Source organism: Centruroides sculpturatus, unplaced genomic scaffold (genome assembly GCF_000671375.1).
Source record: "Centruroides sculpturatus isolate CEXI.00-Female unplaced genomic scaffold, Cexi_2.0 scaffold609, whole genome shotgun sequence".
Classification (NCBI taxonomy): Eukaryota; Metazoa; Arthropoda; class Arachnida; order Scorpiones; family Buthidae; genus Centruroides; species Centruroides sculpturatus.
The window spans coordinates 44,424-116,512 of NW_019384804.1; the positions used below are offsets into that span (position 1 = coordinate 44,424).

General features: G+C 37.9%; 3 protein-coding genes, 4 non-coding genes and 4 pseudogenes across 7 annotated transcripts; all 11 read left to right on the forward strand.

The window, feature by feature from the left end:
• The first annotated feature begins 12,322 nt into the window (after positions 1-12,322).
• Positions 12,323-13,156, forward strand: LOC111629609. Its single transcript, XM_023373508.1, has one exon. It carries the CDS (start codon positions 12,323-12,325, stop codon positions 13,154-13,156), a length of 834 nt encoding a protein of 277 aa, XP_023229276.1.
• Positions 13,157-14,449: 1,293 nt separating this feature from the next.
• On the forward strand, positions 14,450-14,647 carry LOC111629640. Its single transcript, XR_002757381.1, has one exon. It is a non-coding gene; the product is annotated as a U2 spliceosomal RNA (small nuclear RNA).
• A 7,429-nt stretch (positions 14,648-22,076) lies between these two features.
• Positions 22,077-22,269, forward strand: LOC111629633. Its single transcript, XR_002757379.1, has one exon. It is a non-coding gene; the product is annotated as a U2 spliceosomal RNA (small nuclear RNA).
• A 2,994-nt stretch (positions 22,270-25,263) lies between these two features.
• On the forward strand, positions 25,264-25,461 carry LOC111629641. Its single transcript, XR_002757382.1, has one exon. It is a non-coding gene; the product is annotated as a U2 spliceosomal RNA (small nuclear RNA).
• Positions 25,462-30,131: 4,670 nt separating this feature from the next.
• Positions 30,132-30,246, forward strand: LOC111629636 (annotated as a pseudogene).
• Positions 30,247-30,590: 344 nt separating this feature from the next.
• Positions 30,591-34,142, forward strand: LOC111629610. Its single transcript, XM_023373509.1, has one exon. It carries the CDS (start codon positions 30,591-30,593, stop codon positions 34,140-34,142), a length of 3,552 nt encoding a protein of 1,183 aa, XP_023229277.1.
• A 1,439-nt stretch (positions 34,143-35,581) lies between these two features.
• LOC111629638 lies at positions 35,582-35,675 on the forward strand (annotated as a pseudogene).
• Positions 35,676-41,170: 5,495 nt separating this feature from the next.
• LOC111629632 lies at positions 41,171-41,355 on the forward strand. Its single transcript, XR_002757378.1, has one exon. It is a non-coding gene; the product is annotated as a U2 spliceosomal RNA (small nuclear RNA).
• An 8,408-nt stretch (positions 41,356-49,763) lies between these two features.
• On the forward strand, positions 49,764-49,869 carry LOC111629637 (annotated as a pseudogene).
• Positions 49,870-67,419: 17,550 nt separating this feature from the next.
• LOC111629634 lies at positions 67,420-67,566 on the forward strand (annotated as a pseudogene).
• A 1,705-nt stretch (positions 67,567-69,271) lies between these two features.
• LOC111629627 (proteoglycan 4-like) lies at positions 69,272-71,027 on the forward strand. Its single transcript, XM_023373520.1, has one exon. It carries the CDS (start codon positions 69,416-69,418, stop codon positions 70,301-70,303), a length of 888 nt encoding a protein of 295 aa, XP_023229288.1. The 5' UTR covers positions 69,272-69,415; the 3' UTR covers positions 70,304-71,027.
• Positions 71,028-72,089: the final 1,062 nt, after the last annotated feature.

Sequence of the window (72,089 nt, forward strand, 5' to 3'; positions counted from 1 at the left end):
AATAAAAGCAATTATTGATATATAATCTGTGTGGTTTTCGAACAACTCGTGAGAACTTAGCACAATTAAACGTTATAACAGTTATTAAAACGCTTATTTTAGATTTAGCTGCATTGCTGGTGAATTGGTCGCTAAAGTAGTTTTGTTATCTCTGATTCGCGATTGTGACATAGTTCGGAAAGGATTCACGCTCAATACGCGTTATGTAGGGTGTAACCTACAAGAATGTCCAATTAAGTAGAACGCACTGTGGATTTTAACAAATCACGTTCAAGGAAATTTCCAATGTTTTATTGGACGATAACAAACCAATATACTTCTTGTCTTGTCTCTTAACTTGCAGGACTTAATCAGTAAATAAGAAAGGCGCGAAAATGGGAGGGGAAATCAAATTCAGAAGGAAAAATAAATGATGAGACAAACGTAGGTGTGGAAAGAGGTGATGAATGCACTGTATCGTTTTTAATTATGCCGTTTAAAATAATTAATTTCATTCTGGAAAAAAATCATCCGATTGTTTCCAATAGTTTAATCCCTTCATTACAAGGCTTCCTTCACGCTCAGAAACATGTATAGTTTTTGGGGTTGTTTAAAAAGAAGTATTCCTTCGCAGTTTAAAAAAACTGTGTATATGTTCTTTGTATATAATGTGTCGAAAATGGTTCCTGAATGGCATGTTTCCCACCGGCAACCTGACGCCTGCAATGATGGCTTTCTCGTAGAAATTCTATGTGAAGCCGGGAAGCCGCCATTCGTAGGTTCGGTCGCATTACAGCAATCATAATTAAACGCCTTAAACGTGACAAAACAGAAACGGCAAATAAATTTAAGGATATAAAAGTAATTTTTACATAATTACAGGTAGTATAGAATTAAACAAATGAAATATAATGTGATCCGTGAATATTAACAAGTTATAAACTGGTCAATTCGAATATAATATAAAGAAAAAAAAAAAAAAAATGTCGAATACAATAAGATCTGTTTATAAGACGGCAATATGTTTTAGTAATATATATATATATATAATAAAGATATAGAGATATGAAAACATGTTTGATTGTCATAGCCATTTTAATTCATAAAACTTCGTATAATTTAAAACAAATCGATTTAAAACGTTATAACAGCAATTTGATAACCGAAGTGGAAATAATTTATAACACAGGAATTAAAAGGAAACAGTTCTGACAAAACTGATTGTTAAATATCTAGGACAACATTCTGCTCAATGCAATTGAACAGTGACCTTGACATCTGACCCACTTCTGACAGGGAGTTATTGTTTACAGAGTAATATGACACTACGCGCGTTGGTGTCGTTAACAGCGGGGAGTGGCTGGCGGCTCAAATGACACCCTGTTGCGAAAGTAATAAAGTTTAACCGACCTTGACAGACGATCTTACCCTTCTCTAGTTACTAAGAATAAGAAGTGGGGAGCAGTTGTTTAAAGGGTAATAAAGCAGTTCGCGGTTCATTAAGTGACTCTCCCCGCTCTACTCACATTACCACAAAAGCAATAAACAATTAACAATGGACTTTGAAACAGGGTCAATTCCTATCCGATTACAAAGGAGCCGACGACAATGGGGGAAAGTGGAGATAATGTAGTGGCAAGTGAGACCTGATCTGTTTATTTTAAAGCTGTATCGTCTTTAATTACAGAGAAATAAACGTAAATAAAACGAAATAAACGTAAATAAAAGGAAATAAAGAAAGAAAAGTGTGCCGATAACAGATTCAATCATAATTCCTGCATTTGCAAGCATATTTACGCCTTTAAAATAAAAACGCCGACGCTAAGCATTAGAAAAGCGATGAGCGATTAGTATTATCGTCATACGATGCTAAAACGCGTCATTCCGATCGATTTCCGCACCCCTATGACGCAAAATCGGCACAGTCCACCTGGAACGTCATTGCTGACAGGTACGAAACTCTTACGTAAAAAATGCGTATCTTCCTGAGTTGCGCAGTCGTCTCGCGCATAGTCAATCATTTTGCTCAGAGCTGTACATCCTATACACCACCAATCTGAACAAAAAAAAAACACCAAAATAATTGAAAAGCTAATTTTTAACTACATCTGGAAGGATAACTTCAAGCCACTAAATATAGAGGCATAATGAAGAATGAAGTTAATCAAGGTGGGTGGCGAATATGGGACGTAAAAACAATCACTACAGCTATCTAATCTTCTCAATGCCATCCAGCAGAAACAACATCCCCTCGGTGACCTAGCGATATACATCATTGGTCCTATCTCCAAATGACTTACCAACGAGCTGACAAATAGACCGTTTCTACTTGATAACACCAAACGCTACAGCCAGTGGAGATCCACAATCAATAACCTAACAGCAGCCAATATTACCAACAACAAGCAAAAACCCGGTATTATATACAGGTGTAATCATTCTCAGCATCCCAACCTTCATCTCAGTGATAGTACAGTAAACTGGAAAGAATGTTGGATTAACGTGGACAGGCTCCCATCGGAATGGAAGGAGACAACGTGGCGCATCACTAACAACATCACAATGACGAAAGAATACCTACACAACTATCATCTACTCAGGAGTGCTAAATGCCCACGATGCCCTAAGGACAAAAGTACTTACCACCTATTCTATGAGTGCTCTACCGCATACCGTGTGTGGACTTGGCTGAATAGTATCTTTAAGATAAATATTAGCTGGCGTAACATAATGTATCACTCTGACTTTCCTAGAACCGCTTACAACATTTATAGCCTCAACTGGATGATTGCCCTTGTGAAAAGAACAATTTGGAGGGCAAGATGTGCCCTCCATTTTGACAACAAAAAATGGAATTCTACTGTCTGCATCAGCAAGATCAAAGAAGAAACAAACCTTAAAATTCAAATGGATAATAAGCTTCTCAGCGAAAGAGACTTCCTACAGCTCTATCACGGGACAATCGGAGTCATCTGGAAGGAATATAACAAAAACTATATCTTTAACAATGAATGGACATAAAAATGTAAACTTTTGTTGTGTCAAACCTGTGGGAATTGCCTCCATGGCGCCCCCATGTTAGGTGTGCCATCTACACCACTGTGCTCATGTGTATGTCAACCCATTAATCATCGACTAGTCTTTTGACAAATTGTAACCGTGCGTTACTCGTACCATGTAAAACCTGTCTTATAACTACTGTCGCGCTCTGCTGATATATGAATGTATTTAAGCTTAAGATGTTCTCCTGTCATCCATAATACCCACCCATGTAATTATCTGTAAATATTTGTATTTAATTTCCTACGGGTACTATGGTCTCTCATTCCTGTTATATCATTTGTTGCTCAAACATCAGAATCCTGATGTTCTTGTAATGGTTATAGACTTTAATAAACATTTAATTAAAAGTAAAAGTATCTGTTTGCCATTTTGCTCCATCTGGTAAGTATTAGCTATAGTCTCTCACTTTCCTACCCTCTTATCTTTTCCGTCAGAAGATTGGCCTGAACGGTTGAGACACATCGTGTATTCGCTGATCTTACGGCAACACTTTTACCACTCTGAGGTGATTGACCAATAGGTTAACCACTACTCTCTTACTTTTTCTGGGAAGGAAGTTTTTACTTTCCGAACCAGACACTGTACCTCCCCCTTCTAGCCTTTCCTTGGGTATCTTACACCAAAAAGCTATTTCCTTTTCTTACCCTTCTTTCTGCTGCACATTGATCTTTGGCCATCCGTCCAGCTTACTCTTGTATTCAGTGCTTTTACCCAACCACAGTGCTTGTCCCTGCAACCCAGTGGTTTGTTGCTTTGCTCGTGAATTCAGTGCCTTTACGCTTATCTTTTGTGTGTGCTTTTGTGCCACTTGGATACCTTTTTGATACGCTTGGGATTACCTTCGTGGATACAGTGCCTTTACGCTTATCTTTTGTGTGTGCTTTTTGTGTTAATTTTATGTCACTTGGATACCTTTTGGATACCTCTTGGTTACGCTTGGGAGTACCTTCGTGGATACCCTTTTGGATTACAGCTTCCCCAGCATGGATAACGTCATGCCTTCCACCAGCTATGCCCAAGTTGCTAGTGCAGAGCTTAACTCGCAGGATCTGCCTGGTACTGTCCCCCCTGACGGTTGCTTCCATGACGAAGAAAACTTCTTGGACAACATGACTGCCGATCATCAGCAACCTGACAGTAATTAACCAACCTAAGGACAATGATGACCCTGAACTGTGCACGGAACTGCAGGAAAAACTGAAAAAATACACCACTGTACGCTCCATCAGATTCATCGCCAAGGAAAGACTACTAATCCCGGACATTATTTCAGCCTGTGAATCTATCACAGGCTCAGACGGGAACGTCGAACAGGTTTGCTTCAAACTGCAAAATGTTGTGGAGGTAGGATTTACTACGGTCAAAGCCAAGGAGAAAATAATAGGACACAGCATAAAGGTAGGCAATTTTACTTATAATTGCGAAAGTCTTGAAGAAGACTTGTTCACGGTTACCATTCGCTATGTACCAAATGAGGCCGATAAGGAAATAGTTAAGGGAGCTTTAGCTTCTTACGGAAAAATAATTAAGGTCTTAGTCCACACCAACTTACAATGAACAGAAATTCAAAACTGGGTCTTATCGTGTCATAATGAAAACCAGGAAACTTCTTCCTAACTTTATTGAAATACTGGGGAGCAAAGATGAACTCTTCTACAATGGCCGCAAGAAACAATGCTGGCGCTGTGGCAGTTTGCAGCATGAAATCAAAGATTGTAAAACTAAACTTTGCCACAGGTGCAAAAGCCCTGAACACTTAATCAGAGATTGCCCGGTTTGCTACAACTGCAATCAACTTCACAACATGCTCGAGAAATGCCCTGAACCCACTTTTCTGGAAATATGCAAAAGGGGGGGAAGAAATATCAATAAGGAAAAAAGTATAGAAAGGCAAAGGGTTACAGGGGCTGAACAGAAAAATGTTCCTGATGACCCTAACAACAATGATGAAACAGAACAATAACACAATATAGAAGAGAATGAAAGCAACCAATTAGAAACTATAGAAAAGGAAAATATAACAGAAATAGGGGAAGCCCAAAACACAAATGAACCCCAGGAAATAGATCAAACAATGCAAAAAGACTGCAAAGATAGTGTAGAGGAAAAGATAGAGGAAGAAGGTAATGCTGCTAACGTTAGAGAGAAAATACTATCGATAAGTTTAGATGCCAGTCTTTCCAGAAAGGAAATAATTGAAAAAGTAGAAAATGTTATAACAAAAGTTGAAAGAAAGAAACTAAGGAAAAGCAAAAGAACCATAGCCCAACCTAACTACATTTAAATTTGCTTCTACAACTATAGAAATTAAATCCATTAATATCACAGGTCTTAGGGATGAATCCAAACAAGTCTTTTTACTCAATCTGTTATTAACTAGCAACACTGACGTCCTCCTTATCCAGGACACAAACATGTACGACTTTGACGACCTCAGGAATCTTCGTAAGCTTTTCACTGGATACAACATTTATATCTCTTTTGCCCCCAGAAGAAGTTCTGATGTTATTTCCATGTTCAAAAAAAAGGCTAAAAGTCAACGATTTTAGGACAGATTCCAATGGAAGAGCTCTTGCAGTTGACATTCAACACAACAATAAACTGATCAGAATAATAAACATCTATGCACCGCCTTCACTCTCTGAGAGAAAAGAATTATTCAATAGCCTGCCCAATTACTTTAATTGGTGGTAGGGAAATAATCATTGCAGGAGACTTCAACTGCATTTTAGATCCCCTTGACAAAAACGGCCAGCTATTCCCCGATGGCTCACGCAAAATTTTAAAAAATATAGTAACAGACTATGAGCTTAGTGATGCATACCATACAACCTACCCCCAATTCCCTGGATTCACTTGGGAAGGTAGAAGTGTAAGCGAACGGTTAGATAGAATGTACCTCAGCAACAATTTAGGCAACATCAGTAAAGTATATGTCAACTATCTACTCAACAATGGCAATAGACTGTCCGACCACAAAATGCTTAACATTAAAATAAACATAAACAATAACATCAAAAGAAGAAACAAAATCAAAGTCACTAATTAGATTTTAACTGACAACACGTTTCAAAACGAAATCAGAAAAATACTAAATAGAAACAAAGATAACACTAACTGGGAAAAATGGCAGAAAGATAAAAAGAACTCTTCAAAAACACTTGGAAAACCATAAAACACAACAACTTCAATAGAATCAAACAGCTACAGAGAGAACTTAGTCAAAAAATTATTGAGAAGGATAGTGTAGCAGTAAACAAACTTGATGAAGAAATAAGCATAGAAATTGATAAAAGACAAAAACAACTACCTAAATTACAGAATGAGTAAGATAGGAATAAAAAAAAAGGCTTAAAATATTATCTTTAAAAAGAAAAATAAAGTCAAAACAACAATCAACTTCAACAGTATAACCATCAATAATAAAATTGTATCAGATGAAAATCTAATAATTAAAGCTTTCCATAATTACTACACCAGCCTTTACAAAAAAACCCAATACCAATTGGAAACTTTCGGAGGACATCCGCAATCTCATAATCCCCATCAAAGACAAGGATGATAACATTATCAACTCGGTAACATTATCAACTCCAAGGACAATATAAAAAAAGCAATTACAGATCTTCATATTAGGAAAGCCCCAGACATAGATGATCTCCCTGCCGAACTCTACCGTTACTTTAGGGACGATTTTGCCGACATCTTCCACATTCTTTTCAATGCTAACACTTTTAATGACAACTTAAATTGGGGCAGAATGATTCTCATCAACAAAAAAGATAATGAAGGTGGACAGGTCGAAGATTTTAGACCAATAACACTACTCAATATGGAATATAAAATATATAGTATAATCATCACCAAGAGAATTNTAATTAGATTTTAACTGACAACACCTTTCAAAACAAAATCAGAAAAATACTAAATAGAAACAAAGATAACACAAACTGGGATAAATGGCAGAAAGATAAAAAGGAGATAAAAAAAACTCATCAAAAACACTTGGAAAACCATAAAACACAACAACTTCAATAGAATCAAACAGCTACAAAGAGAACTTAGCCAAAAAATTATTGAGAAGGATAGTGTAGCAGTAAACAAACTTGAGGAAGAAATAAGCATAAAAATTGATAAAAAGACAAAAAACAACTACCTAAATTACAGAATGTGTAAGATAGGAATCAAAAGGGAGGCTGAAAATATCTTTAAAAAGAAAAATAAAGTCAAAACAACAATCAACTTCAACAGTCTAACCATCAATAATAATATTGTATCAGATGAAAATCTAATAATTAAAGCTTTCCATAATTACTACACCAGCCTTTACAAAAAACCCAATACCAATTGGAAACTTTGGGAGGACATCCGCAATCTCATAATCCCCATCAAAGACAATGATAACATTATCAACTCGGTAATATCCAAGGACGATATAAAAAAAGCAATTACAGATCTTCATATTAGGAAAGCCCCAGGCATAGATAATCTCCCTGCCGAACTCTACCGTTACTTTAGGGACAATTTTGCAGACATCTTCCACATTCTTTTCAATGCTAACACTTTTAATGACGACTTAAATTGGGGCAGAATGAATCTCATCAACAAAAAAGATAATGAAGGTGGACAGGTCGAAGATTTTAGACCAATAACACTACTCAATATGGAATATAAAATATATAGTATAATCATCGCCAAGAGAATTGAGAACATTTTCCACCCGCACATCAGCCCCACCCAAAGTGCAGGCATTAAAAGCAGGGCAATTCAGAACAACACGATGTTCCTGAACTTAATAAAAGACATATACATCAAGAGAAAAGCCCCCCTCTCCATCCTATCTGTTGACGTCAAAAAAGCCTTTGACAAGGTGAACAGAGAGGTACCGTGGAAACTCTCGAAGCCTATGGTCTAAACAATGATGAAATTGACAAAATCAAAATCCTTTACCATGCACCCAAGACCAAAATCAGTATTAACAACCGTTCCTCAGACTTCATCAACTGCGACGCTAGTGTAAGACAGGGATGGCCCTGTTCCATGATCCTCTTTACTATATATATCGAATCCCTCCTGAACATGATCAGCAAAGACAAACTTATCGCACCACTTTATATTCCTGGTCAAAATAGTAATACCAAATTTATCGCACACGCCGACGACATCAATTTTTTCATAACTGACAACATCACTCTCAAAAGAATTATTCAAAAGATAAATAATTTCAGCAACCTCACTGGCATGACTATCAATGAAAACAAAACTAAAATTCTTAGAATCAATGGAAACATTAAGCATGACATCCCTGGTTTCAACACTGTAGACAGCATTAAAATACTGGGGGTCTGGTATGGCAAAAATAGTAACCAGAAAAATCTCAACAACATGATCACCAACATTAAAGAAGCAACATCTGACTGGGAAACCATATGGCTGTACCTTCCAGAACATGTCACTGTGGCAAAGTCCTTATTGCCAGGATTATGTACACTCTTTACATAACTAATCTCAGCAAATACGAAATAAAAAAACTAGATAATATTCAAATTCATATGGCATAATGACTACGAGCCTCTTAATGAAAAACTGTATCCAGCAAGGAGGTTGGAGGGTGTGGGACCTCAAGAACCTTGAGTTCTCCCTTCAACTTTCCAATATGATCAACTCAACTCTCAACCGCAATCATCCTCTCTATGACGCCACATACTACCTCCTAGGCATGATCATAAAACGCATTGACAAGTCTACTGCTAACAAACCTTTCCTTCTTTTAAACTCCAGTAAGCTTAGCCACTGGAGAAAGGTCATTAGCATGCTCATCAACAACGATCTAATTGGTGACAAGATAAGACCCAGCACCATCTACAAAAAGATCCATACTCAATCTATCAACACCAATCTCAACAATCCATCTGTCAACTGGTCTAACACATGGTACAATATGGAAAGGATCCCCGCCGAATGGCAAGAAACTTCCTGGCGAATCATAAATAACATCGTTATGACCAAAGACTACCTCCACACCTACTGTCACATGCGCAGTGCCAAATGTCCTCGTTGTTTAAAAGACGAGACCATCTTCCATACGTTTTATGAATGCACCACAGCTAAACAGGTATGGAACTGGATTAATAAAATTTTCACTACAAATATTCCCTGGTCTTGTGTTAAATTCCACAACAATCTTCCAGTTAAGAACCAGAATAAATACTGCCTGAACTGGATGCTCGCCTTAACTAAAAGACTCTTATGGAAGGCAAGGTGCGCCCTCCTCTTTGATGATAAAAAATGGAACGCAACTCTGATAGTTAACAAAATCCGCGAAGACTCTAACCTCAAAATCACTAATGACAAGAATCTGGTAATGGATAAAGACTTTAACATTCACTATGTCGGTACCATTAATGTTATTTTCAAAGAAATCAATACTATGTATATGTTTAATAATCAATGGTAACAACACTACATCTCTTGTCGCTATTCTTCAATTGTATCTCTGTTTAACTTTGTTGATACTATGTCCTCACCATCATTATATTTGTATTCCTACAACTTGTATGTATGGGCTTGTCCCGATTTACTACATTGTTATTCTTGTTGCTTGCATGCACATGCACTCATAATACCTATTTGTATATATCTTGTACATATTTCGCTCCTGTAAATATCTCAAAGTATTATGAGCATATTGCCTATTGTAAAATCAAGTATGTTACAAGTTAACATGTTATTTCTCATAAAATGTACTAATTAAGCCATTCATGTACTCTTTTAATCAGCATGTTGCTGACATGTAATTACTAATGATTTCAATAAAGTTTAATTAAAAAGTATCTGTTCACCTTTCTTACTGATCTGGTAAGTATCTGGATTTTGGTTATTCCACTTTCCTTTAGCCTTCTCTTTTTGCTGAAAAGTTGGCCTGCACGTTTGCAACACAACGTGTATTCGCTGACTGGACAGCAACTCTTTTCCCCTTTTGTGGTGGGTTCGCCCCCACACTGTCCCCTGACCCTGGTGTGAATTCACACCAGGTTTTCCTCTTATCCTACCCCCTGTCTATGGGCCTATCGACTTCCCCTTCCTTTTTCCAGTGCTTCCTTTTGGTCTTAGCCGGTTGTGTTATGACCATTAGTGCATTTGGATTACCGTAAGTGTGCTATTTAAGTGCCAATTTGGATTTTCATTACAGTGTGCCGTTGGATTACAGTGGATCATAAAAATTCAATTGGATAAACATTTTATGTGTATGTGTGTGTGGAAAAAAGGAGTTTCCTATCTGTTCAATGGGGTAGTGCTTCTGTTTGTGCTCCGTCCTTAGATCATCAGAACTTAGGATATTTAGCTTCGACAGATGAAAATAATACATCGCTGGACAGCACTTATCGCAAGGATTCCGTGAGTGAAAAAATTTTTAATTTCCGACTTGTAGTTCGGGAGTTACGAGTGTTCGAACTTTTCGGTTTTGTTCGGGCCCCATCGGGCCCCACGTGCACCATCTGATATCTTTATCGACGGCCTTAGACAGCAAATTGTACCAACTACGTCGTATAAAAATTTCGCTCGGTTATATATTACGGTTCTCAAGATATAAACGGATAATAAATTCACCGTTAACAAAGGGCCATTCCGCCACGTGCGTGTTAGCTGACCGGAAAGATTTCAGCCGATCGGCGTCGGCCTAGCGTGGAGGCAAATTTTCATAACTGCGATCTCGTTTTTCGATGGAAGTACCATCTCAGCTCCCTTATCAGTTTTATAAGCGCGATCGGTTTTGATCGGCGGTTTAACGGACGGGTATCTAGCCGATCGGCATCGTTGTAGCCTTTCGGCGATCCGTTGTTTTCTCAGTTATAACCTCGAGCCACGACTTACGCTCAGTTTACTGTGCTTGTCGGATTGTTGGTTAAGGGATACTTACGTCCCGCGACTTAACTGTTTTAGTATCTAAATTATTATTAACAAGCCAATCGGCGAATTCAAGCTAAACGGCTCCAGAGGACAGAACACTGGTAAGAAACTTTTCTGGTAAGAACTCTGCTCATTGCAAAAAAATGGAGTCACCCGAACCAACTAAAAAATTAGATATGTCAACCATACTGGCAACACCAGCTGAACCAGCTACATCGAGTCCGCCGGAAAGTCTCAAAAACCTAGAAGACAAAATACTAAAGGAAGTAAGTCAACATCTGAAAAAAGTAATGGATCTTCTTCCCGCTAAAAACAAACCCTCACTAAACACCAAGGAACGAAAAGAAGTAAAGGACCAGGCGTTGCAACTGCACAGTTGCGTCTGCCAGATGTTCGGAATTCTGCACGAGATGAGGATCAAACTGGAGGCCGCTCCACCCAGATTCCAGTCCACGAACCGCAAACAACGACGAAAACATACGCACAGGTGGCCAGCGCCAACATCGACATCAGACCCAGCCGCACAACAAAAACTATATCGGATTCAATACACAGGAAAGTACAGGTGGAGGGCTCTGGAGGTACCCACGCGGTCCTCCTGTACCCACAAGCTAAGGAGGAAGGCCAAAAATAGATATGGATTAGGTTACATCAGAAATAATCAAAGAAATCAAACCTCACAAGCTTAAGATAACGGTAAAGGCCGTCCGTAGGGTCAAGGCAGACAGAGTGTGTGTTAGGGTTGGCAGCGAGAGAGATAGTAAAGTATTAAAAAAAGCCATAGAAGCAATACCGAACATACAATCAAAAATTAACTGTAAGATATCCGAGGGCAAAAAACCCAGGATAATACTACTAAACGTCCCCAATGCCATATCAGAAGAAGACATCATAGGAGTAATGGCAGAGCAAAATAATATATGGGGGAACAAGACGACGGACAAAATAATAACTGCGTGCAAAATAAGCACGATTTTAAAAAACGGCAAAGTCAAAGAGAACTGCCGAAACGTTGTTCTGTCAGTAACACCGGCCATCCGAAACATTCTCATACACCACAGACACACATCAATGTCGTGGTTTACAATCTACATCGATGACTTAATACCACTTATAAGGTGTTACCAGTGCTGTGGTTTTGACCATTATGCACAGGACCGTACAAACGTTAAAAAATGTAGCCACTGTACGAAAGAACATGGCTACAAAGACTGTACAAGACGGCAGAAAAACCCTGTATGTGTCAATTGCAAAAAAGCAAACGAAAGTCTCCCAGAGAACAAACAGAGACCAGTCAACCACAATGCATTCAGCAACAGCTGCCCGCTCCTCCAACGACTGAAACAGCAACACACAAACAGAACGGATTATGGCCAATAGCCACACGAGCAATCCAACACAGACCCACACAAACAACGACCAGTCAACAGAGGAAATGATAACAAATAGTCACCACCGGATAACCAACACGATAAGAATTCTGCAAATAAACGCCCAAAAGAGTAAGGCAGCCAGCTCGTTGCTTATAAAGACTGCAAACGATACAAACAGCGATATAATAATGATCCAGGAACCCTACACTATAGACAACACCATCGTCAGGTTTGGGAACTGGAAGGTCCTCGCAGGCCACTACAACACACGGCCGAAGTGCGGGATCCTCGTCTGCAACGACAAACTAAACATTGCTCTCATCCCGTGGCTTTGCTCACCCAACATCTGCACGGCGATGATACACCAAGAGAACCCAATATACCTATTAAGTGTGTACTTTTCACCCGAAGAAAATGATAAGAGCTGCATCAACGAGCTGGTAAGTGTCACGAGCAGAATTGACATTAAAAACGTCATTATTGCTGGGGACCTGAACGCTAAATCAGCGATCTGGTTCCACAATAAGGAAGATAAAATGGGAAGGTTGGTGGCAGATTTTATGGACTCAAACAATCTTATATCGGTCAATATGACGACACACCCGACTTTTCACACTCCCCATGCAGAGGGCTGGACGGATGTCTGTCTGGTTTCTGCGGACCTGGGCTATCGAATCTCTGAATGCGAGACGATGCTCATTCCGTCCGCTAGCGACCACAGATACCTTTTGACCCAGGTGTCCGATGTCATAATCGAAGAACAACAAACCAATCACCACAAAATGCATACTAATTGGGAGACGTTCCAGGAATGTTTTAGCCAACAATGAATAAACTACAGCTTCCCCGATATAAAGACCCGGGAAGTCATAGATATTCAATAATTATGCAAATTTCATAGTACAATTTGCACTTGATCACTTGAACAATCTCTGCAGATTTCCAACCTCCTGAACTCCATCCTTTCTCATCAGCACCCCCTTCGGGATGTGGCCATTTATATCCTTGGCCCTACCGTCAGGCACATTCTGCCCGGCCAGCCCAACAGACCCTTCCTTCTAGACAATGATAAACGGCCTTACCTTGTGGAGAACCACGCTCAACACACTAATGAGCAATGACCAAGTTAATGCAAACATCAAGCCAAGCATTGTTTATCGTAACATCTTCACCCAATATTCGAACAGTAACATTAATGACAATGCCATCATCTGGAGTGAAACTTGGTTAAATCTCGGCAGACTCCCTGCGGAATGGAGAGAGACAGCATGGAGAGATATCAACAATGTGACAATGACCAAGATGTACCTCCATACATACCATCGTATATCCAATGCTAGATGTCCAAGATGCACTAGAGATAAAAACTGCTTTCATCTCTACTATGAATGCTCACTTCCAAATAAAATCTGGAAATGGTTTTATAAAATCTTCAAAGTCAACCTCTCTTGGAATACAATCAAATACCACATGAACTATCCGGTAAAGAATCAGAACACCTATTGTATTAATTGGTTGATTGCTCTGTCAAAAAAAATCATATGGAAAGCGAGATGCGCACTTCACTATGACAAGAAAAGGTGGAATGCAACTCTTACAATCAACAAAATAAAGGAAGAAGCCAATATCAAAATAGAATCGGATCAAGACCTCTTTACAGAGAAAAAATTTATGACCCTATATCGAGGCACCATAGACACTATATGGAAAAAAGAAAACAATAACTACACCATCATTGACAGCTAGCCCTTATCGGCTTCCTCTCTGCTTCCCACGCAGCCATTACGTTAGGCTGTTTGCTACTCTTCACATCCTGTTCACCAGTCACTATTGTGTTAACATGACTCTCGTTCTACTTCGTTCTGTAAACTATTGCCTATAATGTACTCGGGTTTAAACCAAACACTGTTGTTATTCGAATGTTTCTTGTATCATCAATCAATGTGCCTTAATATTTGTGCATATGTTAAACACTTCATCCCAGCCATTTTCACCCACCTTTGTACATATTTGTATATTTCTTCACTTTCTTATTTGGGGGTCTATAGCCAGAAATTGTCGAGATCTAAAGCATGTATCTGATATTTCTATTATGTTATCTCATAGCCTGCGTGCTGCAATGTAAAGCATTTTGTGTTTTAAATAAACTTTAATTAAAAGTAAAAGTATCTGTTCTTATCAGCTTGATATCTGATACGGTTTCCATCGGAGACCTTCGATATTAAACTGATTTTTGAAACTGGGCAAGACAGGGGGCTTGCTCCCTCCCCGCCGCGGGTTGCTCTGGCCTGGCACTTATAGCCAGAGATAGCCCACCCCCCTTTGGGAAGGGGGGAAATAAATAATAAAAGATAAATTAACGAAATGAATTTTTTTTCTTTTTCCAGTCGGATTTCCTTCACGGAAGATGCCAGAGGAGCGATTACAGCTATAGCAAGACAATCAATCAATTTTATTAATATGTAATAACACATATCCTGGCCCCGCAGTAGCATTGCCAGGAGAAAAAAAAATTGCTACAATACATATATCGTTAATATCATTGAGTACAATTTTCGTGAATACAGAATAAATAATTCATATGATTTACCGTTAATTAATAATATGTTACAATTAATTATTATTGTTGAGGTTCCAGAATATGTTATACAATNAGATAGTCAAAAACAGGTAGAAAGTGAAGTGCAGGAAAAGTGTTTGATACCGGAAGTGTTAGTTATAGCGGAAAAAATAGAGAAAGATGGAAAAAAAGGTAATGGTAAAGTAAAAGAATTAATAAATGAGATAGAAAGAACACCGGAAGTAATACCGGAAATGAAAACGAAAAGAAAGAGAAATAAAAGTTTAGAAAAGGAAAATAGTAAAAGGGCACTTAGAAGTTTAGCATTAGATACTAGTTTAACCTATGAGGAAAAGTTGTCAATATTGAAACAACAAGGAGCAGATGTTAGACAACCATCAATGTATATAGATTCAAATGAGAAAAAGAAGGAATCACAAAATAGAACCGATAATGGCTGATCACCCAATTTTAAATATTCGATTTATTAATATAACTGGGATGAGAGATATAAGCAAACAAGTGTATATTGTGAATATGGTTCTTACAAATAATATTCATATATTAGGGATACAGGACACAAATATTAGAGATATATCTGACATTAGGCAATTGAGGAAAATGTTTACGTTCTATAATATTTATGCGTCTTTCGCGACAAGGCGAAGTACTGGGGGTCAGGCAACACCCATGCAATACCTGACATTTCCTGTAGCCTTTTGCATCGTCACCTACCGTTTCCTGACGTTCTTTCATGTGTTTTAACGAATATTTGCCGATCGACGTAACCTGGACACACCGCAGGTGTTTTGTATGTCTCCACACTTGGCCTGTCGGCACCTTTGATGTGTTTTTTATCGCTTCTCGGCCTTATTGGCTAAGATCGAATAGTAGTTCCTGTTAAGAAAAAATTCGATATTTATAGTGAATTATCGAATTTTCTACAACTTTGCCGTTTTTCTTCGAGTTTGGATTTTTTGGAAGTTTGGACGTTTATTTTTTACCTGCTTTTTACTAGTTTTATCACCTCTTTTGGACGTTTTACGTATTTACAGCCTTTATTTGGTGAGTGTTTTGGATTTTACTGACTTTTGATTTTTTAACGCCTCGGCTGAGAGCCGAAGTCGTTGGATGGGGGAGACTNCTACATTTTTGCCGACTTTTTCGACTTTGGATTTTTTTTGAAAGTTTGGACGTTTTTTACCCGCTTTTACCAGTTTTATCACCTCTATTGGATGTTTTACGTATTTACAGCCTTTATTTGGTGAGTGTTTTGGATTTTACTGACTTTTGACTTTTTAAACATCTCGGCTGAGAGCCGAAGCCGCTGGATGGGAGAGACTTCCCCATCGGCGAGCTGAACGACAACGTTGATGGAGGCCCTAGGTGGTGAGGGTGAGTCCCTCTCCATCCACAATGGGTCAGCTGCTTCTAGTTCCCGTCGACATCCCGATGCGGCAGCTACCGGTCTGGATGAGTCCATGGACTTTACTCAAGGAGTTTCGGCGGAAGACGAAGCTGTAGAAGAAACGACAAAAATTAGAAAGTATTCAGCGGTAAAATCAGTAAGAATCATCAGTCAGGAGAAGATTGATACAACAGAATTGATAAAGGCTTGTGAAGACAAGATAAAGAAAGAAGGAAGCGTAAAGCAAGTCTGCTACAGACCAAGAGGTGTTGTTGAAGTGGGTGTGTCAACAGTGGAGGAGAAAGAAAGACTAGTAGGTCAAGAAATACAATTAGGAGGTAAACTTTGTGTAATTGAAAGCCTTGAGGCTGATTTAATAGTTGTAACGGTTAGNTTGGACGTTTATTTTTTACCTGCTTTTTACTAGTTTTATCACCTCTTTTGGACGTTTTACGTATTTACAGCCTTTATTTGGTGAGTGTTTTGGATTTTACTGACTTTTGATTTTTTAACGCCTCGGCTGAGAGCCGAAGTCGTTGGATGGGGGAGACTTCCCCATCGGCGAGTTGGACGACAACGTTGATGGAGGCCCTAGGTGGTGAGGGTGAGTCCCTCTCCATCCACGATGGGTCAGTTGCTTCAAGTTCCCGTCGACATCCCGATGCGGCTGCCACCGGTCTGGATGAGTCCATGGACTTTACTCAAGGCGTTTCGGCGGAAGAAGAAGCTGTAGAAGAAATAACGAAAATTGAAAAGTATTCAGCGGTAAAATCAGTAAGAATTATTAGTCAAGAGAAGATTGATACAACAGAACTGATAAAGGCTTGTGAAGATAAGATAAAGAAGGAAGGAAGCGTAAAGCAAGTCTGTTACAGACCAAGAGGTGTTGTTGAAGTGGGTGTCTCAACAGTGGAGGAGAAAGAAAGACTAGTAGGTCAAGAAATACAATTAGGAGGTAAACTTTGTGTAATTGAAAGCCTTGAGGCTGATTTAATAGTTGTAACGGTTAGATTTATGCCCTTTGAGGCAGATGAAGATTTGATTAAGGAAATTTTTTCTAAATATGGTTTAGTAGTTAACGTTCATATAATTCTTTATCCTAATATGCAAGTAAGAACGGGTGTTGTTCGGGTGGTTATTGTAACGAGGAAAAGAATTCCAACCACTATGGAGATATTGGGGAGAAGGGTGATTCTGTATTATGTTGGTTGTAAAAAAGAATGCTTTAGATGCGGAGATTTTGATCATGAGGCAAGAATGTGTCCTGTTAAATCGTGTTATAGGTGTGGGAGTAAATTTCATTTGGTAAAAGATTGTGAGAATTGTTATAATTGTAGGAGAAAGCATAGTAAAGGAGAACTTTGTCCTGTACAAACTTTTGCTGATATTTGTCGAATAGGACCGAGAAAAGTAAGTTTGGAGCGTAAGAGGGAAAGGAGTTTAGAGAGATGGCAGAGAGAAAAGCAAAAAGTTAATGAAAAAGAGAAAGAAATAGATAGTCAAAAACAGTTAGAAAGTGAAGTGCAGGAAAAGTGTTTGATACCGGAAGTGTTAGTTATAGCGGAAAAAATAGAGAAAGATGGAAAAAAAGGTAATGGTAAAGTAAAAGAATTAATAAATGAGATAGAAAGAACACCGGAAGTAATACCGGAAATGAAAACGAAAAGAAAGAGAAATAAAAGTTTAGAAAAGGAAAATAGTAAAAGGGCACTTAGAAGTTTAGCATTAGATACTAGTTTAACCTATGAGGAAAAGTTGTCAATATTGAAACAACAAGGAGCAGATGTTAGACAACCATCAATGTATATAGATTCAAATGAGAAAAAGAAGGAATCACAAAATAGAACCGATAATGGCTGATCACCCAATTTTAAATATTCGATTTATTAATATAACTGGGATGAGAGATATAAGCAAACAAGTGTATATTGTGAATATGGTTCTTACAAATAATATTCATATATTAGGGATACAGGACACAAATATTAGAGATATATCTGACATTAGGCAATTGAGGAAAATGTTTACGTTCTATAATATTTATGCGTCTTTCGCGACAAGGCGAAGTACTGGGGTATTGCTGTTAATTAAGAAATCAATATGTGTACAGGATTTTAGAACTGATAAAAATGGTAGATTAATATCCGTAGATATTAATGTTGGGGATCGGTATATACGTGTTATTAATATATATGCACCAACTCAAATCTATGAGAGAAAAGATTTTTTTAGAAATTTAATTGATTTTTTAAGAGTGGGAAGAGAAATAATACTCATGGGAGACTTTAATTGTGTACTGGATAGTATTGATAAGAATGGGCCAATTTTATACGATGGTTCAAGAAATATTTTAAGAGGAATTATTTCTGATTTTAATTTATATGACGTTTTTAGGGTTTGTTATCCGTGTCATCCGGGTTTTACTTGGGAGGGTCGCGGTATCATGGAGAGGTTGGATAGGATTTATGTATCAAAGAGTTTAGATCAAGTAGAAGGAATAATATGTTATCCATTACAGACCGAGAGACGGAAATTAACAGATCATAAAATGGTAGATGTGAATATTAGAATAGGAAAGAAAATTAGAAGAGAGAAACGGATAAAAATAACAAAAGAAATATTAGAAAATGAACTCTTTAAAAATAGAATAATAGAACTCTTGGAAAATAATAGAGATATATCTGATTGGGATAAATGGGATTGGTTAAAGCAGCAGATTTATTTAGAGGTAGAAAAAATATGGTATAAAAATAAGAAAGATAATTTTTCCAAGGTAAAGAGATTACAGAGAGAGCTGACAGAAATGATTATTAAAAATAATGTAATGGAAATAGAAAGAATAGAGAGAGAAATTATAAGAGAGTTAGATATGAAAAATAAGGAGAATTATATACGTTATAAACTGGATAAATATAGAATAAAAAGAGAAGCGGAAAGAGCAGTATTCGAAAAGAAAGGGAAAATGAGGGAAAGTATAGAAATAGAGAAAATAAAAGATGAGTTCGGAAACGAAATAAAGGATACTGGAGAGATAATGGAGAAGTTTTATAATTATTATACATATTTATTTGAGATCCCACAGTTTGATGAGTCTTTAGAGAATGAAATACTTAGTAAAATAGTTCCTATAAAAGATAAAAATAATGATATAATAAGTAAAGAGATTTCAAAAAGCGAGATTTTGGAAGCTATCCAATCTCTCCATGTGAATAAAGCTCCGGGAAGGGATAATTTAAACGCGGAATTATATAAGTTTTTTAACGATAGTTTTATTGATATATTATACAATTTATACAATTTTATTAGTTTTAGTGACACTTTTTGTCTGGGAAAAATGATTTTAATTAAGAAAAATGATGACACGGATAAGGGAATTAAAGATTTTAGACCGATAACATTATTAAATTTAGACTATAAGATTTACAGTATAATTATCGCTAATAGAGTTGAGTTGGTTTTTAAGAATTGTATCGGTAAAACTCAGAGTGCGGGTGTTAAGGCAAGAGCTATACAGAATAATATTTTCTTTCTAAAATTAATCCAAGAGTACTGTATAGAAAGAGACACTACTTTTTCCCTCCTCTCCATTGATGTTAGGAGGGCATTTGATACAGTAAATCGTCAGGTATTCTGGAAGATATTAGATTATTATGGCTTAAATGAGAATGAAATAAATGCTATTAAAAGATTATACCATCTCCCGAGTACTTGTATTAAAATTAATAATAAAATATCAGAGGATATAGAGTGTAAAATAGGGGTCCGGCAGGGCTGCCCTAGTTCGATGATTTTATTTACGATATATATAGAAACATTACTTAAGACTATAGATAGTGATAATACAATAGAACCGATTTATATTCCGGGAATGCAAGATAGTATTAAATATATAACGCACGCAGATGATATTACATTCTTGATAGTAAATAAACCTAGCTTTAATAGTATATTATATAGATTACAGCAATTTTGTGAATATACCGGAATGAAAATTAATAAAAATAAGTGTAAGATTATTGATATTGTCGGGAATATAGGGAAAAGTCAAAATGATATAGAATATTGTGATAACATGAAAGTACTTGGGATATGGTACGGTAATAATGCAGGACATAAGAATCTGGATGAAATGCAGACTAAAATTAAAAGTGAGATTAGGCAATGGTCTGATAATTGGTTGTACATGCCAGAAAGGGTACAAATAGTTAACAGAGTAATAATTCCAAAGATCATTTATAAGTTATATATTACTAATCTAGACAAAAATGATATAAAAATATTAGAAAGAGATATATATACTTACTTGTGGAATGGCACATTTGAACCCATGAGTAGAAAGATCATGCGTAACAACATCAATGAGGGAGGATGGGGTATTATTGATCTGAAAGATTTTGAGAGATCATTACAAATGAGTGTTATTATAAATAGTCTTAGAGATAATAATCATCCGCTTTTTTACTTAATAAGATATATTATTGGACCGATCTCCAATCATATAACTCGGCAGGCAACAAGTTATCCCTTTATGTTAAGTAATAAAAGAAAATACAAGAAATGGAGAGAAATATTGAGAAGTTTAATTGATAACTATAGTGATGTATTGGATTTCGGAAGAAAAATTAGACCGAAATATATTTATAATTTTATCCATAAACAGCATATGAATAATAGTATGATAAATGATACTAGGGATTGGCCCAGAATTTGGAAAAATATATTTAGTATGCCTGCCGAGTGGATAGAGATTTCATGGCGAATTTTGTCAAATATAGTGATGTGTAAAGAATATCTACGGATCTATAATAGAGTGAGAGATGAGAGATGTACGAGATGTCGATCTGTGGAATCTATAGTGCATATATTTTATGATTGTAATATCGCAGTATCTGCCTGGTCATGGGTAGCATTAGTTTGGAAGACGAGAATTAGTTGGGAGAATGTCAGATATCAGAATAACTTAATTGTTCGAAATCAAAATATATATCTGTTAAACTGTTGTATTGGACTGACAAAAAGAATGTTGTGGAAGTGTAGGTGCCTACTTACATTTGAGAGACGACGATGGAATGCGTCTTTATTAATAACGAAAATAAAACAAGAACTTAAATATAAAATCCGAAGTGATTTGGATAATATGTCTAAACAAGAATTTGATAAAAATTATAGAGGAACGGAAGTTATTTGGAAAATACAAAATGATGAAATTCGATTTAATGATGAGTGGCGATGATTTTAAAATTTATTTTTGTGTTGAGTTAAATTGTAAAAGTGTTTATAATACTTAATTGATGTTTTATATTTTTAAAATGTACTTACTTTTCTTTACTTTTTGTATTTACTGTTGTTGTTTCTTTTTCAATGTTACTACCTGAAAGAAAAGATTTATATTATAAATTTTTGTAATTTTGGGATTTATGTAAATTCAAATTTTGTTATTTTGTAAATTTTGTCGGTTTTACCTGTGTTTTTAATAGGAAGCATGTATTTTTTCCCCTGTTTTAAAGGGGGTTTTAGTTTTTATGTTGTATATTTACTTTGATGTAAGTTCTGATTATTGTCGGGTTTTGTTTATTTGTATATTTTATTAACCTGTTTTTGATTGTCGGGTATTTGTAACAATGTAACTAACCTTCCCTGTGTGGTGTATTTATTGGGAGGGCTATGCATGTTGTCCACAAGTTGAGCGTGTGTTAAAGTTTTTCTTATTACCTTTTCTTCAGCATGCGCGTTTATTATAACATGCTGAATCGTCAATGGCATCTTCTGTGAAGGATAATAGTTTACTTTTGGCCTAGTTGTCCCCCAAACTTTAATACCACAGTATCTGTTCTTATCAGCTTGATATCTGATACGGTCTCCATCGGAGACCTTCGATATTAACCTGATTTTTGGAACGGGGCGGGAAAGGGGGCTTGCTCCCTCCCCGCCGCGGGTTGCTCTGGCCTGGCACTTNCACTTTCCCTCCTCTCTATTGATGTTCAGAGGGCATTCGATACTGTAAACCGTCAGGTTCTTTGGAAGATATTAGATTACTATGGTTTAAATGATAAAGAAATAAATGTTATTAAGAGATTATACCATCTCCCGAGTACTTGTATTAAGATTAATAGTAAAACTTCAGAGGATATAGACTGTAAGATAGGTGTCCGGCATGGTTGCCCTAGTTCGATGATTCTATTTACGATATATATTGAAACATTATTGAAAACTATAGATAGTGATAAAATAATAGAACCGATCTATATCCCAGGAATGCAAGACAATATAAAATACATAACGCATGCAGATGATATCACGTTTCTAGTCGTAAATAAACCTAGTTTTAATAGTATATTATATAAATTACAGCAATTTTGTGAATACACTGGAATGAAAATTAATAAAAATAAGTGTAAAATTATTGATATTGTAGGAAACATAGGAAAAAATCAAAATGATATCGAATATTGTGAAAACATGAAAGTACTTGGGATATGGTATGGTAATAATGCGGAACAAAAGAACTTGGAAGAGATGCAGACAAAAATTAAAAGTGAGATTACGCATTGGGCTGAGAACTGGCTGTATATGCCAGAACGCGTACAAGTAATTAATAGAGTAATAATTCCAAAGATTATCTATAAGTTATATATTACAAATTTAGATAAAAATGATATAAAAAATTTAGAAAGAGATATTTATACTTATTTGTGGAACGAAACATTTGAACCAATGAGTAGAAAGATCATGCGAAATGACATCAATGAGGGAGGATGGGGTATAATTGACCTGAAAGATTTTGAGAGATCATTACAAATGAGTATTGTTATAAATAGTCTTAGAGAAAATAACCATCCACTTTTTTATTTAATTAGATATATAATAGGACCGATCTCCAATCATATAACCCGGCAGGCAACAAGTTATCCCTTTATGATGAGTAATAAAAGAAAATATAAAAAATGGAGGGAAATATTAAGAGGTCTAATAGATAATTATAGTAACGTGTTGGATTTTGGAAGAAAAATTAGACCGAAATATATTTATAATCTTATTCATAGACAGCATATGAGTAATAATATGATAAATAGTACTATGGATTGGCCCAAAATTTGGAAAAATATATTTAGTATTATGCCTGCCGAGTGGATAGAGATTTCATGGCGAATCTTGTCAAATATTGTAATGTGTAAAGAATATTTACGGATATATAATAGAGTAAGAGATGAGAGATGTACAAGATGTAGATCTGTAGAATCTATAGTACATATACAGTAGATCCCCCTATAAGACGGTAGATACGTTCCGTTCTTTATGAATCAATTTTGTAGGAATCATAGTTTACGGACTACGGCTGTTTGAAAGGTTTTCTTTCATAAAATTAATCGATTCTAGACTAATTCGACTCAACATTTCCAAAATACGTATATTTTTTTGAAAATAATCCGTATAAACTACGTTATAAACAAAAAATTGTAGGATTGCTTACCGAGTGTGTACCGTTCGACTACGCCCGTTGCTAAAGCTTGGTTTCGTCGCGGAACAGCGCATCAAACCGCGGCCGCGATTTCTGATATTATTTTTCTGCGAAAACTTCGTTGACCTTTGGAGACATCCTTAATATAAATAATTTTTATGGCCGTTAAATAAGAAATGTTTCTTTCACAAGAAATGTATAAAATTACAGTACTGGACAGACGATAGGTCGCCTAACTCGCCGTAGCGTGACGCTAGACGGCGAAAAATATATATTTAATTATAATAAAGTTACAATAAATTAAGTTAATATATAATTATATATACAGTACCTAATTTATATATAATTAATATATAATTATATGTACAGTACCTAATTTATATATAATTATATGAACAGACGATACTAAACTCAATTTATCCGCCTAAACGTCCGTAGCGTGGCGCTACGGACGGCGGGAAAGTAGTTCGGCTGCCCGATGACGTTTTACGTATTATAGGAGTTATTTTTACCGTTGTTTACGGATAATGCCACAATTTTTATAGGAATCATAACTATAGGAAACGATTTTATAGGGGGATCTACTGTATTTTACGAATGTAATATTGCGGTATCGGTCTGGTAATGGGTATCAAAAGTATGGAAGACGAGAATAAGCTGGGAGAATGTTAAATATCAAAACAACTTGATTGCTAGAAATCAAAATATATATCTGCTAAACTGTTGTATTAGATTGACAAAAAGAATGTTGTGGAAATGTAGATGTTTACTTACATTTGAGAGAAGACAATGGAATGCGTCCTTATTAATAACTGAAATAAAACAAGAACTAAAATATAAAATCCGAAGTGATTATGATAATATGGCTAAACAAGAATTTGATAAGTTTTATAGAGGTACAGATGTAATTTGGAAAGTTCAAAATGATGAAATTCGATTTAATGATGAGTGGCGATGATTTTATTTTTAAATTCTGTGTTAAGTAACGAGTGAAGTGTTTATACTAAATATTTGATGTTCTATTTTTAAAATGTAATTTATTGTTTATTAGTTCTTGGGTTTTACTGTTGTAATTTTTCTTATTGTTTTACCTGAAAGAAAAGATTTATACTATAAATTTTTGTACTTTTGGGTTTTATGTAAATTTATATATTTTCACATTTTGTATTTATACTTTTTTGTCGGATTTACCTGTGTTTTTAACAGGATGTTTGTATTTTTCCCCTCATTCAAAAGGGGTTTTAGTTATTTATGTTATATATTTACCTTGATGTATTTTACTTTATTATTGTCGGGTTTTTGATTTATATGTATCTATTAACTAGTTCATGATTGTCGGGTACTTGTTTTTGTAACTAACCTTTCTTGTGTGGTGTGTGTTTTCTGGGGAGGGTCAAGCATGTTGTCCATGAGTTGAACGTGTGTTTAAGTTTTTTATTACCTTTTCTTCAGCATGCGCGTTTGTTATAACATGCTGATCGTCAATGGCATCTTTCGTGAAGGACATTATTTATCTTTTCGGCCTAGTGGTCCCCCAAACTTTGAAAACACAGTATCTGTTCTTATCAGCTTGATATCTTATACGGTTTCCATCGGAGACCTTCGATATTAAACTGATTTTTGGAACTGGGCGAAATAGGGGGCTTGCTCCTTCCCTGCCACGGGTTGCTCTGGCCTGGCACTTATTGCCAGAGATAGCCCACCCCCCTTTGGGGGGAAATAAATAATAAAAGATAGAGAAATTAATTAATGAGGAAAAAATTTTTTTTCTTTTTCCAGTCGGATGTCCTTCACGGAAGATGACAGAGGATCGATTACAGCTATAGGAAGACAATCTACAAGCATGGATTTGCAGGAAAAAGAAATCTGGCGAATTGCAGAAGAAAAGTTAAGAGAAACTGTGGAAAGCGATAAACCGCCATCGCCGCATACTTCCGGTACGCTACGATGAATAGGAGCGATGCAAGAAACACCTTCCCGTTCTTTCGGTCGAAATCGCTAATCGGCGATTCGAAGTTATTGAAGAAAAATGAAATGTGCAATTTTTTCACAGTGTCACTACTGTGGACAATATGCATGGCCTGCACATAGAAGGCCCAGGCACCCCTGGAAAGGTAAGCCTCACTCTTTACATTTCTGTATGGAACAAGCGCGACATTTTTCTAAAATAACGGATAAAACCGATTTGTTTCAAACGTATTGCATGAAATATATTGTAATATCGAATCGGCAAATATTCTACGTTAAATACTGAAATCGGTAATGTATTTTGCTAGCGAAAAAAATTTAGCATCGAAATGCTATCAGTATCAGACCGACGCAACGCAGGTATGGACTGCGGCATAATTTCCTCCTGTGATGATTGGTGACCAACAGGAGTTTTATGCCGTTGTCAGGCCTCACCCATGCAATACCTGACATTTCCTGTAGCCTTTTGCATCGTCACCTATCGTTTCCTGACGTTCTTTCGTGTGTTTTAACGGATATTTGCCGATCAACGTAACTGGACACACCGCAGGTGTTTTGTATGTCTCCACACTTGGCCTGTCGGCACCTTTGATGTGTTTTTTATCGCTTCTCGGCCTTCTTTGGCTAAGATCGAATAGTTGGTTCTTAAGCCTACTAAGTCAGTTTTAGGGTGTTTAAGGGCACCCAGGTCGACGTTTCTGCTATTAGCCTTTTTGGTTTTGTATAACCAAAGAGGCGCCCTTTGGTAAGGTTTCCTTACTAAAAGAGGAAGTCCAGGTCCCTTTAGCAACTGGGCTTTAACCAAAAAGAGAACAGTTCTCCTTTTATTGCTCTGGAGGAACCTGCCTGCGCATTCTAGCGTATTCGCGGGGAAATCCAAGCCAATATCCCCACGGTTGGCCCCATCTTTACAGTAGGGCTTCTTCCTTACTTTTCCTACTTCTATACCCATGGAGGGTATTTCTTCAGCCGCTTGGGCGTATAGTGTCCCAATGGAGGACACTACTCCAACCAAGGGTCCAAGTTCTAATATGGTAGTTGAGGCTAGTTTAGCTTCCTCCTCTGTTAGTAAGCCTATGATAGTTAGTGTAGGTAAGACTAATACTAAGTCTAGCCAACCTGCCCCTAGGCCTGTCTCCGGTCACGTTCGTGCCGTTGAGCAGCCCACTTTCAAGGGGGTCAGGCTGGTCGGAATGAAGTCTTCTAAGGCTTCTGCTGCTCAGTCTGGTCTGGTGAGTCAGGTGGCTGCTGCCGATAAGACAGCAAATCTGGCCCCTAAGGCCAGTTTTAGTAAAGTAGTTAGTGGGACCGCTCCCGCTAAGCCTGTATCTTCGTCCGCTTCTGGGCCCTCAGTGCCCCAGAAGACCAGCTTTGCTAAAGTAGCAGCACGTTGGGCTCCAGCAGCCACTGTGTCTGCTCACACAAACAAGTTTTTCAACACCGAGCAGTTAAATGCAGGTGTTTTAGCACAGCATAAATGTGCCAAACCTGCCGTCCTTAACGGCAGGATGCGAAGGGTGCTCAGTGCCCATGTTTCTGTTCCGGAAGGCTCGACCGTTGACGAGATACTGGACGGCATAGAGCGCACCCTTGCGCCTGGGGAGGTTTCCCGGTTTGCGCCCATGGGCAAAGAACGGTATTTTATAGGCTTTCGGTCGACAGAGAGTCGCCGCCTATTAGTTTCCACTGGTTTTGTGGTCAAGGACGTTAGGGTTTTCCCCGTCCCGCTTGATGAAGACATCACTACTGTCTTCATTAGGTTCCTTCCTCCCGAAATGGACCTAAAGGCTGTTCGCCTGTTGATGGGCCAATTCGGAGCCGTAAAGACTGTGTCTATGCAAAAGGTCCCGGGCCGCCCGCATATAGACACAGGAACGGTCAAGATTTGTATCGAGGTTAAGAAACTGATCCCCAACATCGTATACTACGAGGGTGTGCCCCTGACCCTTGGGTACCGAGGTGTAGAGCAAATCTGTCGACACTGCCTCGAGCCGGGTCACGAGCAGAGGGACTGTAAGGCTAGCCTCTGCGAAAACTGCCATAGCAGGTTTCATGCTGCGAGGAATTGTCCAAATCCGTGCCGAGTCTGCACGGGGGACCATAGCATTCTGTCTTGTAGTGCAAAGGGCTCTGTTGAGGAAGCAGCTGCTTCCGACAACATCGAGATGGAGGTGTCCATGGATGCCTCTGTCCCCGTCTCTTCTCCCGTCAACCTGCCGGAGGCCCAAGCTGCTCCAATGGTTGTCGAAGATACTGCCCCAGTCCCAGCTCCGCCTGTGGAAACTGGCAATAGTAATAAGGTAGATGATAAGATAGAGGAAGACTGCTCTAAGCTAGATAATAGGGAGCGGTCAATAAGTAGTGTTAGGACTAGAAGTAAGACTAGTCGTAATCCCAAGGGGAGTAAAGGTGAAAGTAGTAGCGATATGTCCGCTGCTGCGGGATCCGGATCTGGGAGGGAAGGTAGGCCTAGTAAACGGGCCTGCCGCCGTAGACGTAAGAATAGGAAGGCCAGGGATGGCAAGTCCTCCGACCCAAGTACGGAGGAATACTAACCCCCTAATCCAAACATGTCTTTCAAAATACGTTTAGCATCCCTTAATTGTAATGGACTTCGGTCCATCCCCCGCCAGCTTTTTGTTGCTTCCCTATTGACCTCCCTTCAGCTAGATATTCTGGCTTTGCAGGAAACATATTTTGAGAACATGCGAAGAGTTAGGAATTTTAGGCCTAAAATTAGGGGCTATAATAGTTATTATAGCTTCTCCAGGGGTAGGAGCGGAGGAGTTGCACTCCTCGTCTCCTCCAGTATTACGATCCAACAGTTCCTCACTGATAGTGACGGAAGGATAGTTTGTTTAGACATTGTTAAAAATAAAAAAACTGCTAGGGTTGTTTGTATTTATGGCCCTACGAGGCCTAGATTACGTTCGGACTTTTTCCAAATTCCTGGTAGCTATCTTGCTACCAATAGAGACATATTTGTCATTGGTGATTGGAACGTGATCCTCCGTCCCGAAGACAAGGAAGGAGGTAGCTGGTCCCCTGATAGTACTAGAAATAAGCTTGAAGACCTCTTGAGTAACTTTTCCCTTAAAGATGTGCAGCTTGCTATTTTGTCCGGCAACACTATCTTTACGTGGTCCAATGCCAACGGCTCTATAAAATCGAGGTTGGATAGGATGTACTCTAACATCCCATCTTCTGCTTCCGACTTTTCTGTCATACCTCTCCATTTCCAGGGCAATCGGTTCTCGGACCATTCGCTGGTAATGGCTACACTCAATCTATCCTGTTCTTCAAAACGTAACCGTTTTCTCCTCACCCCTGAAATCCTTAGGGACGAGGAATTTCTGTCCTCTACGGACAAGCTACTAACAAATACACTATCACTTTCCACTGTCAGCCTTGAGGACTGGTGTCGGTGTAAGAAGGAGATTCTCCAGCTTGCCCGCTCAACCGATAGGCGCCTTCACCACAGGAGACACTGTCGTCTGAGGCTTCTTCAACGCTTCTTATCTGACTGTCACTGCTGCAATGATAAATCTGGGTATACTGAAGGCCTCATCAGCCAGCATTTCTGCCCTTTTGACAAGTAGATTCGAACACGCCTATGAAGGGTATAAGGTCTCTCGCCTGAACACCCCGAGGCGTTTCGACTCGAAGTTTTTCGGTCGTTATTGCAATGACAAATCCAAAACTAACGTTCCCTCCATCTTAAAGCACGATGGCACCTTAACAACAGATGACCAAGAGATTACCCAGGTTTTCTTTCGGCATTTTTCCCAGTTCTTTGCTCCCACTCGTGTCGACTCATCCCAATGGGAAGACATGATAAGAGCAATTCCTACAGCTACTCTTCACCCTTTCACGCATCTGTTTTCACAGGATTCAGTGAAATCCGCTATTTCTGCAATGCATGCAGGCAGATCTCCTGGACCTGACAACTTGCCAGCTGAGTTCTATAGAGTTTTTTCCGATAAATTGTCCTCCCTTCTCCCGATGGTTTATAACCCTATGGTTTATAACTCGTCCTCAGACATCAAATTGATTTCAGATATCACACCACGTGATGAGTTCAAACTTGTGTGTGGTGTGATGGTGACTTGTATGTCTCCTAGAAATTTTGTCTTCATAAGCTTTTCAGACTGTTGAGAGGAGGCTGTCTCCACGAGCAGGTCTCCTGATCTCAACTTTTGGATTTTTTTAAGATGCCCAATGGTAGATTCAAAAACTTTCTGAATCAAAAAGGAGGAACGTTTAGAAAGAGTTGTTTCTCCCATAGCATGCACGATGAGATAGGCTGGTTGGTTGGAGGAACTGTCCTCCTTTGGTGGTGGTGCATTGGTACATGATTTTTNTATTGTACGTTTCCAGACTTGGCCCGTCGGCACCTTTGATGTGTTTTTTATCGCTTCTCGGCCTTATGGCTAAGATCAAATGTGTAGTATCTGTTCTTATCAGCTTGATGGTCTTTTAACATGCTGATCTCAAGGAAAACCCTGGATTTCGAGCCACATCTGCTCCCCAGATCAACGACTGCCTGGACCGCTACAGCTGCCCGGTAAGTTTGTTTTACTACTTCCCTGTCCTCTCCTCTTCTTACTTCCGCCAGAAGAGCGGCCTGCACGGTTTAAACGCACCGTGTATTCGCTGCTCGACTGGCAACGCTTTCGTCTATCGTTACCAGCCCAGGTTGGTAACTTTCCCAGTGCTCCGCCTGGACACCCCGTGGCCCTCAAAGCCCGTGGTGTTTCACGGAGGACACCCTCTTTCTTCCCCTTCCTGCCCCCCCTTGGTTGGCTGCTCCGGCACCCCAGGGGGCACCTCCACCTCTTTCCCACCTCTCTTTCGCTGCACATTTGATCCATGGCTACTACTGGCGATTGTACGGATGTCACCCTTCTTGTGCCTCTGCGCCCCCCGTACTACTGCCCTCACTGCATGCCATGTTACCGAGACTACGTCGATCATGGAGGCTTGTCCCGGCACCTTCGCCGCGGCCATAGAGCCAAACTGAACTTTGAATGCCGTGCTTGCGGAGTACGCTCCGACAAGCTCAAGGAAATCAAGCTCCACCAGGCAAAGTCCGCCAGCTGCTCCAGTCAGCTGCCGACTATCTCGCCCAATAGCTCCAGGGACCCGAAGCAACGCCTCCGTATGCCGGCCAACCCCTTGGGACCACGAGCCCGGCGCTCGACACGAAGGCACGACGCAGCCTGCCCAACCCCCCAGGACAGTAGCTGCGTCGACACCGACCGCAGCCCGCCTCCATCACCAACTAACGACCAAGTAACCAACTCTTCGCCATGCACCAATGACACATCAGTCACTCCTCGTGGCGCCAGTGATAGCACCACCCCACCTCTCATCAGACGTCCTCGCCGCCGCCGCCACCGCCGATCGTCCACGCAAGACCCCACTGCCGATGCTGCCTCTGCCATCCTTCCCAACACCAACGCCTCTGTTTCTACTAGTCTCACTACCGACGTCACCCCTTCCAGCGAGCCAGCCACCCAACCGCCGGCCGCCGTCGACTCCACCTGCCAGCCAGCTGCCACCTCCACTCGCCAGCCAGCTGCCACCACCAACCCGGACGACCAACCCGCTGCTCCAGTGGCCAACCAACCCGCCGTCGACACCAATGCCGAGCTCCCGCAATGGGTCACCGCTTGGTGCGAGCGTTTCAACTGTGCACTGGACGAGGACATGCTGGAAGTCATGGTGAGTGACCTCACTTGCCTGGCCCAGAGCATGTCCCCCCAACAGCGGACACAAGCCAACAGCTACCAACGCCAACCTCGCCGTCCCACCAACCAACGCAGCAACACCAACAGGCCTCAACGGTACAACGCCGCCGAAGCAAGTAGAGTCCAGCGCCTCTACCGTGCTAATAAAAGGAAGGCCTTTGAAGAAATCACAAGAGGCACCGGCAGATTCTGCCAGATCGGTAAGTCTGCCCTTACTGACCACTTTAATGCCATTAATAGCCAACCCTCTGCAGACCTGGGACCAACCAGCGACCAGCTACCACCACCCCTCCAACCGACGAGCGACGACCCCCTCAACTGCGTTTTTACTCCCAACGAGGTCTCTACCCGGCTCAACAAATGCCACAACACAGCGCCAGGCCCTGACGGCGTCCGTTACTACACCTGGAGACGTCTGGACCCCCAGGGCCACATCCTCGCATCGCTGTTCAACGCAGTACACCGTACTGGAGCCATTCCATCGGCATGGAGAACCTCAACTACAATCCTCCTACACAAGAAGGGCAGCCGCGACGATGTTCGCAACTGGCGCCCCATTGCCTTAGCAAACACTTTAGGTAAGATCTACGCCGCCTGCATCGCCAACCGCCTCCTGCGTTGGTGCGAGGAGAATAACACCATCTCCACCGCGCAGAAAGGATTCATGCGATTTGAGGGCTGTTCTGAGCACACATTTGTGCTCCAGTCCATCATCCAGGACGCCCGGCGTAGAAACAAAGAGTGCCACATAGCGTGGCTGGACCTTGCCAATGCCTTTGGCTCGGTCCCTCACTCCACCATCCTCGCCTGCCTAAAGTGGTGTGGCCTCGGCCCACACTCGATCTACCGCATCCGACAGCTCCTAACCGGCTGCCACACCCGTATCCGTTCCTGCACCGGACTTACGGATCCCATCCCCATCTTGGCAGGTGTTAAGCAGGGCTGTCCCCTCAGCCCAATCCTTTTCAACATTGTTGTAGAGCCAGCTCTCCGCCTACTATCAAACCTACAGGTTGGGTATCCTCTCCACGGCCACTCCGTCTCGGCACTTGCCTATGCCGATGACATAACCATCGCCAGCGCCACTAGATCCGGTCTTCAATCACAGTTGGACCTCTTGTCATCATGGGCCCAATATAGTGGCCTCTCCTTTAACGCCGCCAAATGCGCCACCTTGTCCGTAGCAGACAAATACCACTGCTCCAGCAGCTCCTCCAGCTTCAAAGTACAAGAGGCCCGCATCCCAAAACTGAAGAAAGAAGATCACTACTCTCACCTTGGAATACCAACTGGTTTCACCGTAGGTACAACAGCAGAATCAGTCATTGACGGTATCCACACAGATCTTAGACTCGTGGACACTTCCTGCCTCGCTCCATGGCAGAAGATTGACTGTGTTAACACCTTCCTACTGCCACGGTTAACGTTCCACCTCACCCTAGGCAACACACCAAAAAAACGCCTCAACGACCTGGATAAGGCAGTCAAACGCTGCATCAAGCGCTGGATGCACCTGCCCCAACGCGCCTCACCTGAAATCGTCTACATGCCCAACTGCCAAGGCGGAGCCAATGTAACACCGTGCGGCATTCTCGCCGATATTGCACAGGTGAGTCACGCTACTAACCTTTTCCTATCCAGAGATCCCACCATCTCCAACCTCGCCACCAAGACACTCGAAAAAGTCGTTGAGAAGCGAATAAGACGGAAGCCCACCGGCCAAGACCTCTGCACATACCTCACCGGGTCCATGGAGAACGAGTTCGGGACAGACCCTTACGACATCCCCTCCCTCTGGACCCGCCTGAGAATGGCAACCCGACGATTAAGGAACCGAATCAACCTCAACTGGCATCCAAATGAAGATGGCACCCTCACTCCCTCCGTCGACGGTAAGCTTATCAACAAACCAACGGCATTCAACACCCTGTCAACCGCCGTGAAGACCACCTTCCTCGGCTCTCTTCTACGTAAGCCCGACCAAGGAAAGGTCTTCAAGCTTACCGCGACCAACAAGAACAGCAACCACTTCCTGCACGATGGGAATTACATCAGATTCGCTGATTGGCGATTCATCCATCGTGCAAGGCTTAGTGTAGTGCCTCTCCGCGGCCTTCGTCGCTTTGGAAACTCCACCCAGCAGTGCCGCAGATGCCAGCGTCACCGCGAAACACTTGCCCACGTGATCAATCACTGTCCGCCCAACCTCAGCCAGATCACGACACGACACAACGCGATCCTCAACCGCCTGATAAACGCCATCGACCGCAAAAATCTCAGAATCTACACGAATCAACAGATTCCTGACTTCCACAGCACGTGTCGCCCCGACCTGGTGGTAATAAACAACAATCCGAAGACGGCGACCATTGTCGACATTGCCACCCCTTTCGAAAACGGCGAGGACGCCTTCAACCGTGCCAGAGAAGAAAAGATCCGTAAGTACAGCGACCTCGCAGCCCACTACAAACACAAGGGCTATGACACCTACATCGACGCCTTCATTGTCGGGGCCTTGGGGGGCTACGACGCCGCCAATGAAGGTGTCATTCAACGACTAGGCATCTCACGGAACTATGCTAAACTCATGAGACGCCTGATGGTGAGTGATTGCATAAAGGCCAGTAGAGACATATATACTAACCACCTTGGCCCACGCTACCAGAATTGAACTGCAACCTACACCACAGCATTTTGTACTTCACCGGCCATATGCCCATGTAAGCGCGCACCTAAACTTTGTATATCTGACAGGCTATGAGCCCTTGGAACGCGATTCATATACTCTCTGTAAATATATAGCAGGCTATGTGCCCATGGAACGCGTTAGGGGCCCTGCCCCACTTCTTTTCATGCTTACCTTTGCCAAATTCTACTCTCACTTGTCGGCCAAATGTGCCCATGTCATTACTCGCTACCTAACCGGTAACTTTCTTGTATATATTTTATTGATATCAATAAATGGTTTTTAACTCTGTTCTTATCAGCTTGATTTATCCATAATCAACTGATCTACCCAGGACTAAAGCTGGATTCCGAGCCCACTTTGCTCCCTGGTTTTAGAGCCTACCTTGCTCCCTGGATTTGGACCTGGACCACCAGTGTGTAAGTATTGTTTTAGTTACTCTCTCTTTCCTCACTCTTCTCTCTTCCGCCAGGAGAGCGGCCTGCACGGTTTAAACGCACCGTGTATTCGCTGCTTAACTGGCAACACTTTCCTGTCGGCGCTAGTCCTTGCTAACGCCCTTCTTGGTGCCCTGCCGGGACGCCCCCGGGCGCTTTGCACAGGCACCCTCTTAGCGTTTAGGCCACTATACGCTATACTTTCTCTTCCCCTTCCCGCCCCTCCTTGGTTGGCTGCTTTGCACCCCAGGGGGCGCTTCAACCCCTTCCACTGCTTATTTTCGATACTACACTTTGATCACAATGCCATGTGAAACCGTGTTGGTGCCTTTACACCCACCTCACGGATGCAGACTCTGCCTCCCCATCCCGAGGGAGTATAGTGATCATGCGGGGCTTGTCAGGCACCTCAAGAGAGAGCACAACGCATCTCTTCATTTTGAGTGTAGGGCCTGCGGATTGGTTTTGGAGAAACTCAAAGCACTGAAAGCACATCAGATGCGCTCTGATGCATGCAAAACAAGCATTGAGGAAGCTACTCCACCGCCTCCACCTCCGGCGAACAAGACGATCCGGCGGATTCGAATCAGACAGAAGAAACAATATGCACCCAGGCAATCTGGAGCTACAAGAACACCATCCTCCGAGAGCGACAACTCCACATATACTCCTCCGTCACNTATTTTGCTAGCGAAAAAATATTTAGCATCGAAATGCTATCAGTATTCGACCGACGCAACGCTGGTACGGGCTGCGGCATAATTTCCTCCTGTGATGATTGGTGCCCAACAGGAGTTTTATGCCGTTGTCAGGCAACACCCATGCAATACCTGACATTTCCTGCAGCCTTTAGCATCGCTTGCTATCGTTTCCTGACGTTCTTTCGTGTGTATTAACGGATATTTGCCGATCGACGTCACCTGGACACACCACACGTGTATTGTACGTTTCCAGACTTGGCCCGTCGGCACCTTTGATGTGTTTTTTATCGCTTCTCGGCCTTATGGCTAAGATCAAATGTGTAGTATCTGTTCTTATCTGGTAAGTATTCTCCATTTTTACCCTCTTTTGACTATCCTTTTGCCTTATCACTTCCGTCATTTCACTGGCCTGCACGGTTGAAACACATCGTGTATTCGCTGGTGAGGTGACACAACTTTGCCTATTAAGGGGAGAGCAGCTAGCTGCACCCCCTCCCGCACTCCCCCCACTTTTCCCCCTTGGGATCTCCACCCAAGGCTCCCTCTTCTTCCACCGTCCTCTCCTTCCCACCACCCCCACCTTCTTCCCTTCATACTTGATCTTGGCCAGCCGAGACTGCGTCCTTCTCGCACACGTGTGCGCCCATTCCACTTCCGCGCAGTGCCCTTAGGATTACCTTTCTTTGCCTTGTGTGTTTTACCCCGGATACTTGTGGATATCGTCGATTGTGTTTGTGTGCCACGCCACGCAAGTGTGTATCTGTGCTTATATCTGCACCTCATCTTGTTAGAGTGGCAATGGATGCTCAACGACCAACGACGAGCTACGCCCAAGCAACCATAGGGACTCCAATAAGTGACTCGAACCATGCAGATAGCATATACGAGGACACTCCAGGAGATGGTGAGACGGACATCTGCTCCAACCAGTGCCCCCTTTCTCTGGATGCCGAAGATGTAGTCGATGCGTGTGATAATATCAACAACCCATGCGACGACGCTCGCACAGACGATGAGGAAGACTTCAACATGTACACTACCAAACGTTCAATCCGGATACTGACAAATGAGAGACTAAATAGTGAGGAAATCATAGATGCTTGTGAAAACATCCTAGGACAAGATGGACTTGTTGAACAGATTTGCTATAAACAACCAAATATAGTCGAAATTGGATTAAACACTCCGAGAGCGAAGGACAAATTGATGGGACACTCCATAAAGGTAAGAGGTTTTGACTATCTTTGCGAAAGCCTTGAGGAGGATTTGATGACAGTCACCATCCGATACGTACCGAACGAAGCGGATAAGTCTATAGTTAAGGGAGCGCTGTCACAATTTGGCAATGTCATTAAAGTACTTGTAAACACCATCAACTATAAAGATAGAAAGATAAAAACAGGGACATATCGTGTAATCATTAAAACTAGAAAATTATTGCCCAACTTTGTAGAAATATTAGGGGACAAAGTAGAGCTATTTTACAAAGGTAAAAAAAAACAATGCTGGCGCTGTGGCAGCCCACAACACGAAATAAAAGACTGCCAGATAAAACTCTGCTACAGATGTAAAAGCCCAAAACACCTTATAAGAGATTGTCCATTATGCTATAACTGCAAACAGCAGCATGATAGAGAACACATGTGCCCAAAACCAACCTTTTTAGAAATATGCAAAAGAGGGGGCAGGGACATAAATAAACAAAAAAAGCGGGAGAAAAGTATAGAAAGACAAAAAACCATAATCAGCGAAAAAAGCGAAAACGAAATAGATGAACCTGACACTAACAACAACAAGCAAGAGATAAACCAAAATGATAATCTAGATATAACAGAAACAACTGAAAGTATACTAGAATCAGATCCAAAAAGTGAAGAAATAAATAAAAATAAAAAGGAAAACCTTGAAAACAATGAAACAGAACAAGAATTAGAACAGGAACAAAATAACAAAATAGAAGACAAAATAGAAGAGGAAAATAATGCTGCAAAAGTAAGAGAGGAAATCTTATCCATCAGTCTAGATGCCAGCTTAACTGGTAAAGAAATAATCGAAAAGGTAGAAAAGGTAATCACTAAAGTTGAAAAAAAGAAAACAAGGAAAAGTAAAAGATTAATAGGACAACCCAACAACTATTAAATTCGCGACCATCAACATTAAATCGATAAACATAACTGGCTTTAGAGATGAGGCAAAACAGGTCTATATTCTTAATCTGATTCACACCTACAAAACTGATATTATTCTTGTACAAGACACCAATCTCTACGACTTCTGGGACCTGAGGAATCTTAGAAAAATCTTCACAAACTACAATATTTACTTGTCCTTCGCCCCCAGAAGAAGTACGGGCGTCATGACAATGATAAACAAAAAAATAAAAGTTAATGATTTTAGATCTGACAGCAATGGCAGAATTTTAGCTGTAGACATTCAAGCAAATAAAAATCTTACTAGGATAATCAACATATATGCACCAACACAAGCAGCTGATAGAAAAAAATTATTCATAGATCTACCCAATTACTTTATTGGAGGAAGAGAGATAATTATGGCAGGGGATTTTAACTGTGTTTTGGACCAAATAGACAAAAATACACCCCTCTCTTCTGACAGCTCCAGAATTGTTTTAAAAACCTTAATTGAAGACTTCAATATGAAAGATGCATACCGTAATACTTATCCCACCCAACATGGGTACACCTGGGAAGGAAGAGGGATTTATGAAAGACTCGATAGAGTGTACTTCAACAGCAAAAATAGCAAAGTAAAAAGCATTCATCTGTGGACGTTAACTAATAACAACAAAAAAATCTCTGACCATAAATTGATTAACCTGGACATTGAAATTATAACCTCCAAAAGAAAATATAACAAAATAAAACTAACCAACGACATTCTTGATGATCCCACCTTCCAAAAAGACATTCTAACTATTCTCAACCAAAGCAAAAACAATAGTACCTGGGACCAATGGAATAAGGATAAACTCAACATCATTAATACAATTGAATATACCTGGAAAAAAATAAAAAGGAACAATTTCTGTAAACTCAAACAGTTACAACGAGACCTCAGTAACAAAATAATTAATAACAACAAAGAGGATATCAACAAATTAGAAAGAGAGATCAGCAATGAAATTGAGAAAAAGACAAAAGAGAACTATATTCAATACAAAATGAGTAGATTAGGCATAAAAAGAAACGCTGAAAACCTAATCCTCAAGAAAAAAAACAAACCCAAGGAAGCAATAGACCTAGACCACCTAATCATAGACAATAATAGTACAAACGATGAAGACATTATACTAAAAGAATTCCAACGTTTTTATAGCGACATCTACAAAGAACAAGAAACTGACCTAAGCATGTGGAATATTATTAAACATAATATAAAGCCAATCAAAGACAACAAATGCAATAAAATTAATGAGGAAATCACAAAAAAAGAAATCGAGAAAGCCATAGACAATATGCATATCAGGAAAGCCCCAGGGCCCGATGGGATCCCAGCAGAGTTCTACCGGTTCTTCAAAACAAATATTATAGACATTCTGTTCAAACTTTACAACACCACAAACTTCAGTAACAACTTTAACTCTGGAACTATGAAACTCATAAACAAAAAAGGTAATAGCGGTGGCCATGTCGGTGACTATAGACCAATAACATTATTAAATATTGACTACAAAATTTACAGTAGCATCATAGCTGATAGACTTGAGAAGCTTTTCCAAGATCACATTGGGCAAACACAAAGTGCAGGAATTAAAAAAAGGTCTATTCAAGACAACATTATGCTTATTAAATTAATCAGTGAAATCTACACCATCAGAAAATCAAATTTAGCAATCCTTTCGATAGACGTGGAAAAGGCTTTCGACAAAGTTAATAGAAACATCCTATGGCTAATAGCAGAAGCCTTCGGCCTTAACAACAATGAAATAGAAAAAATCAAGATCCTATATCACAAACCAAGAACCATAATAAACATTAAAAACAAAGAGTCTGACCACATCGAATGTGAAACTGGGGTCAGGCAGGGTTGTCCCTGCTCTATGATTTTGTTTGCCATATACATCGAAGCCTTACTGTGCATGATCAAAAATGATAAATTTATCTCACCTATCTATATACCTGGATCTGGCAACAAAACCAAATACGTCGCCCATGCCGACGATATCAACTTCTTTATAACTGATAACATTACTACTAACAGAATCAACTACAATCTCAATATATTCAGTAAAGCTACAGGTCTTAAAATTAATTATAACAAAAGCAAAATACTAAACATATATGGCAACTTAAATCAAAATAACAACTTATACGACATAGCACCCGATATCAAAATACTAGGTGTCTGGTTTGGTCAGAACAGCAAAAAGAAGAATATAGACAATATGATAAAGAAAATGTCAGAAGCCATCTCCTCATGGGAAACTGTCTGGTTATACCTCCCAGAAAGAGTTGTCATCGTCAACAAAATCATTATAGCAAGAATAATCTATAACCTATATATCACAGACATAAGCAAAAAGGATCAAAAAATAATTGACAAACAGATATTCAGATACATATGGCAAAGTGATTTCGAACCTCTCAAAAGAGGTATAATGAAAAATAAAATCAACCAAGGAGGATGGCGAATATGGGACGCCAAGTGCCTGGAAAGGTCCCTACAGATCGCCAACATCATAAATGCGACAATAAAGCAAAACCATCCATTATACGATGCTGCACTCTATATTATTGGCCCGGTCATGAAAAGAATAAACAACACGCAAGATAACAGACCACTTTTAATTGACAACAATGAAAAATATAAAATCTGGCGAAGGACTATCACTTCTTTAGTCAATAACAATCTCATCCAAGACAAAATAAGACCATCAACGATATACAATATGATTCATCAACAAACAAATAACCCTAATCTAAGTGACACTTCCAATAAATGGGAAGAAACTTGGGCCAACCTCTCGAACATTCCTGCAATCTGGAGAGAGACATCATGGAGGATCCTGAATAATATAGTGATGTCAAAAGATTATCTACATACGTATCAACAGATGAGGAGCGCTCTTTGTCCCCGATGTAAAAGAACCGAAAATATCTTTCACATTTTCTTTGAATGTCCAGTCGCCCAAAAGGTTTGGAACTGGATGAATAAAATCTACAACACCATCTTGACTTGGCAATGCATAAAATTCCACAATAAGTTCCCTGTTAAAAAACAAAATCATTACTGTATCAATTGGATGGTGGCCCTTACCAAGAAGATACTATGGAAAGCAAGATGCGCTTTCATTTTCGAAAATAAAAGGTGGAATGCCACCCTTATCGTCACCAAAATTCGCGAAGAAGCCTCCCTTAAACTTGCCAACGACTTTAATAGCCTCAATGAAAAAGAACTTAGCATTTTGTATAAAGGAACCTCTGACCTTATCTTCAAATATGCAAACAATAAATTCATCCTCAATGATGAGTGGACCTAACCATCTTGCTCCGTCTTCGCTCTCTGTGTTACCCAAGCCAGACCCATCCATATGAACTGTATGTATACTACCGATCTGCTTCCTGTAACTTGCTCTATGTATGTAGTGATAACAAACGAATATGCCATCCAATGCAACAGATTTAACACTTGTACTCGTTGTTATTTTGTAACATTATGTGTTGTGTTGACTCTGGTAACCATCCCATCCCCCCTTGTATATACTTGTACAGTCCACCCTGTAAATATTGTAAGGGATGCCTTGCCAATCTTTATTTTGTTTCCATGGATCTCATGTAACCTATCTAAATATAAATATGTATACATGCTACTCAAGTTGTTGTGTTCCGGCCTGCGTGCTGGCATGTAATTGAAGATATTGAATTAATAAACTTTAATTAAAAAGTATCTGTTCTTATCAGCTTGATATCTGATACGGTCTCCATCGGAGACCTTCGATATTAACCTGATTTTTGGAACGGGGCGGGAAAGGGGGCTTGCTCCCTCCCCGCCGCGGGTTGCTCTGGCCTGGCACTTATTGCCAGAGATAGCCCACCCCCCTTTGGGGGGAAATAAATAATAAAAGATAGAGAAATTAATTATTGAAGAAAAAAATTTTTTTTCTTTTTCCAGTTGGTTGTCATTCACGGAAGATGCCAGAGGAGCGATTACAGTAATTGCAAGACATTCTCCAAGCGAGGATTAGCAGGAAAAAGAAATGTGGCGAATTGCAGAAGAAAAGGTAAGAGAAAATGCGGATGGCGATAAACCGCCATCGCCGCATACTTCCGGTACGCTACGATGAATCTGAGCGATGCGAGAAAGACGTTCCCGTGCTGTTGGTCGTTATCGCTAATCGGCGATTCGAAGTTATTGAAGAAAAATGAAATGTGCAATTTTTTCAGAGTGTGACTACTGTGGACAACACGCACGGCCTGCACGTAGAAGACCCAGGCACCCCAGGAAAGGTAAGCCTCACTCTTTACATTGAAGAAATGAAGTAGCGCGACATTTTTCTAAAATAACGGATAAAAGCGAATTGTTTCAAAATTATTGCATGGAATATATTGTAATATCGAATCGGCAAATATTCTACGTTACATACAGAAATTTCTAATGTATTTTGCTAGCGAAAAAATATTTAGCATCGAAATGCTATCAGTATTCGACCGACGCAACGCTGGTACGGGCTGCGGCATAATTTCCTCCTGTGATGATTGGTGACCAACAGGAGTTTTATGCCGTTGTCAGGCAACACCCATGCAATACCTGACATTTCCTGTAGCCTTTAGCATCGTCTGCTATCGTTTCCTGACGTTCTTTCGTGTGTATTAACGGATATTTGCCGATCGACGTCACCTGGACACACCACACGTGTATTGTACGTTTCCAGACTTGGCCCGTCGGCACCTTTGATGTGTTTTTTATCGCTTCTCGGCCTTATGGCTAAGACCAAAGTTTTGATTTTTGTTAACTTTATTTTGGTTCCCGAAGAAGTTTGGACTGTGAAAAGAAAGATTAAAGTTAGTATTGGACAGTGTATGGTGAGTTTGACTTTGACTTTTTTACTCTACTTGCCAAGCCAGTTGTTAGCTGGTTAAGCTGCAGGAGATGAACGTCTTCGATGTAAGTCAAGCAGCAGAGTCCAGGGACATGTTTGGTGTGGAGACACCTGAGACTGTGGAAATGGCTCGGCGGTTGGAAGAAATTTTGAACACGCCGGGAAATGAAGAAATATTCGCTGAAAGAGGAGGAATGGATTTGGTTCCGGATGAAGAAAGTTTGGCCTGGGCGTCGGTCGAACCGGTAATGGAAGAATTTGAACAAGAACCTGAAAAGGAAAAGATAAGTGTTTTAAGAAAGACTAAATCTGTTCGTGTAATAATTAAAGAAAGAGTAGTAATAGATGATTTAATAGAAGAATTAATGAAGAAAATAGGAGATAAAGGAAAAGTAGAACAGGTGTGTTTTCACCCAAATAATATTGTGGAAATAGGTGTTAGTTCAGTAGAGTTAAAAGAACGATTAATAGGACAGACAATAGTTTTAAATGAAATGGGATACATGTTAGAAAGTTTAGACCGAGAAATAATTACAATTACTATTAAATATGTACCTTATGAAATAGATGAGACACTTCTACGACAGGTGTTCAGTGGATATGGAAAAGTTTTAAATGTTTATCCTAATACTTTCGGTACAAAATATAAAGTTAAAACTGGAACTTATCGGTTAACACTGATAACAAGAAGAAAGATTCCAAACTTTTTAGAAATATGGGGAAGAAAAGTTCAAATTTTCTATGCTGGGTTAATACCAGAATGTCGGAGATGTGGTGCAACTGATCATATGATAGCTAATTGTACAATAAAAAAGTGCTATAGATGTGGCAGTTTGCTACATTTAGTTAGAGACTGCCCAGCATGTTATCATTGTAAAAAAGAGCATGATGCAAACCAAAGTTGTCCAGTAGAAACATATGCGGATATAATAAAACGAGGACCTAGAAGTAAAAGTACCGAAAGGAAAAGAGAAAAAAGTTTAGAAAAGAGAAGAAATGTAGAAAAAGAACAAAAGGAAAAAGAATTATTAGTTGTAGAGGGAGAAATAGTAAATAAAGTGATGGAAACGGAAATGGAAGTAGTTATGATGGAGAAACCACAAGAAGTAGGAAATGTTAATGTAAGAGAAAAAGTTAAGGAAATTGATAATAAAATTAGATCAAGAGATAGTAGTATTGAAAAAGAATCAAGAGTCTTGCCTCAAAGAAATGAAGGTATGGAAAAAGCTGGACAGAAGAGAATGAGAATAGGAGGAGTAACGGAACAGAAGAAGAAGAAAGTAGAAAACACAAGTAAAAACAAACATGGCTAAGTACATTAAGATAATTTCAATTAACATAACCGGTTTCAGAGATATTGAAAAGCAAGTTTATTTGTTGAATTTGATAATGATTAATCATGTTGATATTCTTATGGTACAAGATACCAATATAAGAGATATACAAGATGTTAGAAATTTGAGAAGGATTTATCCTGGTTTTAATATTTATGCCTCATTTGCAGGTCGCAGGAGTACCGGTGTTGTTACAATGGTTCGGAAAAAATTACAAGTATATGACTTTAAGACGGACAGCGGTGGTAGGATTTTAACTGTTGATCTCCAGGTGAGTAACAAGTTAATTAGAGTGGTTAATCTATATGCGCCCCCTCAAGTCTCCGAGCGAAAAGAAGTTTTTAATAGTTTATATAAATATATGGTTGGTGTAAAATATTTTATTATTGCTGGTGATTTTAATAATGTTTTACATGTTTTAGATAAGAATAGGACTTTACATCCAGATGGTTCGCGTAAAGTTTTAAAGAATTTTATTGAGGATTTTAGTCTTATTGACAGTTACCGTTTTAAATATCCGCATTGTCCTGGTTATACCTGGTCCGGGCAGTTGGTTATGGAGCGCCTGGATAGAGTTTATATATCTGAAAATATGAATAATATAAATAGTATAAGTATTTATCCAGTGAGAAATAATAATAGAAGATTAACGGATCATAAACTAATAGAATTAGTTATTAAAATAGAAAATGATATAGAAAGACGAAGAAATATTAGGATAACAAAAGAAATATTAGAAGATGAGTTCTTCCAATCTCAAATAATTAATTTAATGGAAAATAATGATGATAATATAGAATGGAATAATTGGAAAAGAATAAAAGAAGAGATAAATGAACAGATAAAGATTACTTGGTTTAAAATAAAAAAGGAAAGATTTAATAAATTAAAGTTATTACAAAGAGAACTATCACGACAAATTATGAAAAATGATATAAAAGAAATTGAAAAGTTAGAATATGACATAAGTAAAGAAATTAGTAATAGAAATAGTGAAAATTATACTAGGTATAAAATGAGAAAGTACAATATGAAAAGAGATGTAGAAAAAATAGTATTTGAGAAAGGAAGGAACTATAAAGAAAAATTAGAAATAAATAGGCTTGTAAAATCTGATAATGAAATTATAACAGATACAGATAAAATATTAGAAGAATTTGTAAAATTCTATACTTACTTATTTGATGATCCGGGAACGGATAATAGATATAAGAATAAAATACTTGAATGGATAGAACCTGTAAAAGATAAGAATAAGAATATAATTAATGATATTATAAGTAAAGATGAAATACGTGATGCTATCCAGGGGCTCCATAGTCGTAAAGCTCCCGGACAAGATGAAATTTCTGCTGAATTTTACAAGTTTTTTAGCGAACTTTACACAGACTATTTTTATAGTCTTTTTAATGCCCCTTTTGGCAGTGATTTTAGTTATGGAAAAATGGTTTTGTTAAATAAAGGGGACAATGCGGATAGGGGGTAGGCGATTTTCGTCCTATTACGCTTTTAAATATAGACTATAAGATTTTTAGTTCTATAATAGCGAGGAGGCTTGAGGATATTTTTCATGATAATTTAGTGAGCACTCAGAGTGCTGGGACAAAAGGTAGAAACATACAGAGTAATATTATGATGATTAATGTGTTACAAGATATATATAAAGAACGAAAGACCCCACTCTCCATCCTCTCAGTGGATGTACGCAAAGCTTTCGATACTGTAAACCGCGACGTGCTCTGGGAGATGTTAGATAAATTTGGATTTAATGCAGAAGAGATTAGTCAAATTAAGAGACTATACCACACGCCGAGTACATTTATATATTTAAATAATGAAATTTCTAGTGATATAGAGTGTCGAGCAGGGGTTAGGCAGGGATGCCCCTGCTCGATGATTTTATTTGCAATATATATAGATGTATTATTACGCTCTGTATTAAACGATGATTATATAGAGTCTGTCCATGTTCCAGGGATGAAGATGAAATTAAAATTTATCGCGCATGCCGATGATATAAACTTTATAATTACAGATCAAATGAATATAAAAAAGATTTATGCTAAGATAATTGACTTTAGTAATTATACCGGCATGCGCATTAATACTGATAAAAGTAAATTAGTAAATCTAGTAGGGAACATGGATAGTGATATTCCAGTAGAGAAAACTGACATAATAAAAATGCTCGGCGTGTGGGTAGGTAAAAATAGTAAAATAAAAAATCTAGAAGAAATGAAGGAGAAAATAAATAAAATTTTAGAAAAGTGGAAAAATATTTGGTTATATCTCCCAGAGCGCGTCGTGGTAATTAATANATAATGTTTTACATGTTTTAGATAAGAATAGGACTTTACATCCAGATGGTTCGCGTAAAGTTTTAAAGAATTTTATTGAGGATTTTAGTCTTATTGACAGTTACCGTTTTAAATATCCGCATTGTCCTGGTTATACCTGGTCCGGGCAGTTGATTATGGAGCGCCTGGATAGAGTTTATATATCTGAAAATATGAATAATATAAATAGTATAAGTATTTATCCAGTGAGAAATAATAATAGAAGATTAACGGATCATAAACTAATAGAATTAGTTATTAAAATAGAAAATGATATAGAAAGACGAAGAAATATTAGGATAACAAAAGAAATATTAGAAGATGAGTTCTTCCAATCTCAAATAATTAATTTAATGGAAAATAATGATGATAATATAGAATGGAATAATTGGAAAAGAATAAAAGAAGAGATAAATGAACAGATAAAGATTACTTGGTTTAAAATAAAAAAGGAAAGATTTAATAGATTAAAGTTATTACAAAGAGAATTATCACGACAAATTATGAAAAATGATATAAAAGAAATTGAAAAGTTAGAATATGACATAAGTAAAGAAATTAGTAATAGAAATAGTGAAAATTATACTAGGTATAAAATGAGAAAGTACAATATGAAAAGAGATGTAGAAAAAATAGTATTTGAGAAAGGAAGGAACTATAAAGAAAAATTAGAAATAAATAGGCTTGTAAAATCTGATAATGAAATTATAACAGATACAGATAAAATATTAGAAGAATTTGTAAAATTCTATACTTACTTATTTGATGATCCGGGAACGGATAATAGATATAAGAATAAAATACTTGAATGGATAGAACCTGTAAAAGATAAGAATAAGAATATAATTAATGATATTATAAGTAAAGATGAAATACGTGATGCTATCCAGGGGCTCCATAGTCGTAAAGCTCCCGGACAGGATGAAATTCCTGCTGAATTTTACAAGTTTTTTAGCGAACTTTACACAGACTACTTTTATAGTCTTTTTAATGCCCCTTTTGGCAGTGATTTTAGTTATGGAAAAATGGTTTTGTTAAATAAAGGGGACAGTGCGGATAGGGGGGTAGGCGATTTTCGTCCTATTACGCTTTTAAACATAGACTATAAGATTTTTAGTTCTATAATAGCGAGGAGGCTTGAGGATATTTTCCAAGATAATTTAGTGAGCACTCAGAGTGCTGGAACAAAAGGTAGAAATATACAGAGTAATATTATGATGATTAATGTGCTACAAGATATATATAATGAACGAAAAGCCCCACTCTCCATCCTTTCAGTGGACGTACGCAAAGCTTTTGATACTGTAAACCGCGACGTGCTCTGGGAGATGTTAGATAATTTTGGATTTAATAGAGAAGAGATTAGTCAAATTAAGAGACTATACCACACGCCGAGTACATTTGTTTATTTAAATAATGAAATTTCGGGTGATATAGAGTGTCGAGCAGGGGTTAGGCAGGGATGCCCCTGCTCGATGATTTTATTTGCGATTTATATAGATGTGTTATTACGCTCTATATTAAACGATGATCATATTGAGTCTGTTCATGTTCCGGGGATGAAGATGAAATTAAAATTTATTGCGCATGCCGATGATGTAAATTTTATAGTTACTGATCAAATGAATATAAAAAAGATCTATGCAAAGATAATTGACTTTAGTAATTACACCGGCATGCGCATTAATACAGATAAAAGTAAATTAGTGAATTTAGTAGGGAACATGGACAGCGATATCCCAATAGAGAAAACTGATACAATAAAGATGCTCGGCGTGTGGGTAGGTAAAAATAGTAAAATAAAAAATCTAGAAGAAATGAAGGAGAAAATAAATAAAATTTTAGAAAAGTGGAAAAATATTTGGTTATATCTNTAGTAGGGAACATGGACAGCGATATCCCAATAGAGAAAACTGATACAATAAAGATGCTCGGCGTGTGGGTAGGTAAAAATAGTAAAATAAAAAATCTAGAAGAAATGAAGGAGAAAATAAATAAAATTTTAGAAAAGTGGAAAAATATTTGGTTATATCTCCCAGAGCGCGTCGTGGTAATTAATAAAATTGCTATAGCAAGTATAATTTACACTTTATATGTAACAAATTTAGACAAAAATGAGATTAAACAGATTGAGAAACCGTTATATAATTTTATTTGGATGAATACGTTTGAACCGCTGAGTCGGAAAATGATGAGAAACGATAGAAAGCTGGGGGGATGGAGGGTGTGGGATATAAAAGACTTTGAGTGCTCACTGCAAATAGCGCATATAGTTAACACATTAAAAGATAAAAAGCATCCATATTATTATATTTTACAATATGTGTTAGGACCGATAACCAAGAAAATCACTCAGGAGGAGGGACAGTTCCCGTTTTTAATAAGTAATAAAAAGAAATTTAAAAAATGGAGGGAGGTAATTAGAAATTTTGTAGAAAAACATGAGAATTTGATAGGAAATATTAATAAATTAAGACCTGTTATCGTATACAAGGAAATTCACAGGCAACAAATTAATAGTAATATGATAAACTCCCCCTATGACTGGGAAAAAACTTGGAAATATGTTAAAGACCTTCCTCCTGAGTGGTGTGAACTCACCTGGAGAATTTTAATGAACATTGTAATGAATAAAGATTATTTATGTACATACCACCGCGTCCGAGATTTCCGGTGCTCCAGATGCGGCCTGCGAGAAACCAATGAACATATCTTTTTCGAGTGCTATATTGCAAGGCAAGTATGGTTCTGGTTTGATAAACTCTGGAAGTGCAAAATAAATTGGATTAATATTAAATTTTTCTTGGAGTTTCAGCTGAAAAATAGAAACCGGTATGTTTTAGTATGGATGATAGCTCTTGTGAAACGAATGATTTGGAAAGCAAGATGTGTTTTGTTCTATGAAAGAAGACAATGGAATGCTACATTGATAGTGAAAAAGATAAAAGAAGAGGCACAATATAAAATAAAAAGTGATAAGGAAAATATGACTGAACAAGAATTTAACAGATATTATGAAGGAACAGACACTATTTGGAAAATGAACAATGGTGAAATAGAATTTTGTGAAAATTGATTTTTATTGTAAATATGTTATTTTGTTTATTTATACTGAATTTTTCCGGTTGTTGCCCTTTGGTTTTTTGTTGCCTTTTTGGCTTTTTACAGTTATATTTACCTTTATAAATGTTGCTTATTGGTTTTTGTTTGTTAACTATTTAGTTATATTTTTGTAACAGATGTTTTTATTGTGCCATTGGCTATGTAATGATATATATTCTTTTCTGCTGTATTTTCATGTTCTTTGTAAATGATATTTTTGACCGAGAAGTGATTGTAAAAAGTTAATGTTATTTTTTATAATATGATGTTGTATGTTTAAGTTATGTTAAATTAATATTGTCGGGTTTGTTCAATGTAACTAACAAATTGTTTGTATTATGNAAAAAATATTTAGCATCGAAATGCTATCAGTATTCGACCGACGCAACGCTGGTACGGGCTGCGGCATAATTTCCTCCTGTGATGATTGGTGACCAACAGGAGTTTTATGCCGTTGTCAGGCAACACCCATGCAATACCTGACATTTCCTGTAGCCTTTAGCATCGTCTGCTATCGTTTCCTGACGTTCTTTCGTGTGTATTAACGGATATTTGCCGATCGACGTCACCTGGACACACCACACGTGTATTGTACGTTTCCAGACTTGGCCCGTCGGCACCTTTGATGTGTTTTTTATCGCTTCTCGGCCTTATGGCTAAGATCAAATGTGTAGTATCTGTTCTTATCAGCAGCTGCTGGTGAACTTTTGTGAGTGGTTTCTGTTCTTCGTTTGTAGGCTTCTACAGCGATTATTCTTGCTAATTTTGTGATAATTGGATATCGGAAGAGTAAGAGAACAACACCCCGTTGGATTTTTGTGGAAAAAATTAATTTATTTTTCGAAAGTTAGCCGAAAAGTGCACTTGAGGTGTCAACGTTAACGAGTGTGTTTTGAGCGTTAAAAGTGACAATGTGAGTAAATATTAAAGTGTATAATAGACTAGAGTGATTATAGAAACGAAAGAAATAAATAACAATAAGTTTAAAGTTAAAAGAACTTTATTTTTCAACTTTTCTGGTGACACTCACCTAAACAGCTCCCGTGGGGGGCGTGGCTCAGAGAAGTTTTTATAATTCCGAGCTAGTATTAAGTTAATTAAACTTAATAAGTTAATGGATGGAAGATAATACTCCACTAACTAGAAAATTTTCTTCGATGGAGGCCCTAGGTGGAAGGGGAAGGTCTCCTTCCATCCATGATGGGTCGTCAGCTAGTAGCAGTATCCGTTGTACTCCCGATGCGGTTGCTCCCGGTCTGGAGGAAGATTTGATGCAACACGAACCAGAGGAAGAGGAAGAGGAAGAGGCAGAGGCTGAAAAAATAAAGAAATACTCATCAATTAAATCTGTAAGGATTATCAGCCAGGAAAGATTAGACACAATTGAACTGATAAAAGTAGTGGAAGAAAAGTTGAAAACAACTGGAAGTGTAAAGCAAATATGTTACCGTCCCAGGGGAGTGATAGAAATTGGTGTTACTACTGTGGAAGAGAAAGAGAAACTTGTAGGCCAAGAGATTCAGGTGGGAGATAGGAATTATGTAATAGAAAGTCTAGAAACGGATCTAATAGTAATTACTATAAGATATACGCCTTATGAAGCTGATGAGAGCTTAATTAGAGAAATTTTTTCGAAGTATGGCAAAATAGTAAATGTTTATATTGGGTTATATCCCCAGACTCAAGTGAGAACGGGTGTTGTTCGGGTGATCATAATAACTAGGAAACGAATTCCTACCGTGATGGAGTTGTTAGGTAGAAGGGTTCAGATTTATTACGTAGGTTGTAAAAAGGAATGTTTCAAATGCGGCGATTTTGAACACGAGGCAAGAGAATGCCCCATTAAAAAATGTTATAGATGCGGAAGTCAAATGCATTTGGTTAAAGACTGTAATGTTTGCTACAACTGTAGAAAAGTACATGATAGAGGAGATAAGTGTCCGGTGTTAACTTTTGCTGACATATGTAGAATAGGACCGCGAAAACAGAGTTTGGAGAGGAGGAGGGAACGTAGTATTGAAAGATGGAGAAAGGAAAAGCAAAACGAGAAAGAGAAAGAGGTACAAAATCAGAAAGAAAAAGAGAAGGAGGGAATTTTATTGCCAGAATTGTTAGTGGTTACAGAAAGGATTGACACAAAAGACATAATAAATAGTGGGAAAGTAAAGGGAATGGTAGAGGGAATGGAAAAGGTACAAGAACAAACACCGGATGGGAAAAGAGGCAGAAAACGTGGACCGAGCGTGGGAAAGGAACAGGTTAAAAGGGCAATAAAACAAATGGATTATAGTTCAGATGCGCATTTAATGCAGATGGCTATTCAAATGAATAAGGCAAGAATGGATTCACGGCAGTCGTCCTTCCTTGCATCGAACATAGAGATAGCTAGGAGATTAGATCAAACACAAGAAAACCAAGATAATGGCTGAACACCAAAAGCTAAATATTCGTTTTGTTAATATTTCCGGTCTACGTGATGTTAGTAAACAAATTTATCTAGTTAATATGATGATTACAAATGAGATACATATTTTAGGCTTACAAGATACGAACATTAAGGATATTTATGACATTAGAATGATGAGAAAGATATTTACTCATTATAACATTTATGCGTCATTCGCGATTAGAAAAAGCACAGGAACAATTCTGATGATAAAGAAAAGTATAAGTATACAAGACTTCAAAACAGACAAAAATGGACGTCTAATAGCGGTGGATATTAATGCTGGAGATCGGTTTTTTAGAATCTTAAATATTTATGCACCAACTCGAGTCTACGAGCGGAAAGAGTTTTTTAGGAAGTTAAGCGAGTTTTTAAGGGTCGGGAGAGAAATAATTTTAATGGGAGACTTTAATTGCGTGTTAGATAGTCTAGATAAAAACGGCCCTATTCACTATGATGGATCGCGAAATGTTTTAAGGGGTGTATTGGATGATTTTAATTTATATGACGTTTTTAGAGAAACCTATCCGGATTGTCAGGGTTTTACTTGGGAGGGACGCGGGGTAATGGAGAGGCTTGATCGCATCTATATGTCCAAAAGTATTGACTGGGTGGAAAATATAATTTGTTACCCCATTCATACAGAACAAAGAAGACTAACTGACCACAAGATGATAGATGTTACAATTAGAATAATTAAAAGAGATAGACGAGCGAAAAGAGTTAAGATAACAAAGGAGATTTTAGATGATGAAGATTTTGTAAATAAGATAAGGGTAATGATAGAAAACAAGAAAGAGAATGTAAATTGGAATAATTGGATAGAATTAAAAGAAAAGATTTATAAAGAAACTGATGAGGTATGGAATAGAAAGAAAAAAGAATCGTTTGTTAGGTTAAAAAGGCTACAAAGAGAGTTAACAGACGTAATAATAAATAGAAATGAAACAGAAATAAATAAAATAGAGAATGAAATTATGAAAGAAATAGATAAGAAAAACAAAGAGAGTTATATACAATATAAATTAAATAAATATAGTATAAAACGGGAGGCTGAAAAAGCCGTTTTTGAAAAAAAGGAAAAAATGAGAGAGAGTATAAGTATAGGAAAAATTATAGACGAATTTGGTAATGAAATTGATAACACTAAAGAAATAATAGATAAGTTCTATTCATATTATACATACCTTTTTAAAATTCCATATTCTGATGAATCATTAGAAAAAGAAATTTTGAATAAGATTAGCCCTATAAAAGATAAAATGGTAAATGTGATAAATAAAGAAATTACAAAAAATGAAATAGGGGATGCGATACGGTCTCTCCATTGCAAAAAAGCACCGGGGAGAGATAACATAAATTCTGAATTTTACAAGTTTTTTATAGATGATTTAATTGATATATTATACAAATTATACAATTATAATGATTTTAGTGATGATTTTTGTCAAGGGAAAATGATTTTAATAAAGAAAAATGACAATACGGATAAGGGGATTTTAGATTTTAGACCCATTACTCTTTTAAATATTGACTATAAGGTTTACAGTCTGATTTTAGCAACTAGGCTCGAGTTGGTTTTTAAAGATTTTATTAGTAATACACAAACTGCTGGTATTAAAGGTCGAACAATTCAGAATAATATTATGTTGTTAAATCTAGTTCAAGAATATTATAATGATAGAAATGTGGCACTTTCCCTCCTCTCCATCGATGTCAGGAGGGCTTTCGATACTGTAAATCGTAACGTATTATGGAAAATTTTGGACCGCTACGGACTAAATGTTGACGAAATTTCTTTTATTAAGCGCTTATATCATCTCCCGAGCACAAGTATAAGTATCAATAATCAAGAGTCTGCGGAAATAGATTGTAGAATAGGGGTCAGACAAGGATGCCCTAATTCTATGTTACTATTCACGGTTTATATTGAAACTTTCTTATTAAATATTAAGACTGATAATCTTATTGATTCTATTCATATTCCTGGTTGTAATGATAAGATAACATACATTACTCATGCTGACGATATCACCTTCTTTGTTGTAAATGGTTTTAGCTTAAATAGAATACTATTAAAAGTACAACAGTTCAGTGAATATACTGGCATGCAGATAAATAAAATGAAATGTAAAATTATGGATGTAGTTGGTGATATCGGGAAACATCAGAGTGAAATAGAGAGGGTAGATACAATAAAGGTGCTCGGGATATGGTACGGGAGGCATGCTAATGAAAACAATATAGATGACATGATAACCAAAATAAAAACGGAAATAAAAAGCTGGTCAGATAACTGGCTTTACATGCCAGAGAGAGTCCAAATTATTAATAGAGTAATTATCCCTAAAATAATTTATAAATTATATGTTACTAACTTAAATAGTGAGGATATTAAAAGAATTGAAAGAGATATTTATACATACCTGTGGAATAATACGTATGAACCCATGAATAGGAGAGTTATGCGTAATGACATCGATGAGGGAGGTTGGGGAGTGTTTGATTTAAAAGACTTTGAGACTTCTTTACAAATGAGTATATTTTTAAATGTTCTTAGAGATAAGAATCATCCTCTTTTTTATATGGTGAGGTATATTTTAGGCCCGATCTCCGGCATTGTCACTCAACAGGCAACTGGTTTCCCGTTCGATATTACAAATAAACGGAAATACAAGAGATGGAGGGAGAATTTAAGAACGTTAGTAAATGATTACGGTAATGTTTTAGATTTCAATCGTAAAATAAGACCTAGTTATATTTATCGTTGTTTACATAAACAATATATGGATGTGGGAATGATAAATAGCAATCGTAACTGGGCGGTAATTTGGAAAAATATTCATAGTTTGCCTGCGGAGTGGATTGAGATATCTTGGAGAATTATATGGAATATAGTTATGAGTAAAGAAATTTTACGGATACACCATAGAGTAAGAGACGAAAAATGTACAAGATGTAAACGCGTAGAGTCTATTGTACACATCTTTTATGACTGTACTATTGCTAAAGCAGCCTGGTCTTGGGTAGCCAAGGTATGGAAGACTACCATTACATGGGAAAATATTAAATATCAAAGTAACTTGATTGTCCGAAATCAGAGTATATATTTATTAAATTGTTGTTTGGCACTCGTAAAGAGAATGTTGTGGAAATGTCGGTGTTTGCTTACGTTTGAACGTAGGTCATGGAATGCCACTCTGTTAATTATTAAGATTAAACAAGAGTTAACGTATAAAATTAGAAGTGATTATCAAAAAATGTCAGAGCAAGAATTTAGTAGAATGTATAGAGGAACGAATGTAATTTGGAAGATTCAGAATGACGAGATAAAATTTAATGATGAATGGACATGATACTACTGTTAAAAGGTTAATATTTTGGACTTGTTTAATGTCAATTTATTGTAGATTATTATACTTTTGTGTTATAATTGTTGGTTTGTAATGATTATTTAAATGTTTTCTTTTTTTTTTGATTGTTTTTATGTATCTCGAAAAGAAAGATTTACTATAAGGTAAATTTGTATTATTTTCGGGTTTATATTTTGATGATTTAATCTGTATTTTACCTGTATTTTTGACAGGATTTTTATTGTTTATATGATCTTAAAATTTACCTGTGTTTTGACGGGTGCCTTTTTTGTAACTCCATTTTATGGAGATTTATTGTACATGTATTTAGTTTTTTTGTCGGGTTTGATCTATGTATTATTAACCTATGCTTATTGTCGGGTTTGTCATTTTTGTAACTTACCTTTCTGTGTTTTGCCTGTGGTTCTTTGCACGTTTTTGGTATCACACTCTGAAAAATACGCGATCGTGCTGGGAATGTCTTGCTATCAGCATGCGGTTTTATAACATGCTGATTTTGATCCTGAATGATAACCAATTGATTTTGATAATTAGCTATAGNGGAGAGTTTTATAAATTTTTTAATGAGTTATACACAGATTATTTTTATAATCTTTTTAACACCCCTTTTGGTGAAGATTTTAGCTATGGTAAAATGATTTTAATAAATAAAGGTGACAGTGCGGATAGGGGGGTGAGCGATTTTCGCCCTATTACTTTACTTAATTTAGATTACAAAGTTTATAGTACAATTATAGCGAGGAGGCTTGAGGATATTTTTAAAGATAAATTAGTGAACACTCAGAGTGCAGGAATGAAAGGTCAAAATATACAAAACAATATAATGATGATAAATGTATTACAAGAAATTTATAAGGAAAGAGAATCCCCACTCTCTATCCTCTCAGTTGATGTAAAAAAAGCCTTCGATACTGTGAATCGTGACGTGCTCTGGGAGATATTAGATAAATTTGGACTAAATTGTGAGGAAATAAGTTAAATAAAAAGACTTTATCACACTCCAAGTACTTTCATCTATTTAAATAATGAGGTGTCACGTGATATTGACTGTAGAGCAGGGGTAAGGCAAGGCTGCCCCTGCTCTATGATACTATTTGCTATATATATTGACGTCTTATTGAAGTATATTGTAAATGATGACTTGATAGAATCTGTTTATGTTCCAAAAATGGAAATAAAATTAAAAATGATAGCGCATGCAGATGATGTAAATTTTATAGTTACGGATCATATAAGTTTAAAAAGAATCTATGGAAAGATAAATGAATTTAGTAGATTTACAGGCATGCAGATAAATAAAACTAAGAGTAAAATAATAGATTTAGTAGGAAACATGAACAGTGAAATTCCGATAGAAAAAGTTGATAGATTAAAAGTGCTTGGAGTGTGGATAGGAAAAGATAGTAAAATACAAAATGTAAAAGAAATGAAAGAGAAAATTGAGAATATCTTAGAAAAATGGAAAGAGATATGGTTGTATCTCCCAGAGCGCGTCATGATAGTAAATAAAATAGCTATAGCTAGTATAATGTACACTCTTTATATAACGGATTTAGATAAAAATGACATAAAACAACTAGAGAAATTATTATGTAACTATATTTGGATGAACAGTTTTGAGCCTTTAAGCCGAAAAATGATGAGGAATAACAGAAACTGGGGGGGATGGAGAGTGTGGGATTTAAAAGACCTTGAGTGTTCACTGCAAATTGGCCATATGATTAACACTCTAAAGAATAAAAATCATCCGTTTTATTATATTTTGCAATATGTTATGGGACCGATATCAAGAAAAGTCACTCGGGAGGAAAGACATTTNTTACCTTTCTGTGTTTTGCCTGTGGTTCTTTGCACGTTTTTGGTATCACACTCTGAAAAATACGCGATCGTGCTGGGAATGTCTTGCTATCAGCATGCGGTTTTATAACATGCTGATTTTGATCCTGAATGATAACCAATTGATTTTGATAATTAGCTATAGTTATTTCCCAAACTTTGAAACCACAGTATCTGTTCTTATCCAGAGGTGTTGGTGACTTTTGGTGAGCAGCTGCTGAAGTTCGTTTGTAGGCTTTTGGATGTGTTAATCTAGATGAAAAGGTGATATTTATCGATCGGAAGGATTAAGGAAAGAATATTTGTCGGTTTGGAGTGAAAATTTTCGAATTTTTTCGAAATTCATCGATGGACTGAACTTAGAATGTCTGGTGATTGAGGAAGTAAATTTGAAGTAAATGAAGGAGTTGTGAGTAAATAGAATGTTATAACTAGATAATAGTGTGTTTAAATAAATAGAAGATAAAGTATTTAAGTGGTTTAAAGAAAAATTTTGACTTTGAACGATAATATTAGAGATAGACACTTGAAAGACACCCGTGAGGGGAGTGGCATCGTTTGATAAATGTGAAATAATTAGTTAAGAGTTGATTTAAGGTTAATAATTTAATGAGAATAAAATAAAAGAAGGATAATTAAAATAATTATAGTGATTTAAGTGTACTAAATTTGTTTTTTTGATGATAAGAGTGGATAGTGAACTTTGAAGTTGTACTGATAGTTAATATAAGTTGGTGTCACTTGTTGAGAGTCTATAGTGTTAAATTTGGTATTGAAGGAAAGAATTTGATCTTAAAAGAAAAGTTAAAAGATGGAAGATTTAGAGATAGGAGAGTTGTCCGTACGTTTTTCTGTCCCACGGGATATAGAATGGAAGGAATTTGTTAGAGAAGTAGTGACGGGAATAAAGACTATAGATGCAATAAAGCAGGTTGATGAAATATCAAAAAGAGAATGTATAATTACATTTAAAGATGAAGATAGTAAATGGAAGGTGTTGATGGAAAGTTGGATTTTTGATGAGATGAGATTAGAATTAAGTAGTGTTGGAAAGAAAATTAAAAGAGTAAAGCTAATGCATGTGCCGTATGAAATAACGAATAAAGATATTGAATTGAAATTTAATGAATACGGACAATGTAAAAGTATAAAGAAACAATACTATTTTCGAGATAAAGATATTCTGAATGGTACAAGAATAGTGACAATGGTTGGGACAAAGGAAATACCAAATTATGTAATTATACGAGGATGTAAAATAAGAGTTGAATACCGTGGAGTTAAATGGTTATGTAGAAACTGCTTAATGCAAGGACATAGAGTGAGAAATTGTCCACAGATAAAATGTTTTACATGTGGAGAAGCGGGACATACAAAAAGAGATTGTAATAAAGAAGTTGTAGAAGAAATGGAAAGTGAAGAAAGAGAAATGGATAATCAAGATGAAGGAAAAGAATGTGAAAATACGGATGAAGTGGAAACAGTAGTAGAAACACAAGTAAGAGAAAAAGATGATAGTATGGAAAAAATTCGAGAAGAACTGACAAAAGTATATGATATTTGTGAAAAAAGTATTGAGGAGGAAGGTGAATTGGGAATAGAAAGTAGTAAAAAAAGAGGACGGGATAGTACAGGAAGTGAAGGCCAAGATATAAAGAAAGGAAATATAGAGAGAGAAACTAGAAGTACTGTTAAAAAGAAAATAATTTATAAAGTCACCGATGCAATGAGAAGAAATTGGAAAGAATCGTCTCAGGAATCATGGCCAAAAGTTTTTGATGTTAAATTGGGAGGACAGGTTTATCGAAAGTCCTTATATGAATTAAAGGAAGAAGGATGGACAAATTTTGATTTCGCATTGTGGAATGAAATAATAAGTAAAGAAGACGAAGGAATAAAAGCAGTTTTAAAAAGGGAATTGGTGTCAAGTTTAAAAAATTTTGGAAAGACTACTTTTGCCTATAAGGCAACGAAAGGAACAATCCTGAGTGATGGATAGATACTATAATGTTTTAGTGTGTTTTTGGAGATGTAAATTGGTTCTGATCTTGGTTTTTTTGAGTTAGTTTGTATGGTTTTTTATTATTCTGTATTAGAATGTTGTATATACGGGTTATTAAATGTTTTATGATGTTTTTTGGATTAACAAAATGATTATGTAATTTGGTGGATTGAAAATTAAGTTTGTATGTTTAATTAACAAGTATTAATAATTGTTTGTAGTTTGTTTTTTAGGGTGATGGCTGCTGTGGTTGTTGATGCTACTTGATTGGTAAGGTATTGTGATTATTTTGAATTGGTTTTTGAGCAAGGATTGATGAAATATGAATGAATAATTGATGTTTGTATTGTTCAGCGGCATTTTCTCTACCGTCCCTCCGTTGTTCTTAATGGACAAGCCGGGGCCTTTTGGCTTGTTGGTATTCTCTGTTGGAGACGGACGGATATAAAATGTTTCGCTTGTGCTGTGGTTGGTTCTGTAGCCTTCCACAGTGCTCAAAACTTTGAAACCACAGTATCTGTTCTTATCAGCTTGATGTTTTAAATTAAGCCTGATTCTGCCTCATTTTGACGACTCCAGGATTCCGAGCCGGATGCTCCCCGCCGAGTCGGTAAGTAGTTTTTAGCGTTTTTCTCTTTCCTATCACTCTTCCTACTTCCGCTGGAAGGGCGGCCTGCACTGTTTAAACGCACAGTGTATTCGCTGCCTGACCAGCAACCACTTTCCTGTCGCGGCGTGATCACTGATCACGACGCAACGTGTACTTCTACTACTGCCTGGGCCAACCCAAGCANGAACACCAGGAGGAACAGGAAAGGTAAGCCTCACTCTTTATATTGAAGTAATGAATGAGCGCGAAAATTTTTTAAAATAACGGATCAAATCGAATTTTTTGCAAATGTTCGCATGGAAAATAATTTAATATCGAATCGGCAATTATTCTACGTTAATCACATAAATTTCCAACTTACGAAGCAATCGAAAAACTGTTTAGCATCTGAATGCTATCAGTATCTGCACCACGCAATGCTGTTATGGACTACGGCATATTTTCCTCCTGTGATGAATGGTGATGAAGTGGAGTTTTATGACGTTGTCAGGCCTTCCTCATGCAATACTCGATAATTCCTTTAGCTTTTTGCATCGTCACCTATCGTTTCCTGAGTTTCTTTCGTGTGTATTAACGGTTGTTTGCCGAATGACGAAACCTGGACACACCACAAGTGTTTTGTATGTCTCCACACTTGTCCCGTCGGCACCTTTGATGTGTTTTTTATCGCTTCTCGGCTTTATTGGCTAAGACCAAAGACTTGATGATTGTTAACCTTTCTTCAACCTCTAAGTGGATTTTGGACTGTGAAAAAGAAGTACGTGAATTTGAACTTGAGACAACGATTGGTGAATGTATCTTTGCTTTTTGCCTCTACTTTTCTAACCAGCAGATAGCTGGAGTAGCTGAAGGAGATGGCTGACTTGTACCAGAGTCAAGCAGCAGACTTCATGGCCAAACTTGGGATGGAGACAGCTGAGACGGAAGAATTGGGACGACAATTGGAAGAAATGATAGACTCATCGTATGATGGAGAACTCTTTGAAGATGGAGACGTTTTTGATACTGTTGCTGAAGAGGAAATTTCGACCATAGTTTCGGCCGAATCGAAAACGGAAGAAGTGAAAGATGAAAAAGAAAAGATAAGTTTATTGAATAAGATAAAATCAGTTAAAGTGAAAATAGATGAAAGAATAATGATAGATGAGTTAATAGAGGAAATAATGACAAAGATTGGAGATAAAGGAAAAGTGGAACAAGTCTGTTTTTATCCTAATAAAGTAGTAGAAATAGGATTGAGTACAGTAGAGGCAAAAGAGCATTTAATAGGACAGATAATAGTAATTAATGGAAAAGAAACAGTATTAGAAAGTGTAGAAAAAGAAGTATTAACTATAGCTGTTAAGTTTGTTCCTCATGAAGTTGATGAAACACTTCTACAGCAGATATTCAGTAACTACGGAAAAATTTTATATATTTATACTAGTATGGTTGGAACAAAATATAAAGTGAAGTCTGGTACTTATAGAATAACGTTGGTAACAAGTAAGAAGATTCCCAACTTTATAGAGATTTGGGGAAGACAGATACAAATATTTTACGTGGGAATGAAACCAAAATGCAGACGTTGTGGAAGTGGCGATCATTTGATCGCTGAATGTGTTGTAAAGAAATGTTACAGATGTGGAAGTTTATTACATTTAATTTGTGACTGTAAGGCATGTTACAATTGTAAAAAAAAAACATAATGCAACAGAAAATTGTCCGGTGGAAACTTATGCCGACATTATTAAAAGTGGACCCAGAAGTAAAAGTGCTGAAAGAAGGAGAGCAAGAAGTTTGGAAAAGAAAAGAAAAGATGATGATGTGCAGAGAGAAAAGGAAAGAGAACAGGAACAAGAAATAACAGAAATAGTAAGAGAAGAATATGAAATGGAAATGGAGGAAGGGAAACAACAGGAAATAGGACAAGTTAATGTAAAAGAGAAAGTGAGGGAAATAGATAATAGAGAGAATAGTCAAGAGAGAATAGTGTCGAAAGATAAATAAGGACAACAACACAGAAGAATGAAGGAACTGAAAAGATAAGTGGAAAAAGACCTAGAACAGAAGTAGTTAAAAAACAGAGAAAGAAAAAGGTAGCAAATTTGGGCAAAACCAAACATGGCTAGGTACCTAAAGGTAAACTCCATTAATATTACCGGATTTAGAGATATAGAGAAACAGGTATATTTATTGAACTTAATAATAGCAAATAAAGTAGACATTATAATGATTCAGGACACTAATATAAGGGACTTATTTGACGTTAGAAATTTAAGAAAAATTTATACAGGATTTAACATTTACGCTTCTTTTGCAGGTCGCAGGAGCACCGGTGTTATTACAATGATTCGAAAAAAGATAAAAGTGTATGATTTCAAAACAGACAGCGGTGGGAGAATTTTGACTGTTGATCTCCAGGTGAGTAATAAATTGATTAGAGTGATTAATTTATATGCGCCACCTCAGGTCTCCGAGCNCAGGCAACACCCATGCAATACCTGACATTTCCTGCAGCCTTTAGCATCGCTTGCTATCGTTTCCTGACGTTCTTTCGTGTGTATTAACGGATATTTGCCGATCGACGTCACCTGGACACACCACACGTGTATTGTACGTTTCCAGACTTGGCCCGTCGGCACCTTTGATGTGTTTTTTATCGCTTCTCGGCCTTATGGCTAAGACCAAAGACTTGATGATTGTTAACTATTTTTCGACCTCTAAGTGGATTTTGGACTTTGAAAAAGAAGAAAGTGAATTTGGACTTGAGATAAAGATTGGTGAGTGTATCTTTGCTTTTTGCCTCTACTTTTTTAACCAGCAGATAGCTGGAATAGCTGAAGGAGATGGCTGACTCGTACCAGAGTCAAGCAGCAGACTTCATGGCCAGAGTTGGGATGGAGACAGCTGAGACAGAAGAATTGGGACGACAATTGGAAGAAATGATTGACTCATCGTATGATGGAGAATTATTTGAAGATGGAGACGTTTTTGATACTGTTGTCGAAGAGGAAATTTCGACAATAGTTCCGGTTGAATCGAAAACGGAAGAAGGGAAAGGTGAAAAAGAAAAGATAAGTTTAATGAATAAGATAAAGTCAGTTAAAGTTAAAATAGATGAAAGAATAATGATAGATGAGTTAATAGAGGAAATAATGACAAAGATTGGAGATAAAGGAAAAGTTGAACAAGTTTGTTTTTATCCTAACAAAGTAGTAGAAATAGGATTAAGTACAGTAGAGGCAAAAGAGCATTTAATAGGACAGATAATAGTAATTAATGGAAAAGAAATAGTATTAGAAAGTGTAGAAAAAGAAGTATTAACTATAACTGTTAAGTTTGTTCCTTATGAAGTTGATGAAACACTCCTACAGCAGGTATTCAGTAACTATGGAAAAATTTTAAACATTAATCCTAGTATGGTTGGAACAAAATATAAAGTGAAGTCTGGAACCTACAGAATAACGTTGGTAACTAGTAAGAAGATTCCCAATTTTATTGAGATTTGGGGAAGACAAATACAAATATTTTATGTGGGAATGAAACCGGAATGCAGACGCTGCGGAAGTAGTGATCATCTAATTGCTGAATGTGTTGTAAAGAAATGCTACAGGTGTGGAAGTTTATTACATTTAATTCGTGATTGTAAAGCATGTTACAATTGTAAAAAAGAACACAAAGCAACAGAAGATTGTCCGGTGGAAACTTATGCCGACATCATTAAAAGAGGTCCCAGAAGTAAAAGTGCTGAAAGAAGGAGAGCAAGAAGTTTGGAAAAGAAAAGAAAAGAGGAAGAAGAGCAGAAAGAGAGAGAACAGGAACAACAAATAACAGAAATAGTAAGAGAAGAATATGAAATGGAAATGGAGGAAGAAAAACAACAGGAAATAAGAAAAAGTAGTGTAAAAGAGAAAGTACAGGAAATTGAAACCAAGTCAAGGGAGAATAGTGTTGAAAGAGAATCAAGGGCAGCAATACAGAAGAATGAAGGGAATGAAAAGATAGGTGTAAAGAGACCTAGAACAGAAGCAATTAGAGAACAGAGAAAGAAAAAGGTAGTAAATTTGACTAAAACTAAACATGGCTAGACACCTAAAGGTAAATTCCATTAATATTACCGGATTTAGAAATATTGAGAAACAGATATATTTGTTGAACTTGATAGTAACAAATAAAGTGGATATTATGTTGATTCAGGACACTAATATAAGAGATTTGTCTGATGTTAGATATTTAAGAAAAATTTATACAGGATTTAATATTTACGCTTCTTTTGCAGGTCGCAGGAGCACCGGTGTTATTACAATGATTCGAAAAAAGATAAAAGTGTATGATTTTAAAACGGATAGCGGTGGGAGAATTTTGACTGTTGATCTCCAGGTGAGTAATAAATTGATTAGAGTGATTAATTTATATGCGCCACCTCAGGTCTCCGAGCGGAAAGAAGTTTTTAATAATTTACACAGATATATGATTGGGATTAAGTATTTTATTTTAGCAGGCGATTTTAACAATGTTTTACAAGTAATTGATAAAAATAGAGTTTTACATTATGATGGGTCGCGAAAGATTTTAAAAAAGTTTATTGAGAATTTTAGTCTTATTGATGTTTATCGTTTTAAATATCCGCACTGTCCCGGTTTTACTTGNATTCGACTTACGTCGTTTTTCGACTTACGTCGTTTTCCTGGAACCAATTACCGACGTAAGGCGAGGTATACCTGTATATATCTGAAAATATAAATAATAGTTTTGACATAAGTATAGTTCCAATAGTAAATAGAAATAGAAGATTAAGTGATCATAAATTAGTAGATCTAGTGATAAAAATTGATAATGATATAGAAAGAAAAAGAAATATAAAGGTAACAAGTGAAATATTAGAAGACAGCTATTTCCAATCTCAAATAATAGAAATAATGAAAGAAAATGAAAATAATACAGAATGGGAGGATTGGAGAAAAATAAAGGAAAGAATAAATGAACAAGTAAAAATGACATGGTATAAATTGAAAAAAAGAAAATTTGATAAAATAAAATTATTGCAAAGAGAATTGACTAGGCAAATAATAGCAAATAATAATGATGAAATTGAAAGGGTGGAGAATGAAATAAGTAGAGAAATTAATAAAAGAAATGAGGAAAATTATACTAGATATAAAATGAAAAAATATAATATAAAGAGAAATGTAGAAAAAGTAATATTTGAGAAAGGAAAAGGCTGTAAAGAAAAATTAGAAATAAATAGAATTATAAGTGATAATAAGGAGATAACTAATACTGATGATATAATAGAAGAATTTGTTAAATTTTATACTTACTTGTTTAAAGACCCAGAAACAGATTTTAGATACTGGGATAATATATGGTCATATGTTAAACCTATAAAAGATAAAGATAAAAATGTATTAAATAAAATGATATCGAGAGAAGAAATAAGGGATGCTATCCAGGGGCTCCATAACCGTAAGGCTCCTGGACAAGATGAAATACCAGGAGAATTTTATAAATTTTTTAGCGAATTATACACAGATTATTTTTATAATCTTTTTAACACCCCTTTTGGTGAGGATTTTAGCTATGGTAAAATGATTTTAATAAATAAAGGAGACAGTGCGGATAGGGGGGTGAGTGATTTTCGCCCTATTACTTTACTTAATCTGGATTACAAGGTTTATAGTACAATTATAGCGAGGAGGCTTGAGGATGTTTTTAAAGATAATTTGGTGAACACTCAGAGTGCTGGGACGAAAGGTCGGAATATACAAAATAATATAATGATGATAAATGTATTACAAGAAATTTATAAGGAAAGAAAATCCCCACTCTCTGTCCTTTCAGTTGATGTGAGAAAAGCTTTCGATACCGTGAATCGTGACGTGCTCTGGGAGATATTAGGGAAATTTGGTTTAAATTATGAGGAAATAAGTCAAATAAAAAGACTTTATAATACTCCAAGTACTTTTATTTATTTAAATAATGAGGTGTCACGTGATATAGACTGTAGAGCAGGGGTCAGGCAAGGCTGCCCCTGCTCTATGATATTGTTTTCTATATATATTGATGTCTTATTGAAGTGTATTGTGAATGATGACTTGATAGAATCTGTTTATATTCCAGGAATGGAAATGAAATTAAAAATGATAGCGCATGCAGATGATGTAAATTTTATAGTTACGGATCATATAAGTTTAAGAAGAATCTATGATAAGATAAATGAATTTAGTAGATTAACAGGCATGCAGATAAATAGAACTAAAAGTAAAATAATAGATTTAGTAGGAAATATAAACAGTGAACTTCCGATAGAAAAAGTTGATAGATTAAAAGTGCTTGGAGTATGGATAGGAAAAGATAGTAAAAAATATAATGTAAATGATATGAAAGAGAAGATTAAGAATATTTTAGAAAAATGGAAAGAGATTTGGTTGTATCTCCCAGAGCGCGTCATGATAGTAAATAAAATAGCTATAGCTAGTATAATGTACACTCTTTATATAACAGATTTAGATAAAAGTGACATAAAACAATTAGAGAAATTATTATATAATTATATTTGGATGAATAGTTTTGAGCCTCTGAGCCGAAAAATGATGAGAAATAATAGAAACTGGGGGGGATGGAGAGTGTGGGATTTGAAGGACCTTGAGTGTTCACTACAGATTGGTCATATGATTAACACTCTAAAGTATAAGAATCACCCATTTTATTATGTTTTGCAATATGTTATGGGACCGATATCAAGAAAAGTCACTCGGGAGGTTAGACAATTTCCATTCCTAATGAGTAATAAGAAAAAATTTAAAAAATGGAGGGGAATTTTTAGAGACTTTTGTGATAAAAATGAGAATTTAATACATAGTAGTAATAAAATAAGACCGATTTTTGTTTATAACGAAATCCATAAACAACAGATAAATCTTAATATGATTAATTCCCCATATGATTGGAATCAAACATGGAAATATGTAATAGACTTACCTCCCGAGTGGTGTGAACTCACCTGGAGAATTTTAAATAATATTGTAATGTGTAAAGATTATTTGTACACGTACCACCGCGTCCGTGATTTCCGGTGCTCCAGATGCGGCCTGAGAGAAACAATTGAGCATATTTTTATTGAGTGTCCGGTGTCAAAAAAGGTATGGTTTTGGTTTAATAAACTCTGGAAGTTTAATATAACGTGGACTAATATAAAGTATTTTTTGGAGTTCCAGTTAAGAAATCGAAACAGATACATGCTGGTTTGGATGATTGCCCTTACAAAAAGATTGATATGGAAGGCCCGATGTGTATTGTTTTTTGAGAGAAAGAAATGGAATGTGACTTTAATAGTAACGAAAATTAAAGAAGAAGCCATGTTTAAAATTAAAAGTGACAAAAATACGATGAGTGAACAAGAATTTAACAAGCATTACGAAGGGACTGATGTGATATGGAAGGACAATAATGGCAAAATTGAGTTTTGTGATGATTAAATGAATTTTTATTGTAAATAAGTTATATTATTTATTTATATGTTAATTTAATTTTTTGCCTTTTTGGCTTTTTGTTGCCCTTTGGCTTTTTATGGTTCTAATTATATTTATAATTGTTGCCTGTTTGGCCTTGTTCATGTTCTGTTCTCTGTTGCCTGTTGGCTATGTTTATATATTGAATTGTTTGTTCTTGTTGATATTTTTAAATTATTTGTATTGAATGTTGCCTATTGGCTAATGTGTTTTTCTGTAACACTATTTTAATTGTCGGGAAGCGATTTTGTATTTATTTTGTGTTCATTTTTGATGAAATGTTTTGATGTTAAATTTATTAATTTATTTTTTTTGTCGGGTACGTTTGATGTAATTAACAGATTGTTCTTTTTTGTTGTTGTATGATGCTTTATCGAAGTTGTAGAATTTCATTACGAAAATAAACAAGCACGATGGCGATTTCGACCAAACGCGAGGGGGGATAAAAGACTTACCTTTTCTTCATGTTATTATAAAGTAATCGCTTCTTTGAATGAAAACCAACTGTATTTGATTAGGATATTAGCCCTATTATCTACAAACTTTGATTCATAGTATCTGTTCTTATCAGCTTGATATCTGATACGGTCTCCATCGGAGACCTTCGATATTAACCTGATTTTTGGAACGGGGCGGGAAAGGGGGCTTGCTCCCTCCCCGNAATGGAGGGGAATTTTTAGAGACTTTTGTGATAAAAATGAGAATTTAATACATAGTAGTAATAAAATAAGACCGATTTTTGTTTATAACGAAATTCATAAACAACAGATAAATATTAATATGATTAATTCCCCATACGATTGGAATCGGACATGGAAATATGTAATCGATTTACCTCCTGAGTGGTGTGAACTCACCTGGAGAATTTTAAATAATATTGTAATGTGTAAAGATTATCTGTATACGTACCACCGTGTCCGTGATTCCCAGTGCTCCAAATGCGGCCTGAGAGAAACAATTGAGCACATCTTTATAGAGTGTCCGGTGTCAAAACAGGTATGGTCCTGGTTCAATAAGCTCTGGAAGTTTAACATAACGTGGATTAATGTAAAATATTTTTTGGAGTTTCAGTTAAGAAATCGAAATAGGTACATGCTAGTCTGGATGATAGCCCTTACAAAGAGAATGATATGGAATGCCCGGTGTGTATTGCTTTTCGAAAGAAGAAGGTGGAATGCGACTTTAATAGTAAGAAAAATTAAAGAAGAGGCCAAGTTTAAAATTAAAAGTGATAAAAATAGTATGAGTGAACAAGAATTTAAAAAGTACTATGAAGGAATTAATGTAATATGGAAGGATAATAATGGCAAAATTGAGTTTTGTGAAAATTAAATGTTTTTATTGTAAATAAGTTATTTTGTTTAATTATATGTTAATTTGATTTTTTGCCTTTTGGCTTTTTGTTGCCCTTTGGCTTTTTATAGTTCTAATTATATTTATAATTGTTGCCTTTTTGGCCTTGTTCATATTCTGTTTTCTGGTTGCCTTTTGGCTATGTTTATTTATTAAGTTGTTTATTCTTGTTGATACCTTTTAATTATTTAATTGAATGTTGCCTTTTGGCTAATCAATGTGTAAATTGAAATACTATAAAAATTATATTTATTTTTTGTAATACTATTCTAAAGACTGTCGGGAAGCGATTCTGTAAAAAAATACTTTTATGTCGGGAAGTGATGTTTCTGTAAAAGAAAATTTATTTATTTTAATTCATGAAATGTTTAAATAATTGATGTTAAATTTAATACTTTATTTTTGTCGGGTTTGTTTGCTGTAACTAACATATTGTTCTTTTTTGTGTTGTATGATACTTTTTCAAAGTTGTAGAAAAATTTACTATGTAAAATTATGGAAATAAATAAGCATGATGGCGATTTCGACCAAACGCGAGGGGGGATAAAGACTTACCTTTTCTTCATGATATTCTAAAGCTAATCGCTCCTCAGAAGGAAATCCAACTGTGTTAGGTGCCCGCTTTTTTAACTACAAACTTTGATTTATTAGTATCTGTTCTTATCAGCTTGATGAATCTTCGCTAAAATAGCTCCAGACCTGGATTTCGAGCCCGATCCTACTCCCCAGTCCTCTGGGTAAGTATACTCTTTGATTTTGGTTCTCTTTCCTTTACTCTTCTCTCTTCCGCCGGAAGAGCGGCCTGCATGGTTTAAACGCACCGTGTATTCGCTGCTCAACCGGCAACACTTTCGCCTATCGCCGCCAGCCCAGCCTGGTTGCCTTCTTGGTGTTCCGTCTGGACACCCCGTGGTGCTCGCTCGAGTGACCCGTGGTGCTTCGCTCAGGACACCTTCTTTCTTCCTCTCCCTGCCCCTCCTTGATTGGCTGCCCAGCACCCCAGGGGGCACTTCTGGACTTCTCTTCTTATCTTTCATTACTGCACATTTGGTCACCATGCCAACGATCACAGTCCTAGTCCCGCTGCAACCTCCTCATGGTTGCGAGCTCTGTTTGCCCATACCAAGGGACTACATTGATCATGCAGGCCTCGTCCGACATCTGAAGAGGGAGCATGGCACCTCCTTGCACTTCGAGTGCCGCGCATGCGGCCTCATCTCTGAGAAGCTCAAGGCTCTTAAGGCCTATCAACGCCGTGTTGAAGCCTGTCGGGCTAGCATTGAAGCCGGCTCCCCTCCGCATCCACCTCCCGCCGATCGCCGTAGAAGGAATATACCTCTTAGGCCCCGAAGGACCTACAACAAGGCGCAACCTCAGCAAAACAACATCTCTCCTTCCTCGGCTAGCGACCAGTCTTCACACTCTGTTGCCATGTCCTCTCCGTCCTCCAGTGCCAACACCTCACGACGTAGAAGAATCACACGGCCCGTCCAGAGTATCATCGACAACACCCAGATGTCTCCTGTCCCGCAGCAGACCTCACCAGTCACGGCACCTACCTCCCCCAGTACTTGGAGGGCGGGAAACCTGTCCTACAGCCAGGTCGTCAGTCAACCACCGCCGAACCACCGCCGAACCACCCCCATCTCAGCCCAAGGCACAACAGGACTCTACCCAGGACAACGCTCGTAGCCCGCCGTGTACTCGCACTTCTACCGAGGCCTGCAACCGCCACCTCGATAGGACCCCCCTGGCCTCTCCTTCTACCAGTCCATCTTCGCCTCACCCCACTGCAACAAGGCCCAGGAGACGCCGACAGGTGCCTCGCCAAGTCAGCAGCCGCACCCCCAGTCCTGCCAACACTTCACGCCAGCCTGACCCAGGGCCCGTGTCTGTCTCCACCACCCACCAGGACCCCGGCAGCCATGCAGCACCTCGCAGAATCCCGTCAGCAAAACCACCTCACCACCTTCCTCCGCCGGAACCTCTTCCATTCCCAGCTGGGTCGCAAACTGGAAGCATCGGTTCGACATGGCCATCGATGGAGATATGCTTGAGGTAATGGTAAATGATCTTGTTGCTTTAGCCCAAGACATCTGCGCTGTAGCCGACACTGCTATCCAGCCCAACGTGCCATCCACACCACAACACCCCATCGCTGCAGACGCAAGACGGATTCAAAGACTTTACAAGGTCAACAAAAAGAAGGCCGTCAGCTTCATCATGGAAGGACGACCCAATTACTGCAACATTGACCGTCAGGACCTGCAGACTCACTTCAAGCAAATATATGCCTACAACCAGCAACACCACCCATCAGCCCCTCCAGTTGCACCACCTGACCCCATTCCTGATCTTAATAATCCATTAGCCGAACCTTTCACTCCTGCAGAGGTAAGTTTCCGCCTAAGGCGTTGCCACAACACGGCCCCAGGCCCTGATGGCTTCCACTATCACCACTGGGCCCGGGTCGATCCGCAAGGGATCAAACTCTCCAGTGTGTTCAACGCCGTGCTATGCACCTCCTACATTCCACCATGCTGGCAGTGCTCTAACACCATCTTGATGCACAAAAAGGGCAATGTCAACAACATCGGCAACTGGCACCCCATTGCCCTTTCCAACACCCTCGGAAAGGTCTTTGCTGCCTGCCTCGCCAACAGGCTGCTGAACTGGTGCAAGAACCATGACATTCTCTCTTGTGCCCAAAAGGGGTTTCTTCAGCACGAGGGCTGCCTCGACCACAACTTCCTTTTACAAACCACCATACAAGACGCCAGGAGGAAGCGTAAGTCGTGTCACATCGCGTGGTTGGACATCCGCAACGCCTTCAGGTCTGTGCCCCAAGGCACAATCATCCAATGCCTCCAGTGGTGTAATCTACATGAAGACAGTGTGGACATTGTGAACAATCTTCTTCAGAACTGCACCACGAGGATTCGCGCCAACGATGGATACACCGAAGAGATTCCCATCTACTCCGGAGTCAAGCAGGGGTGCCCCCTAAGCCCTCTGCTCTTTAACATCGTGGTGGAAACAGCAGTCAAGAGCGTCCATGCCCTCCAGCTCGGCTACACACTTGAGGGAGAGCACATCGACATATTAGCCTATGCCGATGACCTCGTACTCGTCAGCTCTACACCTGAGGGACTGCAACGTCAACTGAACTGCATCTCTCGCTGGGCAGATTGGGCAGGCCTGGAGTTCAACCCAGGTAAGTGTGCAACTCTATCCATTTTAGGGAAGCAGCACAACACCGGCGACAACACGTTCAAAGTCCAGAATGCCGACATCCCGCTACTGCACGCAACGGACTCCTACTCCTATCTGGGCATCTCCACGGGGTTCTCCACCCGCCACCCCGATAACAGCGTGGTTTCTAACCTGGAGAAGAGCGTCCAGAAGATCGATGAATCTAAGCTCGCTCCGTGGCAGAAGATCGACGCGATTAACACGATGCTTCTGCCCAAGCTCACATACCATCTACTGCTAGGCTCCAACTCCAAGGGACGCCTTCGCACTCTTGACCGCTTCATCAAAAAATGCACGAAGAAGTGGCTATACTTGCCCCAACAGGCCAGCCCCGAAGTGGTGCATCTTCCTCACGACCACGGGGGGACCAACATTACCCCCTGTGGCACTCTGGCTGACATCTGCCAGATAACACACGACGCACATCTATTTACATCAAGGGACGAACGGGTAAGTGCCATAGCATTAAACTCTCTTCGCAGTGTCACCCGCAAACGTATTCGTCGGGACCCCACACTGCAGGACCTCTGCACCTACCTCAACGGATCCACAGAAGGCAAATTTGGAGTCGACCCAGCCGACTACACATCCACATG

What these genes read in the sequence shown, in the direction of transcription:
- LOC111629609 (XM_023373508.1), top strand. Translation starts at nt 12,323, where the DNA reads ATGGCCAATAGCCACACGAGCAATCCAACACAGACCCACACAAACAAC.
- LOC111629610 (XM_023373509.1), top strand. Translation starts at nt 30,591, where the DNA reads ATGGCTACTACTGGCGATTGTACGGATGTCACCCTTCTTGTGCCTCTG.
- LOC111629627 (XM_023373520.1), top strand. Translation starts at nt 69,416, where the DNA reads ATGGCACCTCCTTGCACTTCGAGTGCCGCGCATGCGGCCTCATCTCTG.